General features: G+C 40.8%; 1 protein-coding gene across 2 annotated transcripts; it reads left to right on the plus strand.

Moving 5' to 3' along the window:
* The first annotated feature begins 20,913 nt into the window (after positions 1–20,913).
* LOC140739611 (hepatitis A virus cellular receptor 1 homolog) lies at positions 20,914–60,668 on the plus strand. Of its 2 annotated transcripts, none has more exons than XM_073068015.1 (6): positions 20,914–21,068; positions 21,783–22,130; positions 36,684–36,767; positions 53,982–54,067; positions 56,939–57,047; positions 60,114–60,668. In XM_073068015.1, exons 1-6 carry the CDS (start codon positions 21,017–21,019, stop codon positions 60,263–60,265), a joined length of 831 nt encoding a protein of 276 aa, XP_072924116.1. In that variant the 5' UTR covers positions 20,914–21,016; the 3' UTR covers positions 60,266–60,668. The 2 variants fall into 2 exon arrangements, with proteins under 2 accessions (XP_072924116.1, XP_072924117.1); XM_073068016.1 differs by having other exon boundaries at positions 54,009–54,067.
* The last annotated feature ends 11,421 nt before the right edge of the window (positions 60,669–72,089 follow it).

The raw sequence follows: 72,089 nt of genomic DNA on the forward strand, positions 1-72,089 counted from the left end.
CATGATATTAAGTCAGAGCTCGCCAACATCAATCAAAAAATAGCGGTGGAAGAGACTCGAATTGAGAAGGTGGAAGATCGCGTTCAAAATGTGGAACAGATACTAAGTAAGATGATAAAAATATTAAATCACCAAGAAGGTAAACTGCTTGACCTGGAGGGAAGATCACGGCGGAAAAATATCAGAATCTACAACGTTCCCAAAAGACCGGAGGGCTCGTCAATGACGGAGTTTGTCGGAAAGTTCCCGCGGGACGCGTTGGATCTTACCCCGGCTATGAAGCTGGAAATCGAGAGAGCCCACTGCGCGCTCGTCCCAAAACCTACCCAGGATAGAAAGCCACGCTCAATAATAATTAAATTCCTTCGGTACAGTCCCAAGGCAGAGATACTACGAAGGGCCTGGGGTAAGAAGAGGGAGTTTTTAGGCAATAAATTAATATATATCGGCCAAGATTACCCCCTCCCCCCCCCCCCCACGGTCCTGCAGAAACATAAAGAATACTCTGAAGTAAAGCGAGTACTGAAGCAAAATAAGATTAGATTACAAACTCCGTACCCTGCTAAACTTCGAGTGTTTTATGACAACGGGACGCGGTTGTACCAGACAGTGGAAGAGGCGACTACAGACATGAAGGCCAGAGGGTTGCCCGTCAGCATGACCAAAATGAGGGAAAGCCTGGCTGAGGAATTGTCCCGCTCCGCTTGGGAAATAGTGCGAGAATCGAGAAGGCAGGAGACGGGAGGAAGCCGAGAGAAGTATATCAGAAAGAGACCGGGAGTTTTCCAAAGACAGTCCACACCCCTTCCAGAAGAGCCATAAGGTTTGGCTAACTTTAAAAATGTTGAGAAGCTAAACGGAAGCAAAAGTACATGGTGGTATACCTGTCTCGAGAAATACTTATTATAATGTGGATTTTATATTAATTAGTTGTTATTCTTTATTTGCTCACTTACTCCTTTTTCCTCACCAAAATGAGAATATATATATATATATACACATCTATGTATATATATAAGTAAGTGTGTGTGTGTGTGTGTGTGTGTGTGTGTGACTGTGTGTGTGTGTGTGTGTGTGTGTGTGTGTGTGTGTGTGTGACTGTGTGTGTGTGTGTGTGTGTGTATATAGATATATATATAGGAGTACACGGGGAAATATTTTCTGTGTAATGGATTTGTTCACTGACTTTTATGAATACTGCAATGGGGGCCCTCATCTCACAAGTAAGAGGGGTTATCCCCCACAGCTAGACATTTCCTCTAGCTCAACACAGGGTCATCTACTACAGACCTCAGCCTTGGAATCACACATTCGTTGCCATTTTTGTTATTATTTGTATTTCCTGGTTCCTATTTGTTCAGGGAGTAGATCGATTAAGCTTTATCCTGCTAATTTCAATGATACATTGACAGATAAATACAGATAGCTAAGGACAAGATAAGATTCATATCTTTTAATGTCAATGGGCTATTAAATCCAAGCAATCTTAATAGAATTTTATCCAAAATGAAAAAAGCACAAGCCCATATGGTATATTTACAGGAAACACATTTAAGTGATAATAAGCATAGAAAACTAAAGAGAATGGGCTTCACTAATTAGTTTTTCTCTTCGGAGAGGAGTTGCTATTCTTATCTCAAGTAAGCTAAATTTTGAAAAAGTATTCGAAATGGGAGATAAAGAGGGCAGTTATGTTCTGGTAAGGGGGAATATAGACGGAAATATAGATGATGACTGCTGACATAACTGAAGTTGAATTAAAAGCTGCAATTAGTAGGCTTAAATTAAGCAAGTCACCAGGATAAGATGGGTATATAGCAGAGTGGTACAAAGAATTTAAAAATTAGTTAATTCCTGTTTTACTCCCCACACTGAACCGGGCTCTAAAAAAGGCACAAATGCCACCCAGTTGGAAGGAAGCAATAATCTCAGCTATACCAAAAGAAGGCAAGGGTAAAATGGAATGCGAGTCATTTAGAGCAATATCCATTCTTAATGTAGATTATAGATTATTTACCTCCATCATGGCCAAATGATTAGAGGAGTTTCTACCCATACTGATATGTAACGATCAGACAGGTTTTATACGACAATGCCAGACACAAGACAATATACAAAGGGCACTTCACATTATGGATCATATACAAAAAAATAAAATCGAAGCAATAGTGATAAGCGTGGATGCTGAAAAGGCATTTGATTCAGTTAACTGGAATTTTCTTTACAGAGTTTTACATAGATTCAGTTTCCAAGACACAATTATTAAAACTATACAGACACTATATGACAATCCTACTGCTAGGATTAAAATCAATGGATATTTATCAAATAGTCTTACCCTAGAAAGGGGATTGTGCGTGGTCACTGCTACTCTTCGCATTATATCTGGAACCATTAGCTCAATACATCAGACAAAATGAAGATATCAGGGGAATTACTATTAAAGGGACAGAGCATAAATTGGCTTGCTATGCGGATGACATTTTGATCTATCTAGGGCAACCAACGTACTCTTTACCTAAATTGATGCAATCCTTTGAACAATATGGTCAATTATCAGGACACAAGATCAACATAGATAAAACCCAGTTACTTTCATATTACTATAGCCCATCAAGAGAAATTGCAAGTAGATACCCCTGGGCATGGCACACAGAGTCTTTCAAATATTTGGGCATCATCATGTCAAAAGATTTGGCAAGATTATCAGAATGTAATTATCAGCCTTTATATAAAAAATTAAGGAAGATATGGCAAGATGGAACCTGATTCCTTTTTTCAGTAACAGTTCAAGGATTAAGTCTATTAAAATGAATATACTGCCCAGACTGTTATATCTCTTTCAGACCCTACCAATAAAGATTAATCAAAATCAGTTCAATGAATGGATGCTATCAAGGTATATTTGGCAGGGTAAAAGGCCTAGAGTTCATCTCAAAACTTTGCAATTAGCAAAGGAAAAGGGGGAGATGGGGCCTACCTTCCCTTAGAGATTATTATTTTGCAGCACAGTTGAGAGCGGTGATATGTTGGTGCGACCCATCATATGATGCTCAATGGAAAAAAATTCAGGCGAGGATACTTTCCATCCCCATACAGGCAATTTTGGCTGATAACAACCTGCAAAGGTACATAAATACTATTGATAACCCATGGGTGAAATTGACTCTTAAAATATGGAAAACTACTATAAAAGAATATAATCTAGAGGGAGATATTGCAATTCTTAAATGGTGTGCATATGACTCAGATTTTACACCAAATAAATTGGATGCTAGATTTAAGGACTGGACAGCTAAAGGAATAACAATTCTTTGCAACATAATGAAAGAAGGAACACTGTTCAGTTTTGAAATGCTTAAAGAGAAACACTTATTAGAAAAACAAGATTTTTATCGGTATTTACAGATGTGACAATATGTTAATAAGACGCTTAAAAATGTAAGCAAGGCATGTACATGCTTGATAGAGCTATTTAGAAAAGCATATAGTTCAGATAATGGTAGTAGAATCATTTCAAGCATGTATAAAGGTTTGTCAAATCTTAAAACACATTCAACTTCAAACATTAAAACAAAATGGGAGAAGGAAGGAGGGTTAATTAAATCTGAGGAAGAATGGACAATAATATGGATATCAATGGAAGTGTACCAGTTCACAGAAATGGAGGGAGTTTGGTTGGAAAAACTTGATAAGATATTTTATTACACCCTCTCAGAAATCCCATTATGATAGTAACCTCCCTGTTTGCTGGAGAAATTGTGGAAATCAAAATGCAAAATATTATTGTATTTTTGGGACTGCCCTGTTATCAAAAACTATTGGAGGGGGATATATAATGCCCTACAAGACATTTTTAAATGTGAAATACCCTTAGAGAGTAAGACCATATATTTTGGATATATACCTCAAGAATGGTTGAAAAGAGATAAATATTTAATAAATATTCTGTTGGTGGCTGGTAAAAAGACTCTTACTAGGAAATGGTTATCACAGGAGAGCCCAACTTTAAATAGATGGATGGAAATTACAATGGACATTTACAAAATTGAGAAGATAACGGCATCTGTTAAACATAAGCTGGAACAATTTGATTCATACTGGGAAAATGGTTTAACTACATAATGTCTCATAGGCCTGATTTTATTCTCACACATCAATGAATATGTTGTAAAAAAAAGATCACTCCCTACTTGTACATAGTTTTTTTCCTTTTGCTTGCCTTTTCTTTCCACTCTTTTCTATAAGTGTATACTTCAGATAAATACTTTGTAGAGATTTGTGATATATATGATTATATGGTATATATGTACAATGTCTGAAATACATCTTATGGAAATGTTTGTTTGATGATGAACTTCAATAAAAAATAAAGAACAAAAACAAAAGAACCTAACAGAATGTTGGAAGTTTGAGTTGTTCTTACTTGTGTAAATATTTTGTATATCTTGTTTTTTATAAACAAAGCTTATCTCCAGAAGTGTGTGTTTTCTATTTGTCACTTCCTTTCAATGTCTACTGCTTCTAATGGCTTACTAGCACCTACTATGCAATTCGATTTTTCTCATAAAGAGTGCGGCGACCAGTCACAGGAGATAAGGCGAGCACTGCACAGGTGTTGCAAAAACAATTAAAAATGCACCCACTCACGACCCCTTATGGACTCGATAATGGCCCAAGCACGTATTGGGACACGCTTTTAACCCCACACTAATTTCCATCCTACCAGAAACAACAGGGACAATTCTTTTTTGCAAAAGGTGACACGTGTATGTACATTAATAATATATTTACCTTGAACTTTGATTAGGACTCCCACCGTCAAGGGCATTTCCAATAGGTAGGAGGTACAGGTGACTGACGACAATCACTCAGCATTGAGGAAAAGTTTCTTCCCCATCAGATTTCTGAATGAACACTACCTTGTTATTCCTAATTTGCACATTTCATTTTTCTGCCTGACATTAGCTTGATGTCTTGGACTGTAATGCTGCCGCAAAACAACACATTTCATGACAAATGCCAGTGAGAATAAACCTGAATCTTCATCACTCCAACACTGCCGCTGTTACATTGCTGCTGTCACTATGTGAGAGTTTATCTTCTCTGTCTCCCTTTACCCACACAACCTCCCCCAACATCTCTCTGTTGTTGATTTAGGACCATTTTTATGGTTGAAGATGTGCGGACACTGAATAAAATCTGCTAATCCTCACTGAAATTCCTCCACCTCTCCCTTTGGTTCTTTTTCTTTGAATCACTGTGATCACTCTGTAAATCACGGTCCTAATCCCTCCATTCTTTGGTGTTACGTTCAATTATGTCAGGCTGAATTTTTGGAGCTTTAATGATGCAATGTAAATCATTATTAACCTCTGCATTACATTTAATTACAGTTGTTCCTCATGAAAAATAACTGACGACACTGACTAGGGTAAATCAGTCTTGTTCTGTTGTTTCTGTTCATCTCTTTTCCTGTTATTATCACGGTTCATTTTCCCTGCTCGCCCTTTCTCACACTCCATGCTTCCAATCACTTCCCCATCTCCCACTGCCTCCCCATCTGCTTGAACTTCCTTCCACATTTCTATCAGCCAGTCACCTCCCAATTACTGGGGTCTGATCTTCATCTCACCTTTACCTGTGAGCTGCCTGGGAAGTGCACCAGACATCTGACGTAGACAGCCCTAGTACCAGGTTTGACCACAGCACTGTATCACTCCCAGTGTTAATGCTTATTACAGCATGATTGAATAAAGTAAAACTGGGGCTACAATTTGCAGTTCAGAGACTCGTGCCACCATTAAGCCTATTCACAGTTGGACAGATATTGAAAGTCCCTTCACTCCTCACCAACAAATGTCCTTGACTCCAGTCTTGAAATGGGTTGACAGACCAAACTTCGACTGCCTCCTTTCGATGTCTGGTGCTTCTAATGGCTTGCTAGCACCTAGTGCAGTATTATGGAATTTGATTTTTCTCATAAAGAGTGCGGACCAGTCACAGGAGAGTGGCATCACCTTACTTGGGTCTCTTGATCGCTCTCTCACTCTCTACTTCACCCTCCGTTCCCATCACGTACCAAACATTGAAACGCGACACAAAGTGAGAGGACTCAACCAGCCAGTCGGACGAACACTTGGCAATGTGCAAACTCGTGTTATTGATACACATTTCAGACACGAACATCTGTCAATGCAGCGTCACAGCTGTGATCGGAAGAAATGATTTATCCTTAAACCGCGAACTGAAAGTAACATTGAAGGAAATCCGTGCGTTTCAGACTCTGATGGTAACGCCTGGGAGGAGCCGAGTGTTTGATAACATTTGACTCATTTCTCGGGGGTGTCGGTGAACAACACCCGTGTTCCTGTGGAAGGAACTCTTGTCCACGACAAGCCGGAAGCAACAGTTTAACTCGCAGCCACGGCATCAGGTGCAGCGACACGGAGAGCGGCCGCCACAGTGTCCGGCGCGATGGCTGTTACTGGCGTTGTGGCTCATTTGCCAATAGTGTTTCTTCTGTTAGGTACGTTTCTGAAAGCAGGAATTGAATTAGCTTGTTCAATCTTGTTGTTTTAACCTATTGGACGCAGTAATTGAGGTGGAGACTGTGGGAGTGCTGGACCCGGCAGGGATACAGCCGAGACCCTGAGTGATGCCCGGCGCTGCCAGTTTTTGTAGATTAGTGGGGGGAGGTGAACTGCCGGGGTGAGTGAACTTGGAGGACTGATCAGTGCTGATCTAAATGGACTAAGAAACAAGATCTGAACACTGATCCCCCGATCATTGCGGTGATGCTTTGGGGGCTCAGTGGGTATGTGAGTGGAAAAATGAATCCCACATCCAAAATGGCAAGGGAGGAGAATGATTTCAATACTCGAGATCACAATCTGATCTTCGTACCTTCCCTGTATGTTTCTGTTACTGTGACTGAACAGCTCTCTGAAATGTTACCAGAGGACTATCGGATGTGTCAAAACTACAGAAATACTGGTTGATCACCACATCCTTCTCGGGGTCAGCTGTGGGGTGGGTGTTTCAGGATGTGGGAAATACCTAACAATATCCACATCCCTTTGAATACGTAGAAACTTCCCGTAATATTCCTCAGATGTCACCCGGCAGGTAAAATGGATCACATTCCCGTTGCTCGGACAGGTTTTCAAACTGTGGACACTCCCCGTCTGCTCATCCCATTCAGCGCCATCTGTAACTTTCTATCCCTGGATTGTTTCAGGTCGAGTCGCCTTCGTCTCTGGAACAGAAGTGCGAGGAGTCACGGGACAGTCGATCACACTGTCGTGCAGCTATTCTGTCGGAAAATATGGAAAAAGTGAGATGTGCTGGGGCCGGGGAGAGTGTCCTTTTAGCAGCTGCAGAAACGTGTTGATTAGAACAAATGGAGACAGAGTAACTTCTGTAACATCCCAGAGATATAGTCTTGGTGGTAGAATTGCGACAGGAGATGTGTCGCTCACTATAAATGATCTACGGAGAGAAGATAGCGGCTGGTATTGCTGCCGTGTGGAGATTCCGGGACAACATAATGATCTGAAAACGAATTTGAATCTCCGGGTTTCGGACGGTAAGCAGTAGTCATCAGCAAAAAGTCTAGTGGTCCTTGTGTCTTTTTCTTAACATCTAGACAGTCTGCTATAATGCTGTCAGTACCTTTCACGTGTTTTATTTGCATGTCATGCTCTTGCAAGATCAGACTGCAGTTAAGCAACCTTCTATTCTTATCCTTCGTTTTGCTCAGAAACACTAATGGATTATGGTCCGTGTAAACCACAAGTGGTTTCTGCGCAGGACGTATGTAGACATTGAATTATTGCAATGCTAAAATGAGTGCTTGCAGCTTTTTTTTCAACAGTGGTGTAATTTTTCTGATGCACATTAAATTTCTTTGAGAAATAAGCTACTGGATGTTCAAGTTCATCATCATCCTTTTGCAACAATACTGCCCCATCAGCTTCATCACTAGCGTCTACCGCTATTGAAGATGGTTTATTGAAATGAGGTGCTTTGAGCACAGGGTGACAACACAGAATGGTTTTCAGGCGGTCAAAAGCCTCTTGGCAGAGGTCAGTCCACACAAATCTCTCACTCTTCCCTAGGAGTTTCCTTAGGGGGAGAGCGATGTCTGCGAAGTTCTTACAAAACTTACAGTAATACCCAACCATTCCCAAAAACCTCCGTAATGCTTCCTTGCCCGTCAGAAGGGGAACCTCAGCAATAATCTGAACCTTGGCCTGCACAGGTGCCAGTTGGCCCTGGCCTACTACATAGCCTAGATACGTGACAGTGGCGTTGCTAAATTCACTTTTAGCAAGGTTTACAGTGAGATTTGCCTTGGACAGCCTTTCAAACAGTTTCTCTACTGCTGAGATATGCTCCTCCTAGGTGTCATTCCATACAACCCAGTCATCAATATGAGCCCCTGTATTTTCTAAATCTTGAATCACTGAATTCATCATCCTTTGGAACATCCCTGGAGCATTTTCCATCCCAAAGGGTAAAACATTGTACTCATACAATCCACATGGTGTCACAAATGCAGATATTTCTTCAGCCCTTTCTGTTAAAGGAACACACCAGTAACCTTTCAACAGGTCAACCTTTGTAAGGCACTTAGCCTTCCCCACTCTATCAATACAGTCATTCACTCTTGGGATGGGATAAGCATCTGTCTTAGTTACTGCATTAACTTTCCTGTAATCAGTACAGAATCTCATACTCCCATCCAATGTAGGGACAATCACACACAGTGACACCCAGTCTGAAGTGGTTGGCCTAATTATGCCGGCTGTTAGCATGTATTCAATTTCTTGTACAACCATTTTATTTTTGTCTTGGTTCATTCTGTAAGAGTGCTGCTTAATGGGATCAACTTCATCTACAATTACATCATGCACAGCAGCCTTGTACAGTCTTGGAATGTCAGGGAATAAATCTTTATACTTGTTAATTAAGCTCTTCAGTTGTTTTTTCTGCCTTGACTGCAAATGTTGAGTCTTTCCACCAAGATTTTTCAAAACATCAGAATTTCTGAGTCTTGTGGAAACTAAAGGGAGTTCATTAAAATGATCTTGTATTCCAGTACCAGGCACCACAATCTCCTCTGTTGTCATAACAGTACTCACAGGTGCAGGGTCAGAGTCATGATAACACTTGATCATATTTACGTGGACGAGCTGAGTAGCCTTCCGCCATCAATCAGGAGTTCTAATAACATAATTCAAAGAAACAATTTTCTTAATTATTTCATATAGTCCACTAAATCTCGCTTGAAGGGTTTGGTAAGGAGAAGGAACAGCACCAAGACCTTTTCTCCAACATGTTTCATGTTTATCTGAGAGTGCTGTAAATTCTGCTTTGCAAGGTCATAAACCTTGTTAAGTCTGTCTCTGAATTCCAAAACATAACCAAGCACGCTCCTACTCACATTCTGATCTGACCATTGTTCTCTGAGTTAGGTCAAAGGTGACACAATGTGCTTAGCTCTCAACTCTTTAACTATCCCCTGGAAAGTGTTCAAAATAAAGTTACTACCCTGGTCAGATTGGATTTCTTTAGGTAGACCTACCAGTGTGAAAAATTTTGTAAGGACTTTTACCACAGACATTTCCTATATTATTAAAGAGGAAAACCTCTTTTATCTGAGCTTCAATACACTCAACAATTTCTGAACTTTGTAATAAATGTTCTGGAAAATGCCAAAATGGTCTGGTAGAAACAACATCTTTCAATTCAAATATTAAATTTAAAGGAGCATGATCAGAAATAGCAATCGCATCATACTCACATTTCTGAACATTACATAAAAGTCGAGGGTCGACTATAAAATAGTCAATTCTCGAATATTTATTATGAACATGTGAGAAGAAGGAATATTCTCTATCATTAGGATGCATATGCCTCCAGATCTCAATTAAACCATAATCAATTAAAAAGGAATTAATAAGTGATGCAGAACAGTTAGGAAGTTGATGTTTGGATGAAGACTTATCCATTAAAGGATTTAAGAAAATATTAAAATCACCACCCATTTATAACATATATTCATTTAAATCAGGTAATAGAGCAAAAACGGCTTTAAAAAATGAGGGACCATCAACATTTGGTCCATAAATATTAACCAAAACCATTTTCTTATTACAAATAATTCCTTTAATAATTAAAAATCTACCATTAATATCAGCTGTAATATCCTCCTGACTAAAAGGAATATTAGAATCGATAAAAATGGAGACACCTCTAGGTTTACTCTGGGAATTTGCGTGAAATAGAGGGCCCTTCCAAAATTTAAAAGATTGATTTTTATCACATAACCTGATATGCGTCTCTTGAGCAAAAATTATATCAGGCTGGAATCGATTTATAACCTTAAATGTTTTCTTATACTTAATAGGATGATTCCAACTGCGAACATTCCAAGTTAAAACATTTAACTGTTTAGATGTCATCATGAAACTTTGTATCTAAAAAAAGTAGTTTGACGCATGTCAGGATAAAGAGATCGAAAATGGAGGAGATGAACAGCAATAAAAATAATTAGCGTATGCTCCGGGATTCCATAATGGGGATTAATAAAAACACCCAACCTACAAAGCCCAGAAACAAGTCGATGTCAATCGACCCAAGCCCCAAGAAAAGCATAGATGCGAATACAGCTCCGCCTAGCTGAATAAAAAAAATAATTTTAAAAAATAATCACTATCTCCTTCTACCGAATATAAATCTCATTTCAGTCAAAATATATCTCAGTATAATTAACTTGGAAGGATAGTGTTTTTCTTGTGAAAGCAAATAACCTTCAATTTGAAAGTAACCTTCATAATATTAGATAAGGGAAGAAAAACACATCCAAAACAATTCTTGAAATATTTTCACAAAAGAAAAACAATCGCCATCTTTAAATTGTTGAATCCATCTTTAAAACACAAGGAAATTCAAATAATTACTTTTTAAAAATCTTCAATAGAGCATATAGAATAAAAAAGATTGAATCATTTAAATACTGCAAATAAAAAGTTCTAGGTGGTTCAAACTTAACTACAGTTCTCGCACTACATCTTCTAAGGTTGAAACCCTCCAAACCAGTCTTTTTCAAAAATAAAAATACATTTTAAAATAAAGACTTTCTGTGACCATCAAATCTTCCAATTTTATCAGTCTTTACACTACGAGACACTCAAACCATTATAAGTCATTCAACTTCAGGCTTCAAATTCGTCGTCATTGAAATATTTGCACAGAAGAAAAAAAATCATGAGGACATTAATAATACTTTTCAAGATTTTTATTCTGATCTTTATAGATCTCAATTTCCTGCAGATTCCTCCAAAATAGAAGCATTTTTACATAAGATTAAATTTCCACAAATATCTGATGAAGATCAACAGATGCTTGATGCTCCAATTACAGAGCATGAAATTCAGAAAGCTATTTTATCAATGCAATCAGGTAAAGCTCCTGGACTTGATGGTTATTCAGTGGGATTTTTCAAAAAATTTGAAAGATTACTTTCTCTGTATCTTTTGGAAATGTTTCATGAATCCTTTGAGAAGGGTAATTTACCTTCTTCTTTTTATGAAGCATCTATTTCCTTAATTCTTAAAAAAGATAAAGACCCTGTTGAATGTTCATCATATAGACCTATTTCGCTATTAAATGTGGATGCAAAAATTCTTTCTAAAATAATGGCTAATCGCGTGGAAAGTATTTTAATTAAAATTATCTCTACGGACCAGACGGGCTTTATTAAAGGCCGTTACTCTTTCTCTAATGTTTGGAGATTGATGAACATTATTTATTCACCATTATCTAAGCAACCTCAATGTGTTACCTCTCTTGATGCAGAAAAGGCATTCGATAGAGTTGAATGGCCATACTTGTTCAAAGTATTAGAAAAATTTGGTTTTGGTAATAATTTTAATAGATGGATTCAAATGATCTATAAGAACCCTATTGCCACGGTCATTACTAACAATTATAGGTCTTCTTTCTTTTCACTTTCTCATGGTACTAGACAGTGATGTCCATTAAGCCCTTTATTATTTAATCTTGTATTGGAGCCTTTAGCTATAACATTACGGGAGGTCAAAAACATTCATGGTATTTCTATAAATGGAACCATACATAAGATTTCTCTTTATGCAGATGATCTTTTGATTTTTATTTCGAATCTTGAGGAATCAATTCCTAATCTTTTGGAAACACTTAAAGATTTTGGAAAATTTTCAGGATATAAACTTAATTTGAATAAAAGTGAATTGTTTCCATTAAATGCTCCTGTTAGTACATATAATGATATTCCTTTTAGAATTGTTAATACATTTAGATATATAGGTATTATAAATACTAAAAAATATAAAGATCATTATAAAGCCAAAATAGTTCCTTTAGTAGGCTCCATGAAATTACTATTTTCTAGATGGAATCCACTTACTCGTTCTTTAATAGTCACATCCATGCTGTGAAAATGATGATTTTACCTATGTTTTTATATATTTTCCAAAATATACCTATCTTTTTATCTAAAAAATTTTTTGATCAAATTGACTGTCTTATTTCTTCCTTTATTTGGAACAATAAGAGACCAAGAATTAACAAATAACATTTACAAAAACCCAAAAAAGATGGTGGACTTACACTTCCAAATTTAAGACTGTATTATTGGGCTGTATTATTAGACAATTATGTTTTTGGTTATATTGGCTCGATAAGAGCCAAAAACCACTTTGGGTTGATTTAGAATTAAAAGCTGTTAAACAATTTCATTTAACTTCAATATTAGGAGCTCCATTACCTTTACAGCTCTTTAAAATTCCAAATTTAAATTTTTACCCGGTTATTAAACAATCTTTACGGATTTGGATTCAGTTTTGTAATTTTTTAAATTTTAAACAATTTAAGTTTTCTAGTTTTTTATATGAAATTTTTTTATTTAAACCTTCAATAACCGACCCCATTTTTCTCCTATGGAAAAATAAAGGGATCCGTTTTTTTACAAATTTATTTTATAATGGTCGACTGATGACTTTTGAAGAGTTAATTAATAAATACTCTCTTGCTCATACACATTTTTTGCAATATTTTCAGGTTAGACATTTTTTACAACAATATTTACCTAAGTTTCCATACTTACAAGAATCTGATTTGTTGGATACTATTTTGAAATTGAATCCCTTAGTGAAAGGTTCCATTAGCAGAATTTATAATTTACTCTTGTTACAAAAAGAGAACCTATCACTGAAGATTAAACAAGATTGGGAGAAAGAACTTAATATGACCTTTGTGAATGAAGATTGGGTTCGAATTTTGAAAAATGTAAATTCTTCTTCTATATGTGCCAGTCACTTAATTCAATTTAAAATTGTCCATCATTATTATTTAACAAAGGAGAGACTATCTAAAATATTTCCTGGTGTAGATAATTATTGTGATAGATGTAAAACTGAAGTAGCTACTTTGTCACATATGTTCTGGTCATGTTCTTCATTAAAACTGTTTTGGAAATCTTTATTTTCTACAATCTCTAAAGCTTTGAAAATTAATTTACAACCTAATAGATTAACTGTTCTATTTGGAATAGTTCTGCATCATATTCAGGGTATTTCATCTTCAGATCAACATGTAATTGCATTTGTTACATTGTTGGCAAGAAAGGCTATTTTCTTAAAATGGAAAGATATCTCTTCCCCTACATTAATTGTATGGTTTTCTCAAGTAATGTTATGTCTCAGCTTGGAAAAAATTAGTAGAACTTTTGAACCTCGATTTGATTTTGAAAGAAGATGGGGTTCTTTTGCCAAATATTATTATTTTGTTGTTAAAAAAAATGTGAACTGGTGGTTGATTTTTTTTTCTGTATATCTAGATGATGGTTAAACGTATAGCTTTGGGAGGTTGATTCCTAATGGGTTTTTTTGTAGTTAATGGGTTTTTTTTTCTTAGTTAGATGGGGTTCTTCTTTTTCCTTCCTTTTTCTATATATAATTTTTTTTCATTTTTATATATTATGATTAGTTTTTTAGCTCTATTAATTGTATACATATTAATTTGTTGAAATTTTGTATTATTCTACAGAAGTAGAAGATTATGTATTAATAAAAAGATTTTAAAAATGAAAAGGATTTTTACCACAGTCTTGCAAACGTTCACAACATCCTTTCTTAAATTAGGCCAGTAGAATTCCTTCATAATCCTATTTACTGTCCTTCTCATTCCAAAGTGTCCTCCTAAAGGCATACTATGAACCATGTTTAAAATGTCAGCCCTGTAAACTTTTGGGACCACAACTTGATGTTCAATGGCCCAATCCTCACTTGCAGGCACAGTAGGTGATCTCCAATTCCTCATTAACACCCCATCCTTTAGATAATATCCTACTGGCTCTCTCTGAGCCACCTGTTCTGTGAGAGATGTCTCCTTTAAAGCAGCAATTTCAGAATCTCGACTTTGTTCTGCTATAAATTCATCCCTGGACAAGGACAAACCGTTCTCATTCTCCTTACTACCCAGATCCTGATGTAACATGGAAGGTAGAGAAGGCTCTGACAAATTTTCATCAAGTTGAACCCCTGTCTTTGCTAACTGCGACAGCAGCCGTTCTAGACATGCTTCGGGTCACTGCGCATGTGGTGTACACATCAGTATCAGTGCGTGGGTCGTCAGCCACAAGCCTGCTTGTTAGCTGTACTGCTGAATAAATTTCACCCTGGATAGGTGCCAACCTAATATTTACCAAACTCAGTACCATCACTAACCTTACGAAGACCATGTTTACATTATGAAAATTTCCAAACAATCTATCTATTCTGTTCTTACAACTTTTAGCTCGACTCATCTCTATAGTAACCCAGTCAGGTGGTCTCTCAAAACCAAAACAATCCTTTTCCTCTACATTCCATCGTAATGTAATGCCATCGCAAGCAGGGTCAAAGGTCATGAAACCAGCCCAAACTTCCCAAGTTCTTTATTCAAAAATCTGGAACCAGCAACTTTCTCCATATTTTCAATAAAATTCACATCACCAGCTTTCAACTTATCACCAACTTTTAGAACACCATCTGACACAAGTGACTGAGAATCCTCAATTTCCACTGGTACCAAGGTTAACCTATTATTCACTGAACCAAGTCCATCTAACTGAAAAAGACTGCATTCCTTTTCAACCGAGTCAGACACCTCAGACCTTAACTGAGTTTCAACACAAGGTTCAACACCCTGTTAACTCACATGTGCTTCAACAACCTGAACACAGGCAATCGGGACAGCTGCCTCTTCTAGGCCTTCAATACCAGTCCCATTTTCAAATTCCCGGTTCCCCTGATCCTCCCAGTTATTCCCTGAGAAACTCTCATCCGGAGTAAACTCAACCTTGTGGGTTAAAACAACCTCATCTGCTAACCCAGCAGATACCCTCAAGGTAGTGGCATCCTTTTCATCTCGGTATACCCTTACATCATCAGGAACACACTTCTTAAATTCTTCAATTACAACCAGCTCTTTCAAGCTGTCCAAACCCTCAGTTACCCCTTCCGGGGCATACCAGTGATTGAAGTACACCTGTTTTTTATTGGCAAACTCCACATAAGTTTGGATCCCGGACTTCCTTAAATCTTTGAACTTTTGTCTATATTCCTCCGGAACCAACTCATGGACTTTAAGCACTGCATCTTTCACTATATCATAATTCTTTGACTGTTCAAGGGTCAGGGCAGAAAACGCCTGCTGAGCCTGCCCCTTCAACACACTTTGTAACATGATAGCCCACTCATCCCTCAGCCATTTCCAAGTCTGGGCCACCTTTTCAAAGTGTAGGAAATACCGGTCGACTTCAGCTTCATCAAATGGTGGTACTAACTTAACTTCTTGGCTGATATTAAACAGTACCACCAGCTCATTACCCCTACCTGACGCTTGATCCTGTCGCTGCCATTTCTCTCTCTCAAACTGTCTCTGTTTTTCTGCCTCTCTAGCCTCATGTATCCTCAGCTTTTCTGCCTCTTTGGCCTCGAACTATTTTAATTTCAACTCACACTCATACTTCAGTTTTGCTACCTGAAGCTGAACCTCAGCCTCTGTAAGTACTTTACCTTCAGCAAACATTCCAACACCTCCCCTTCAAATTTCCCCTCGGCTACGTAATGCTGTGCTATTAACAGCTGTATCTGAGCCTTCTTCATGCGAGTGGTCACTTTAACTTCTAAGTTACAAGCAATTCCCAAGAGTACATCCCTCTTAGCATCATCCAATGCCTCCGGGGATGGTTCAGCCACAAACCTATAAACTCAAACTCCATTTCTGCTGATAATCCACTCACATAAATCAAAAGGGAATTTCCCCAATCAAATCAACTAGTCAATCAAGCCCCCAACAAATTTTAGAATGGCTGCAATTTGTTCATATCTCGGATGCAGGCCCCAATTTGTTATGTACCCCGTAGCGGGTTAAAAAGCACCAGCAGAAATCGACACACCTGAAGTCTGTCTTCCATTATAAGCTGTATATTATTAGTAACTACCTGAATAAAGTAATATAAAACAAGATAAGGTAAACAGGCTGGCAAAGTATATGCACATTATAGGTGAGTAAATAAGTTTCCCAAGCTTCCCCAGCTCTGGTGATTAGGTGATACAGTCTTACGGTGGTATGGTAAGTCATCAGTTCAGTTCTGGAATTGGATTTCAGTAGAGTTGAAGAGTTGTCTTCCCAATGCCGATGCTGACGCCGATCCTCCACGTCATCCTCCTGCTCCCGAAACTTAATTAAAGTCACCACTTGTGACCACAGAAAGGGGACCATTTCCGCGGTAACACTATCAACCCAGGCCAGGGTTAAACACACCAATAGCGCTGCACTGGTCACTTCTTTGTCCACACTGTGAGCAAAAACCCCACCATGGCGTGGGCACTCAGAGATCACTGGTGTCCTCCTTGCCTCTGGAGCCGTGTGTCTCCTGTGTGTCTTCTGTGTCTGATTAAAAAGTCGACTGACCTTGCATGTATCTCAGTAGTGCAGAACACCAGCTGTCCATCATATTGCTCTGCCTTTCAGTTTCCAAGGCAACTCACAGACTCTCTCTCTTGTTCTGCTGCTGAATTAGCACACAAGCGGTTCACTCCCTCTCTCTCTCTTTTAAAGGAACAGTCCACTTGAGAATAATCCTTCAGATCTCGTCACAATAGTGAAGTGGATAATGTCACATTTCACATTATATTCCATTCATCATGTCCTTGTCTATTTAGCCAGCCCTCCCTTTTCCACTGATTTCTCCTTGTAAATCTTATAAACTGTATATTATTAGTTTATAACTAATCAGTTATAACTGATTTAATTTGAAATCAGTTTATAACTCTGTAAATCTCACACAGTTAATCATTTATCCTTAAAGCTTGGAAATGTTGTTCTTGAGCTAAGTCATTGATATACGTAATGAAAAGAAGAGTCCAACCCTCTGACTGTGGAGCCCAACCACCTGCAGCTTCCCAACCCAAGCTTATTCCATCTCTATTTTCTCTATTAATCATTGCACATTAGTGAATTAACCCCAAACCAATGTGCTCTAATCATGTCTAACAGAGGCAGCTTAAAAATCCTCAAATGCTCACTATCTACCTGTTGTCCCTAAACTTTTCTACCAGTCTGAAAAGTAAAAGTCTAAAGTAAGTTAAAAAAATGCATGTCAGCATTGAAAAATGAAAAATAAATTTAATGTTTCTTGTGTTACACAGACAAGCACACAGCTCTGTTAACCACATTATTATACACCATGGAAATGATGTTGCTTATTTACAACTCTGATATTAATTTCTTTTTGTTTGGATAAACTGAACTGTTGGTGATAAAAGTTATCCAGTATGCCTTGTAACTGATTTTAATTGAACTGTTTATCTTTAGAACCTTAAGATTTGATGAAAATATTTGCATAAGACAGGCTGGGAAGGTTTGCAGTTAAAGTAAGGCTGCCATGGTCCGGTCCGTGTAGTCCACGTTCCGGCTCACGGTCCGGTCCGTGCAGTCCACGTTCCGGCTCACGGTCCGGTCCGTGCAGTCCACGTTCCAGCTCACGGTCCGGTCCGTGGACTCAAGACTCTGGGTCTTCCAGCATTCCCTTGTCTCATTTGGGCTTAATCATAGGCACTTGATTCTCGTCTTGGGGCCGGGAATATAAGCGGCCCTGGGTTGTTGGGTGGTGGCTGGTTCATCTTGTCAGTATCCTGTTCTTGCCTCTGTGTGGGTTTGTCCTGTTGGTATCCTGTCCTTGCTTCTGTGGGGTAAGTCTGGCTGTCCTTGCTGTTACCCTATGGTTGGATCTATCCCTCCTGGTCCTTGCCTCTGTTGGGTAAGTCAGGCTGTCATTGCTGTTACCCTGAGGCTGGACTGTTCCCTTGGTTCCCTCTGAAGCCCTGCCTGCAATGGACACCTGAAGCTGTGCCCCGCCTGGCCTGTGGCTGGAGCCATGACCCGCCTGGAACTGTCTGTCTGTGTCTATGCCTTTGCTAAGTAGGGCTGGCCGTTTTGCCGCTACCTAGAGATGGGAACTGTCTAATCGTGTTCAGTGTTCCATTTAATGAGTCCTGGCCATACGTCCTGTATCTAAGGAGGTGTCCCGGCTCAGTGTTTCATGTTCCTGTCTCTCCCTCGGCTTTGTATTCTTGTCTGGTCATGTGCCTTGCCCAGCCCAGAAGTGCCTTGCCCAGCTGGGGTTCCCTTGTCCTGTCCATGAGTCTCACGTCCAGTCCTGTTGCCTCTCCTCGTCCTGTAGCCACGTCTTGTCCTCGCCTGGTTCTGGAGTCTGAGCCCGAGTCAAGACCCAGGTTCTGGGTCCTTGTCCAGCCTCTGGCTCAGAGACCAAGCCCAGGCTCCTAGTTCCCAGTTCCATGTCCTGGTTCCCTATCCTAGTCAGGTCCTAGCCCAGGCCCGGAGTCCTTGTCTCGTCTGGAGCCGGGGTCATGTCCAGTGTCCTTTTTTCCTCTCTTCCCCTGCTTCCTTTTCACGCCTAGTCCTGTTCCTGGTAGTTCAGTGTCTGTGTCTTGCTTTTGGGTCCGCTCCCAATGCCCCCCAATATGACAAAGTCAGAGCACCCAGAGGAAACAAGGAAGGACAGATGAACCTCTTTCCACAGACAGGTCTGTGGTGATGATCAGATGTCGATCATGATTGTAGATTTATTAATTTGATTACTTATTGGCTAGGAATTGAGTTAATTTCTTGTTGTTAATAATAATCAAAATCATGACAGTACAGAAATGCCTTAATATGACAATATTAAAGGTACTGTGTCTGTTCGTAGCATTTGCAACAAGGTAAACAAATCAGTGACACATATAGAAGTAATCCTGATTTTATCACCTTATGGAAACATGTCAACAACGTTTTATCAACAAGCTCAGTGAGATGACAAGAACTTGGCAGATGGAACACAATGAAGAAATATGGGAGATCATCCATTTTCGTGCCAATGTAGAAGTAGTTTCTTGTAAATGCAAAGTGATTGTGTGGTCCAGAACGTGGGAAACAAGGTGTGATGATACACACCTCTTCAAGCTACAGTGCAGGTGCAAATAATTTGTCTTTTATTGTTAGAAGCTCTGAACATTGGAGTAACAGAGTAATACTGTAGTTGTACAGAGTCTTGGCAAGACTGCACTAGGCAGGTAGTGGGGAATTTTGGTTTCTTAACAATGAAAGGACATTCTTCCCAAAGAGAGGGAACAATGAACAACTGGAGTCACAGATAGCAATTCACAACACCCTTCCCTCACTCTTCAATGGAGTGAGTGCTCAATATATTTGGAGAATCCATGATAGATTCATTGTTTGAACACATCGGTGGTCCATTTGGTCAGAATTCATCTGAACTGCCCTTTGCACCACCTGGTGTTCAGACAATATCTCTCATTGTCTGGAAACTGCTCACTTATCATTGTTTCTCATAAACTGAAGGAACAGCAATCTGAGACAGAGTGAATACATATCTGCAGTCTGGATGTGGGACACTGAGCATCTTTTTTTTTAAATCACTTTGATTCCTCTCTAAATCATCATCCTAATGCCTCCATTCTTTAGTGTTAAGTTCAATTCTCTCAGCCTGCCTGATTTTTTTTTAGCTTTAATGATGCAATATAAATCATTAACAGTCCCTCCATCACATTTAATTGCAGTTGTTCTGCGTGGGAAAAAAATAACTGAATTTCCCGGCTAGGGAGATCAGTCTGGTTCTGCTTTTTTTTCTGTTCATCTCTTTTCCAGTCATTATCACGGATCATTTTACCTCCTCACCCTTTCTCACACTCCATGCCTCTGATCACTTCCCCATCTTCCACTTCCTCCCCATCTCCTTGAACTTTCTTCCACACATCTATCAGCCGGTTCCTCCCAATTACTGGGGTCTGATCTTCATCTCACCTTTACCTGTGAGCTGCCTGGGAATTGCACCAGACATCTGATGTCGGCAGCCCTAGTACTAGGTTTGACCACAGCACCGGTATCACTCCCAGTGTCAATGCTTATTACAACATGATTGAATGAAGGATAATTGTGTCTACAATTTGCAGTTCAGAGACTCTTTTACCACCATTAAGCGTCTTCACAGTTGGATAGAGATTGAAAGTCCCTTCACTTCAACCAGACCAGTAACACAGCAGTTCAGCCAGCTGGGTACTTGGCAACTTGCCCATTTGTGTCACTGATGCACATTTCAGACACGAACTTCTGTCGATGTAGCGTCACATCTGTGATCGGAAGAAATGTTTTATCCCCAAAACCGCGAACTGTAAGTAACATTGAAGGAAATCCGTACGTTTAAGACTCTGATTGTAACGCCAGGGAGGAGCCGAGTGTTTGATAACATTTGACTCATTTCTCGGGGGTGTCGATGAACAACACCCGTGATCCTGTGGAAGGAACTCTTGTCCACTACAAGCCGGAAGCAACAGTTTAACTCGCAGCCACGGCATCAGGTGCAGCGACACGGAGAGCGGCCGCCACAGTGTCCGGCGCGATGGCTGTTACTGGCGTTGTGGCTCATTTGCCAATAATGTTTCTTCTGTTAGGTACGTTTCTGAAAGCAGGAATTGAATTAGCTTTTTCAACCTTGTTGCTTTAACCTCTCGGACGGAGTAATTGAGGTGGAGACTGTGGGAGTGTTGGACCCGGGAGGGATAGAGCCGAGACCCTGAGTGATGCCCGGCGCTGCCAGTTTTTGTAGAATAGTGGGGGGAGGTGAACTGCCGGGGTGAGTGAACTTGGAGGACTGATCAGTGCTGATCTGAATGGACTAAGAAACAAGATCAGAACACCGAATATCCCCCGATCATTGCGGTGAAGCTTTGGGAGCACAGAGGGTATGTGAGTGGGAAAATGAATCACAGATACAAAATGGCAAGGGAGGAGAATGATTTCAATACTCGAGATCACAATCTGATCTTCGTACCTTCCCTGCATGTTTCTGTTACTGTGACTGAACAGCTCTCTGAAATGTTACCGCAGGACTATCGGATGTGTCAAAACTACAGAAATACTGGTCAATCACCACATCCTTCTCGGGGTCAGCTGAGGGGTGGGTGTTTCAGGGTGTGGGAAATACCTAATAATATCCACATCCCTTTGAATACGTACTAACTTTCCGTAATATTCCTCAGATGTCACCCGGCAGGTAAAATGGATCACATTCCCGTTGCTCGGACAGGTTTCCAAACTGTGGACACTCCCCGTCTGCTCATCCCATTCAGCGCCATCTGTAACTTTCTTTTCCTGGATTGTTTCAGGTCGAGTCGCCTTCGTCTCTGGAACAGAAGTGCGAGGAGTCACGGGACAGTCGATCACACTGCCGTGCCGCTTTTCTGTCGGAAAATATGTGAAAAGTGAGATGTGCTGGGGCCGGGGACAGTGTGGTGCTGTGAACTGTGGAGATGAGCTGATTAGAACAAATGGAGACAGAGTGACTTCTGTAACATCCCAGAGATATAGTCTTGGTGGTAGAATTGCGGCAGGAGATGTGTCGCTCACTATAAATGATCTGCGGAGAGAAGATAGCGGCTGGTATTGCTGCCGTGTGGAGATTCCGGGATGGTTTAATAATCTGAAAACGAATTTGAATCTCCTGGTTTCGGACGGTAAGCAGCTCAATGTTACATGATTCTGTGTCAGAAATGGCGGTTTAGCGGTGTAGCTGCGAGTATAATTGCCCCGCATTTCTTGCGAAGCAGGCTCAATTCCGAGCTCCTGTGCTCGTTGTGTGTAAATTATATGTCCTTCCTTGCTTCTTCCGGGTGCTCTGAGATCGCAAGAACAGGTTGGTAGGTTCATCGGTCACCGTAATCTGCCGATAGTGTAAATTGACAGCAGGACAATGGCGGGAGCCAAGTTTCCAGGGAGATATGGGGGGTGTATCTGATGGGAACCTTGAGCAGATAATATGTTCTTGATGAGCTGAACGGCCCTCTTCTGCCCCTGAGAGCATAAGAAATAATATACTGATTTATTGTCCACTCTGTTGTATATCCAGTAGAATGGATAATGTGCAGGATGACAACGGCAGGACAGTACAATGTGATATGCACAAAGAGTCTGAGATTCTGTGGAAAGGAATATTTTGTGTGTTGTATCAGACATGCAACACAAAACAATGGGCTTAGGGTGTCAATAACAGTGTTAATGCTGCCGTCATAGGAACATAACAAATTGAAACAGGAGTTGTCCATTGGGCATTCTTGGCTGTTCCACCATTCGTTCAGAAAGTGGTTGATCATCTACCTCAGTGCCATTTCCACCACTGTCCTGTATCTTTAGACTCCATGTCCAGACATCTATCAACCGGCGTTTTGAACATATACAAAGAATGGGCATCTACTAAAACTTCACCACCACAGAAAGATCTTCTTATGTATGTTCTGGCTGGCCTTCCTTAAGTTCTAGGTTCCTCAATCAGGAAAGCACATTCCTTACATTTTGTTCTGCCAAGTCCTTGAGGGATTTAGTATGTTTTGTTGAAGTAGAAGAGAGCACAGTCCCAGTCTACTCAATATCTCCTCATATAGAAACCCTGCCAACCGTGAATCTTTTTCGCACTCTGCCTATAGCAAGTCTAACCTTTCTTAGGTGAGAGGTCAAAACTGTTGACATTATGTTCCATTTGTCATTTTCTTACCCACTCACTGAGCTTGTCTATATAAGCTTACTGCCTCTTCACATCCTCTTCTGTGCTCCTAGTCCCACTTGATTTTACACCATTGGTAAATCTCCAAACATATCCTTTGTAATCTCATAAATTTCATTCCATCCCAGTCCTGAATAATGACCCCTTATTTTGAGATGATGATCCCAATTCTTGACAGGCAAAGCTTCTCATACACCTACCCTTTCAAACCCTCTCAGAATTGTATGCATTTCAATGAACCCATCTCTCATTCTTCTAAGCTCTGCTTTCTCCTCAACATCTGGGTAAAGAAAAATATCTATTTGCCTGTGAAACCTTTCCCCGGTTGTCTCTGGAAATGCGGCTCATCAGCCCCTCGCTAACGAGCCCTGGACTCCACAGCGAGAAACCCACCTTTCTCGGGCTTTGTATGTCTACGTGTATATGACTTTGGTCCCACCAAATCCCTGAGGTTGGGATGTTTCATCCACCTAAACCACTGTTTAGAAACATAGAAAATATACAGCATAATACAGGCCCTTCTGCTCACAAAACTGTGCCAGACAAGTCCCTAACTTAGAACTACCTAGGCTTTACCCATAGCCCTCTATTAAGCACCATGTAGCCATCCAGGAGTCTCTTAAAAGACCCTATCATTTCTGCTGCTGGCAGACCATTCTATGCACTCATCACTCTCTGTGTATAAAAAAAACTTACCCCTGACATCTCCTTTGTACCTACTTCCAGGCACCTTCAATCTATGCCCTCATGTGTTAGCCAGTTCAGCCCTGTGGAAACGCCTCTCACTATCCACACAATCAATGCATCTCATTATCTTCTACACCTCTATCAATTCACCTCTCATCCTCCATCGCTCCAAGGAGAAATGGCCGAGTTCACTCAACCTATTCTCAAAAGGCATATTCCCCAATCCAGGCAACATACTTGTAAATCTCCTCTGCACCCTTTCTATGGTTTCCATGTTCCTCCTGTAGTGAGGCAACCAGAACTGAGCACAGTACTCCAAGTGGGGTCTGACCAGGGCCCTACTGTATATAGGTACAACATTACCTCTCAGCTCTTAATGCCACAATTGATGAGGGCCAATGCATTGTATGCCTTCTTAACCACAGAGTCAACCTGCTTAGCAGCTTTGAGTGTCCTTTGGACCCCAAGATCCCTCTGATCCTACACACTGCTAAGAGTCTTACCAGTAATACTATATTCTGCCATCATATTTCACCTACCAAAATGAACAACCTCACACTTATCTGGGTTGAACTCCATCTGCCACTTCTCAGGCAAGTTTTGCATCCTGTCAATGTCCCGTTGTAACCTCTGACAGCCCTCCACACTATCCACAACACACCCAACTTTGTGTCATCAGTAAATTTACTAACCCAACCCTCCACTTTCTCATCCAGGTCATTTATAAAAATCACAAAGAGAAGGGTCCCAGAACAGATCCCCGAGGCACACCACTGGTCATCGGCCTCCATGCAGAATATGCCCAGTCTACAACCACTCTTTGCCTTCTGTGGGCAAGCCAGTTCTGGATCCACAAAGCAATGTACCCTAGGATCCCATGCCTCCTTACTTTCTGAATAAGCCTTGCATGGGGTACCTTATCAAATGCCTTGCTAAAATCCATATACACTACATCTATGGCTCTATCTTCATCAATTTACTTAGTCACATCCTCAAAAAATTCACAATCAGGCTCGTAAGGCACGACCTGCCTTTGGCAAAGCCATTTTGACTGTTATATTATGCCTCTCCAAATGTTCATAAATCCTGTCTCTCAGGATCTTCTCCATCAACTTACTAACCACTGAAGTAAGACTCACTGGCCTACAATTTCTTGGGATATCTCTACTCCCTTTCTTGAATAAGGGAACAACATCTGGAACCCTCCAATCCTCCGGAAACGCTCCCGTGCTCATTGATGGTGCAGAGATCATTGCTAGAGGCTCAGCAATCCCTTCCCTCGCTTCCACAGTAGCCTGGGGTACATCCTGTCTAGTCCCATTGACTTATCCAACTTAATGCTTTCCAAAAGCTCCAGCACATCCCCTTTCCTAATATCTACACTCTCAAGCTTTTCAGTCCAATGCAAGTCATCCCTACAATCGCCAAGATCCTTTTCCATAGTTGTGTGTGTGTGTGTGTGTGTGTGTGTGTGTGTGTGTGTGTGTGTGTGTGTGTGTGTGTGTGTGTGTGTGTGTGTGTGTGTGTGTGTGTGTGTGTGTGTGTGTGTGTGTACAAAACTAGGCTCTTTCAAACCTATGGGTGAATGGGTAGCATCTTACCATGATGAAGAGAGTTCAGTTCAGTTTGTGGTATTTAGCTGAGTAGCGTTGGAGAGAGAGTGAGAGGTGATGCCGTCGATCTTCCCGTTGTCTTCCATGGTCTTCTGAAATCCTGTTGTGGTTATCGACTATGACTATAGCACGTACGACCATTCTTCAATGATGGAATTATCACCCAGGCGAGGGTGGACACACAAATAATTCCCCACCAGTCGCACCTTTTCACACTGTGAGAGCAACTGATCGATTTCCCTGAATCGATCCTCCAAAAACCCCACCTTCTTGTGGGTGCAACAAAGCTCGTTCAGTGTCGGAAACTGTGTGTCTGTCTGTATAACAGCGGACCTGCCTTTTATTTCCACATGTTGGACACCAGCTGTCCATCAACCTGCTCTGCCCTCCTCTCTCTGCTGGAACTTTTACAAGCAGGCAAGTGTCCTCGCGGAAAGGTAAACAAGCTGGTAGAGAAACCATAACATCAATCTTTTGAGCAGTTTCTGTCTCTCTCTCTCACTGTGCTGGATGCCTCCCCCTCTCTCTTAATAGCAGCACATTTCATAGGGTCTATTCTGGACCCCATCACAAACTAGGGTTACCTGTGACAAGTCCTATTCGCTAATGTCTTATCCTCATGCTCTTCAAGGTTCTGTGAATCCCAGCAATCGCCATCAGCAAGAAATAACAGATCATTCACTGCATACATTTATAAAAAAGTATATTTAAGAATGTCAACTGAAGCAACCAGTTGTTAAAGGAAAGAAAGAAAGAAACCAAAAAAGGCCCATTATACTTAAGCAGTCACATATGCACGGTGGAGCTCAAATCTTCAAAACGCTGTTGGTTTTTGATGTACACACTGCACCTTCCCAACATCACCCAAAATCCATCTCAAACAAACAGGCTCTCCCTCGCGAGTATTGGTCTTCCTTCTTGAAGGCATTCATCTGCACAAAGCACCTTGTGGAGTAGGAACGCATCCTCAGCCAACTTTCCTCCTGTCTTTTCCCAGCTCCCGCCAACAAAGACCTCTCCACCCAGAGTTCTCTAGAATCCCCTCCCAATTCTACCATCCTGACTGGCTGACAGCACGTTCCTAAGTTGAACAACAAAACTCTTTATCTCAGCTCAAACCCAAACAAGGTGAAAGCAGAACTGGTAATTTGAAATACCTACAGCACAGCAGTAAAAATCTTAACCAGATTGTTATACCTAGAATCAATGTATGAACATTATTTCTTTTATTCAAGTTTTTTTTATTGTTTATCTTCTTATTGCCGTACTTATTTTTCAGTGACCATGTACGCAGACACCTAGATGGTTTCAATGTCAACTCACTCATGATATTACAAAAATCTGTTTTTCTAATGTTCCTGCTGAAGTGGATCATGTCACATTTCAACACATTATATTCCATTCGTCATGTGCTTGTCTATTTAGCTAGCCCTCTCTTTTCTGCTGATTTCTACTGACATTCTCTGTAAATCCCACACAGGCAGGTGAGAGTCCGTCATTAAATCTTGGAAATGTTATCCTTGAGCTAAGACATTGTTATGTTATGAACAGAAGACATTCCAGCCCCATGACAATGGAGACCAATGAGCTGCAGCTTCCCAATGCAAGGATAACTTCAACACGCACAAAATGCTGGAGGAACTCAGCAGGCCTGTCACAACCACAGATTTGACAGCACAGTAGATACAGCAATTGCGCTTGTGAATATGCACATGTCAGCTAATTATTTCATTGTGATTGTATTTATCTCCATACTTGTTATCGTAGAGCTTGTCGAGACTTAGACACAGCATAGCAGCGCATCGCTGCATGTTTGCATTCAGCCTTGGCTGAGAAATTGGAATGTTGAGTCAACTGACTCTGAAGACTAGCGGTTTTCATTTAATATTTAGTTGTTCTTTTCAGTCACAGTGTAGGCTTCATTTTCCATTTGAGAGTTTTACTTAATGGCCTGTTTGGCCTAGCATTTATTGTTATCTTTTCCCTTTATCACTGTTCACATTAATGTCTGAACCATTGACCCACTTCAGTGTCTCTCACTCTACACTTGGGCCATGTCTGAACCATCGGTGACAAGGCCAGGCATCATCTATGCACAAAAATACCAAACTAATAGACCTGGATGACCAGTTTTAACCCGAAAACCTTTCCATAGATGCTGCCTGTCCTGTTGAGTTCCTCCAGCATTTTGTGTGTGTTGCTTGGATTCCAGCATCTGCAGATTTTCTCTTGTTTGTGACAAGGATAACTTGTTTATTTTATCTCCGTTTTCTATGTTAACCAGTACATTACTAGTAAAGTCAGTATGTTAACCCCAATCCAATGTGATCTTATTGTGCCTAACAGTGGCAGCTAAAAGATTGGGTAGCTTTGAGCTTTAGGAGTAGCAAAGTTGTAGTTGTACAGAGTCTTGGCATGGGTCTAGCAAACCCACTGAAGAACGGTCGTACGAGGTCATAGTCGGTGACCATAACAGGACAGGAAGACAACGGCATCACCTCTCGTTCTCTCTCTCTCCAATGGTACACCAGCAACTACCTTGACCTAAACTAAAGTGAACTGAACTCTGAACCATCATTAGACTATCCATTTACCCCTAGACTTTGCAAGAGCTTGGTTTTGATTCCTATTTCCTCACTTCTGTATATATCATTGCTAACCTGTTTTATATATTTGCATTTTATAGTACTGTATTACTTAGTTTACTAATAAACACTATTAGTTACAGTAATACCAGACTCCAACGTGTATTCCATTTCTGCTGGTTTGGTAACCCGGTCATGGGGTACTTGACAAACTGGACTCACAGATAGCTATTCACATCACCCTTCCCTCACTCTACAATGGAATGAATGCTCAACGTATTTGGAGGCTTCATGATAGATTCATTGCTTGAACATTTGGTCCATTTGGTCAGAATATATCTGTGACGAGAGAGCTAGATAAGGATGGTTAAGATCCAAGTACTGGAGTATCAGAGACTAGAATCACGACATAGCCGCCAATTAGCAGGTCAGGTCTGAGTCTTTAAAGACTGTATCAGCTATTAATATTCCAGAGAGTCAGAATGTCCAAACACCAGAAACTGGTGTGGTCAGGTGCTTATCATAACAATATCTGAACTGTCCTTTGACCACCCGGTGTTCAGACAATTACTGTCCTTGCCCAGAAACTGCTTACTTATCATTGTTTCTCATAAGCTGAAGGCACAGCAGTCTGTTACAGAGTGAATATATATCTGTAGCCTGGATCTGGGTCACTGAGCATCAGAATGCTCCCTGTGTTTTCACACAGTGATGAACATTCGGGTGTGGGTGAATCTTTTCTTGTGCAGCACATCTGAGATTGTCATGTGGAGCACATAAATAACATGGAGAGATTCATAAATGCTAGCTGATTGACATGTTGAACATATAGTGATGTACACTGAGGTCCATATTGGTCAGGCTGACGTCAGATCAGACTTGGACATTGACTAATAATTCAATATATATTTTAGACTAGAAGTCACTTCATGACAATATAGCACCTAGAACTGGAATAAAAACATCCCAAGGTGTTATTTTCAATAACAAGAAATTGTCTCCATTCCTGTCCAATAAATAATCAAATTAAAAATCTACTATTGTGATCTATATCTATTTATTTTATCTGGTAATTTCCTCTTTCTCTTGCAAACACTCGGAAATCTGTAGTTCGAATTATTTTTCCAATGTGGAGAAGAACATTGTGAGAACTAAATTTAACATGCTAATGTGGAAGAAGTGTATATGGTGATGGGAAGCAGTAATTGTGCAGATGTTGCTTCACAGAAGCTGCATTGGTAGTTGTAAGAGATGGAGTGTGTAGAGATGGAGGTGGTAGATGGAGCCTGGTAGCTACAGAGAGGTTGAACACCTGGAGAGATGAGAAAAATGTTAGGTCCAGTTGGCATCATATTGATGATGGGGAAAATGACCCAGGATGGATGTAGAAGCTGGTGGGGGGGGGGGGGGAAGGTGAGGTCACTGTCCTTGCTGCTGACATGAGGGGAGGAATGAGAGCACAAGTGTGGGGAGCAGAATAGTTGCAGTTACTGACAGTTGGCGAGAAATTAGCAGTAAGAATATTTGCAACTATTTTGCTTAAAGCAATTTGTGCAAAAGTAGAGAAGCAGTGTTCATGGGTGGAGGAGAGGAAGAAGCTGTTCCCCTCCACTGATTATGTGTTTTAAGGCTCCTGATTTTCCTTGTTGATGGTGGCAAAGCTGTGCTTAACATGTCCTTACCTTAGATCTTACCTAGGGTTACCCATATCACTCTATTTTTCTAAGTTCCATGTACCTATCCAGGAGTCTCCAAAAAGACCCTATCGTATCTGCCTCCACTACTGTCGCCGGCAGCCCATTCCATGCACTCACCACACTCTTAAGGCTCCTGTACTTCCTCGTTGATGGTGGCAATGAGATGAGGGCACATCCTGGGTGGTGGGGCCCCTTAATGATGGATGTTGCCTTTATGAGGAATCAGCTTGTGAAGACGTCTCTGATGCTGGGGAGGATGGAGCCCGTAATGAAGCTGGCTGAGTTTGCAACCTTCTGCAGCTTTTTCCGAGCCGTGCTGTGGTTTATTGATACCTGCCGGTGATGGAACCAGTTAGAATACTCTCCGTGGTACATCTGTCACAATTTGCCAGTGTCTTTGGTGACACAGAAAATCTCCTCAAACTCCATTCAGATAGCAGCACGCTTGGTTGCAACGGCTGTTGGGTGGAACCAGTCGTGTAATTGTTTGTCCTTTCTGACCTTTTTATGATCACAAGTCACTGCTGGATACTATGAACACTGAGTACTGCACGACTACCCCACGAGTGACCTGCTGGATAGTGGGGGAACTGGACTTGTTGCATGCTGTGTCATCACCTGCTACAGCCATGCAGGGGAGAAGGCATCAGAGGCAGTGCATGGTCCAATAAACTGTGAAAATGATTGTCCGACATTTTTCTTATAATCGCAAATCCCTGCTGGAAACTGATCATGTAAGATACTGCATTGGTTCATTAGCGAGACCAACAGGAGGGGAGATGCGTGGCCTTGGTTGTTGTGAGAACCAGGTCTCATGCTGTGACGACTCCTATTACAGCTGGCCAGGGGAAGTGACGCAGGAGGCAGTGTAGGAGAGAGCAAAGGCATGGCGGGCACACTAATATCTGTGCTGGGTTGGAGCTGGCCCCCACAGACCAGCTCTCCTGTTGGTGCTACTCACTAGTGTTCACTCAGTGGAAGTCAAGCTGGATTGCGCTGGTCTATGGCTGCACTAGTGCATGATGAGGAACTGCTGTGTGCTTGTTCTTGTGGAATCTGGCTCCACGACAATATCACATGCACCATCAATCTACAGGCCACGACATTGACTTGGGCTATATTATCTTTTTGTGACTGTATGCTTTTCTGAAATCATAACTATTGTATATGTCTTATACGTGCTGTGTGTGATTATTGGTTCTGTGTTTTGCCACGTCTCTCTGGAGGAATGCTATCTCATTTGGCTGTATATGAGTGCATAGTTGAATGACAATTGAACTTGAATGTGAAATATAACCACTGATGTACCTTCCCTGTAATTACATCAGTATGTTGGACCTAGGATAGGTCGTCAGAGATACTGAAACACTGCTCACCCTTTCCACTGCTGACCACTCAATGAGGACTGGTGTGTGTTCCCTCAAATTCCCCTTCCTGAAGTCCACAAACAATTCCTTGGTCTTACTGAAGTTGAGTGCAAGGTTGTTGTTGGGACACCACTCCACCAGCTGATCTGTCTCTCTCCTGTACACCTCATCACCATCTGAGATTCTTTCAACAACAGTTATGTCACTGGCAAATTTATAGATAGTTTTTAAGCTGTGCCTAGTCATACAGTCATGGATATAGAGAGAGCAGAGCAGGGGGCTGAGCATGTATCCTTCTGGTGTGCCGGTGCTGATTGTCAATGAGGAGATGGTATTTGCAATTCACATTTACTATTGTCTCCCAACAAGAAAGTCCTGGATCCAGTTGCAGAGAGAGGTATAGAGGTCCAGGTTTTGAAGCTTGTTGATTAACACTGAGAGTATGCTGTGCTGTAATTATCAATCAGCAGTCCAACATAGGTATTGCTGGTGACCTGATGGTCCAAGGCCAAGTGGAGATATGGTGAGATTGCATTCACTGTAGCCTATTGTGGCAGTAGGCAAATTACAGTAGGTCCAGGTCCTTAGAAAGGAGTTAGTTGTGGCCTTGATCATCTGCTCGATGTACTTTGTCAAAGTAGATGTGAGTGCATCTTTGCAATAGTCATTAAGGCAGCTCACCCTGCTATTCTTGGGCACTGGTATGACTGACACCCTTACGAGGCAGCTGGAAACCTCTGACTGTAGCAGTGAGGAATTACAGATGTCCTTGAACATTCCTGCCAGTTGATTGGCACAGGTTTTCAGAGCCTGATCAGGTACATCATAGTGACCTGATCCCTTTTGAAAGGTGTACTGACATTGGCCGACAAGATGTTAGGAAGTGGAGGCCTCAGGGTCCTGTGCTTCCCTCTTACTTGCCGCACAGTACCCCTACCTCATCACCCTTCTCTTAAAGGGAAACTGCACTTGCCACACAAATCTGCAGTCCAGAGTCTGTCGAATTTGAGGATCGATAGATTTTTTTAAACACTTCAAAACAATGTTGCTTACTGAAGAACCCATGTCTGTGACTGTGGTTTTCAGCTGTAATAGTCCTAAGTGGAGACTTTTGATGATTCCCTTTGGAGCTTGCACTTTTCAGCACCATCTTGGAACATCTAAAACACCAACGTGGAACTCTGTAGGAGAGAAAACATGATAAATGCAAAAGTAGAGAACTTGGAAAGGTGGTTATGGAAAGTGTTGCCATCAGAAGAACACATTGCAAGGAACTGGAGAAGAGGATGGAATGGAATCCTTATAGGAGAACTATGGGAAAAGACATAGACAAGATCAGTAGGAACATTCATCGATTGTAAAGAGTAATGGTCAATCACTTATTTCTGAAAATGCAGCTGGAAAAGTTAAAGTCAAAAGATAATACCAGAGGTGGATCCCACAAAAAAGAGAGCTGAGTGGAAATTGTTTGCAGAACTGATGACATGTTTGACTTCCTTGTAAGAGTAAGAAAGAGGAAATATACTGCCAAATATTTAATGAAGAAAGAGGTAAGAGATTGATCCTGAATAGAACTGAAACAAGTACTGTCCCACATGTTCTGCCCAGCTTAGATCACATTGTGTTCTCATAGAAACATCTTTAATTTGGAGGATGTAAAATGATTTTCTAGGAAAGTGAAAGGAAGTGAAGGGGAGGGAACAGAAAAAAAGGAAATTATGTCAATTAGCATGATTTCAGTGGTTGGGAAGATGCTGGAATCCATTATTAAAGATGAGGTTTTGGAGTATTTGGAAGCTCATGATAAAGAAGGCCAAGTCAGCATGGTTTCCTTCAGGGGAAATCTTCCCTGACAAATCTGTTGGGATCCTTTGAGGAAATGACAGACAGGATATAAAGGAGAATCAATGAATGTTGTTTAGTTGAATTTTCAGAAGTCCTTTGACGAAGTGCCTCTCGTGAGGTTTCTTAACAAGATAAGAGCCCATGGTATTACAGGAAAGATACTAGCATGGAAAGAGGATTAGCTGATTGGCAGGAGAATAAGAGTGGGGATAAATGGGGCCTATTCTGCTTGGCTTCTTTCTTTCTTTCTCTATCTCTGTCTGTCTCTATCCCTTTTGCTATCTCTCTCTCTCTCGATATAGATATTATATATAAATATATATAATATCCCTAAGCAAAAACTTACTCCCAGCACAAATTGCTTTAACAGATCCAGTAACAACTGTTTCCATATTGGGATTTCTAAAGGTTGCCTTGCATTTATTGTGGACTGCACATAGGCAGATATATCAGAGATTATGAAACAAGAACTACATGACAGTAGTTGAGAGATTTTAAACACAAACTAAATTGTTGACATTTGCCTGCCAAGTTTATTAAATTTTCTGTCACAGTTCCATTATCAGGTATTTCATTTGCAATGACATGTTGATCCCAGTAATGTTTCCCATGACTTCAGTGGTACAAATGCTTTTGTCATTGATCCTGAGATTAACCTTACTCAGAGTGACAGAGTTCCACGTCATGTAACAAATCAGCAAGAATGTTCTTTGTGATTGCCTGGGGCTTTTCAAATAATATTCCTCATTGTCCCATTTGTTGTTTATAGAAGTGAGAAACAACACACTGGAAAGGGAAAGAGAAATCCAGTGCAGAAGATCCACAGCCTGTTGTAAATTGTCCAAGAGAATTGCAGCAGAAAGCGATTCTGTGGGGAGGAAATGGTTTATTAATCTCACGAGTTTAGCAAAAGCTGGAATAGATGCATGTTCAACATAGAATGTGCATCGCCTGACTGACCATCCAAGGATATTCAGCGTTAGTGTAGAAGAAACAGAAAATATCATCTCAATCACAAGTGGGTCAATGTTTTAGGCTATTGAGACCATTTGGTCTTTATCAGATTGTGTGACCAACTCCAGACTTTGTAACAATTTAATCAAAAATCACCCATACAAACTGTGTGTGCAGCTGTGCAAAACTTGGAGAAAGTAAATCAGTCATCTTAAAGAAAATGAAAAGTATTTTAGCTTTGAAATGGAGAAGGTGTTGGAAAAGGTATAGAATTAGCAAACACTGGGACAAGTGTGGATTGTTTAGAAACATCCGGTGTGGCTTTGTTAAAGGCTAATGGTGTCTAATTAATCTGACACAGTTGTTGATGAGGTCAGATAATCACTGATTATTTGATAATGTGCTACATTTGCAAGTAGGAGTAATTTAGGTGCACATCTTGGTTGGCATGAATGACATGGGCCTATTTCCATGCTATATTACTCTATACTCAATTACAGGATTTTTCATCAAGGTTAATATAATAAAAAAGATAGTAAATATAAAATAAATACTGTAAATTACAGTAAGTATACATAAAAAATAATTAAATCAGTAGCTCCAATGTGAGGGAAAAAATTAGATGATATTTTCAAAATATACAGATGGTGTAAAATTTGGATGCATTGTGAATCATGAAATAGACAATATTGGACATCAAGAACTGGATGGAGGAATGGGCGATGGATGCTCAGAAGTGTGAAGTGTTGTATTTTGTGAAGAAGAGCAGATATAAACCAGATGGATCATATGAAAGTGAGAATAGTATGGAAATTGTTAACAAGCATCAAGAGACTTTCTACTGAAGATGGAGTTTACTGCAGACAAGTGTGAGGATTTGCACTTAGGCAGGACCAGTCTTACACAGTGACTGGTGGAGCAATGGGGGGTGTGGTAGAACAAAAGAGATCTGCAAATACAGATCCGTAATTCGTTTAAAGTGCTGTCACGGATAGATACATCCTCTACATCCTCTACATAGCACCATCCAGAGACAGAGAAGCAGTTTCAGCGACAGGTTGCTATCGATGCAATGCTCCTCAGACAGGATGAGGTGGTCAATACTCCCCAATGCCATTAGGCTTTACAATTCAACCGCCAGGAGTAAGATATGTTAAAGTGCTGGGGTTGATTGTATTTAATGTATTTAAGTAAACTACTTAAGAACTTTTTAAAAGCTTTATTAATGCTTTTTAAGAGAGTGATTTAGATGCATATCATATTTTTACTGAGTTAAGTATTGTATGTAATTAGTTTTGCTACAACAAGTGTATGGGACATTGGAAAAAATGTTGAATTTCCCCATGGGGATGAATAAAGTATCTATCTATCTATCTATCTATATGGCCATAAAGAAAGCTTTTGCACATTGGCCTTCAAAAATCAATGTATTCAGTACAAGAAATGGGATGTTATGTTGAAATTGCATGAGACGTTGGTGAGGCCTAATTTTGAGTATTGTGTGCTGTTTTGGTCACCTGCCTACAGGAAATATGTAAACAAGGTTGAAGGAGTGCAGAGAAAATTTACAAGGATGTTGCTGTAACTTGAGAACCTGAGTTATAAGGAAAGATTGAATAGGTTAGGACTTTATTCCCTAGAATGTAGAAGATCTAGAGGGGATTTGATAGAGGTGTACAACATTATGAAGGGTATAGATCGGGTTAATTCAAGTAGGCTTTTGCAACTGAGGTTGGGTGGGACATGGGTTAAGGGTGAAAGGTGAAAACTCTAAGAAGAACGTGTTCACCCAGAGGGCCGTGAGAGTGTGGAATGAGCTGACAGAACAAGTGGTGTATGCAAGCTCAATTTCAACATTTAAGAGATCTTAGATATTCCATAAGAGTCTAACAAAGCCATTGTGTCCAAGCACCACAAAGATTTTATCATGAAACACAGTCCCCATCTATTGCCTTCTCCGAATCAACAGACCTGTCCATCCTGTGGATTGAGAACTCATCGGGTCTTACTGATTTATCCAGTATGTCCGAAGTGAGCCTTGTCTCCATGAAAAAGAGAATGTGGCAATTCCTCATTTCCTTCTGATACAGTAATCTTGCCTTAGGTCCGCAATCTTGTTCTCCATTGACTGTACATTTGCTAACAGTATACTGGGTAGAGTAAGTTTCATGCCCTGACGTTTCACTCTAGCTTAGTCTTCCCCTCCACCCTCTCTTCCAAACATGGTGATCTATCTTTGTCTGCTAAAAGATGCCGTACCTGCTTGCTCGAAAGTTAAGTCCTCTGAGTCCTCCAGAAGATCGCGAAATCACTAATTCTTCAAAATGGTTCAAAATTATGTTAAAGGGAAATTTCAGTCTGCAGATTGCAGTGAGAGTCATTCAGAAGTATATTTTGAAGTTTTGTAAGCCACCCATAGCACGTTGCCATTTTCACTCATCCTCGCCAATAGAGTGTAAATAACTGGGTCCTCCGTAGAACTGCATTTGACCCAGCACTTACTGACTCCCAAGCCAAAGACAATCTGTTTACTTCACTGTTTTATTTCTGTAACAAGAGCATTCCTGTGTATCACCGCAAATTCAATGTTTTTTTTTGTTTAATTGTGGAAATGTGAAAGGCATTTTGAACCTGCATATCCCTCACATTTACTGGTTCTCCAGATCTAACCCAGCCCTCATTTAGTTCTACGTGAGTCATTGATTGAGAAAAATGAATGAGTTCACTGACATGAAAGTAAATTAACTTTTCTTCTGTTACAGCCACCAGCACAACATCTCCTTCAACCACAACTGAGTCCTTGTCTACAGACCGTGGAAGTGACATTACTCCATCTACTTACCCGGGTCAGTCTGCATCTTCCAGGCATTACAATTTATCCTCTAAACAATGACATCAATATTTTTTTATTTGTGTATACTGCACAATTTAACTATAATCTTCAAAGTGGACAAAAAGGCCTTGAAATTGCTTACAATTTAAATGTTCATGTGTAGAACATTAACAATTATGGTGGCTTTAACTAGATAAAGTATTCTATAGCCAGGTCTCTGTAGATCCCATGGTCCTTAATCTTCTGAAGCACCTTGCCATTCACTTTACTGAAGTTGAAGTAAACAGCATCCATCCTCATTAATTAACCTAACACCTCCTCAAAAACCACAAATAGGTAAAATATTTCCTTCCCTTTCTAGAGAAGGGGCTAGACTTCACCTCTCCTTATGAAATGAGGCTGATTTGTTCAGTGGTGGGGGGCACGTTGTGATCAGTGACAATAATTATATTAGCTTTTGATATGATTCAATATAATGTCATAAACTGGGGTAAGGCTTATTCTGATAGCGTCAGACTGGAATTCTTAAAAGTTGATTGGCAGAGGCTGCTTGCAGGTCAGGGGACATCTGGTAAATGGGAGGCACTTAACTGTGTGACAGGAAGACTTCAGCACCAGCATGTTCCTGTTAGAGTGATGTGCAAGGCTGGTAAAATTAGAGAACCTGGTGATAAAGGATATGGAGGATCTGGTCTGAAAGAAGAACAAGGCAGGTGATAGGTATAGGCAGCTTGCTTCAAGCAATTATTATGGAAGAGTATATTGGATGTAGGAGCACACTTGGGAATGAAATTAGAAGGGGTCTACGAGATATCCCTGGCTGATAAAATAAAGGAGATTATCAAAGGTTCCATAAGTATACTAAGAATAAAAAAGCAACTGGAGGAAGAACCATCCTCCCATGGATCACAGTGGTAATCTAAATTTTCATTTTCATTTTTCAATCTTTTTATTGATTTCAGTAAAAAATATACAAATCAGAGGAGAAGTTTAGCAAACAGATAATACAAAAGACATATAAACCACAATAAAGAAAAGTATATATTGTCAAAATCAGGTAGGTATAGTGTTACACTGTTATATATACAATATAATCAAAAAAACCACAACTCCTCTTAACAAATCATAAAAAATGATTGGAAATTTTTATTTAATAAAAGGAAAAAAAACACTAAACTAAATTGAAACAAAAAAAAAGAAAAAGAAAGATTGGGCAGTCCATTCAAGGATAAAATTAGAAGAAAACGGAAGAGAGAAAACATCCTTCCAGTCACCTCCGAACCTTCATGGATAAGGATTTTCCCTAAAGAGAATAAAGAAAAATAAATAAATAAACAATAAATTAAATCATATGAAAATATTAAATAAAAGGGTCACCAGACTTGCTCAAAATTAAAAGATGTATCAAACATCCCGCTTCTAATTTTCTCCAAGCTTAGACATGACATAATGGAGGAGAGCCAATAAAAAACAGTAGGTGGATTAGAATCTTTCCAGTATAACAAGATAGCTCTCCTAGCCAGTAAAGTTGAAAAGGCTGTCACATGATGAACGGAAGCAGATACACTACCTACTTCCTCTGGAATAATCCCAAAAATTGCCATAAGTGAATTGGGTTGAACATCCACATCTATCCAATGATATAGATAAAAAATGGGATGAGGTCCTACAAGGTGAATTTAGGGAGTTAGGAGATAAACTAAAAAGTAGGACCATAAAGGTAATAATCTCTGGATTACTACCAGTGCCACATGCTAGTCAGAGTTGAAATATCAGGATATTTCAGATGAATACGTGGCTTGAAAAATGGTGCAAGGCAGAGGGATTCAAATTTCTGGGGCATTGGAACCAGTTCTGGGGGAGGTGAGACCAGTATAAACAGGACAGTCTGCACCTGGGTTGGACTGGAACCAATGTCCTAGGGGGAACGTTTGCTACTGCTGTTCAGGAGGCTTTAAACTAATGTGGCAGGGGGGTGGGAACAAGTGCAGAGAGACAGAGGGGTGTAAAATGAGGGTAGAAGCAAAAAGTAGTAAGGTGAAAAGTAAAAGTGGCAGGCAAGCAAATCCAGGGCAAAAAGCAAAAAGAGCCACTTTTCAACATAATTGTATAAGGGCTAAGAGTGTTGTAAAAACAACCGTGAAGGCTTTGTGTGTCAATGTGAGGAGCATTTGTAACAAGGTGGATGAATTGAATGTGCAGATAGTTATTAATAAATATGATATAGTTGGAATCACAGAGACATGGCTCCAGGGTGACCAAGGATGGGAGCTCAACATCCAGGGATATTCAATATTCAGGAGGGACAGACAGGAAAGAAAAGGAGGTGGGGTAGCATTGCTGGTTAGAGAGGAGATTAACGCAATAGAAGGGAAGGACATTAGCCTGGAGGATGTGGAATCGATATGGGTAGAGTTGAATAACACTAAGTGGCAGAAAACGCTGGTGGGAGTTGTGTACAGGCCACCTAACAGTAGTAGTGAGGTTGGGGATGGCATTAAACAGGAAATTAGAAATGCGTGCAATAAAGGAACAATAGTTATAATGGGTGACTTTGGTAAGGGGGCTGAGGAAGATGATTTCTTGGAATGTATGCGAGATGGTTTTCTGAACCAACATGTCGTGGAACCAACTAGAGAGCAGGCCATTCTAGGTTAGGTATTGAGCAATGAGGAAGGGTTAGTTAGCAATCTTGTCATGCGAGGCCCCTTGGGTAAGAGTGACCATAATATGGTGGAATTCTTCATTAAGATGGAGAGTGACATAGTTAATTCAGAAACTAAGGTTCTGAACTTAAAGAAGGGTAACTTTGAAGGTATGAGACGTGAATTAGCTAAGATAGACTGGCAAATGGTACTTAAAGGGTTGACGGTGGATATGCAATGGCAAGCATTTAAAGATCGCACGGATGAACTACAACAATTGTTCATCCAGTTGGGCAAAAGAATAAACCAGGGAAGGTAGTGCACCCGTGGCTGACAAGGGAAATTAGGGATAGTATCAAGTCCAAAGAAGAAACATATAAATTAGCCAGAAAAAGCGGCACACGTGAGGACTGGGAGAAATTCAGAGTCCAGCAGAGGAGGACAAAGGGCTTAATTAGGAAAGGGAAAAAAGATTATGAGAAAGCTGGCAGGGAACATAAAAACTGACTGTAAAAGCTTTTATAGATATGTGAAAAGAAAAAGATCGTCAAGACGAATGTAGGTCCTTTACAGTCAGAAACAGGTGAATTGATCATAGGGAACAAAGACATGGCAGACCAATTGAATAACTACTTTGGTTCTGTCTTCACTAAGGAGGACATAAATAATCTTCTGGTAATAGTAGGGGACCGAGTGTCTAGTGAGATGGAGGAACTGAGGGAAATACATGTTAGTAGGGAAGTGGTGTTAGGTAAATTGAAGGGATTAAAGGCAGATAAATCCCTACGGCCAGATGGTCTGCATCCCAGAGTGCTTAAGGAAGTAGCTCAAGAAATAGTGGATGCATTAGTGATAATTTTTCAAAACTCCTTAGATTCTGGATTAGTTCCTGAGGATTGGAGGGTGGCTAATGTAACCCCACTTTTTAAAAAAGGAGGGAGAGAGAAACTGGGAAATTATAGACCGGTTAGTCTGACATCGGTGGTGGGGAAAATGCTAGAATTGGTTATCAAAGATGTGATAACAGCCCATTCGGAAAGAGGTGAAATCATCAGACAAAGTCAGCATGGATTTGTGAAAGGAAAATCATGTCTGACGAATCTTATAGAATTTTTTGAAGATGTAACTAGTAGAGTGGATAGGGGAGAGCCAGTGGATGTGGTATATTTAGATTTTCAAAAGGCTTTTGACAAAGTCCCACACAGGAGATTAGTGTGCAAAGTTAAAGCGCACGGTATTGGGGGTATGGTATTGATGTGGATAGAGAATTGGTTGGCAGACAGAAAGCAAAGAGTGGGAGTAAACGGGACCTTTTCAGAATGGCAGGCAGTGACTAGTGGGGTACCGCAAGGCTCAGTGCTGGGACCCCAGTTGTTTACAATATATATTAATGATTTAGACGAGGGAATTAAATGCAGCATCTCCAAGTTTGCGGATGACACGAAGCTGGGCGGCAGTGTTAGCTGTGAGGAGGATGCAAAGAGGATGCAGGGTGACTTGGATAGGTTAGGTGAGTGGGCAAATTCATGGCAGATGCAATTTAATGTGGATAAATGTGAGGTTATCCACTTTGGTTGCAAGAACAGGAAACCAGATTATTATCTGAATGGTGGTCAATTAGGAAAAGGGGAGGTGCAACGAGACCTGGGTGTCATTGTACACCAGTCATTGAAAGTGGGCATGTAGGTACAGCAGGCAGTGAAAAAGGCAAATGGTATGTTGGCATTCATAGCAAAAGGATTTGAGTACAGGAGCAGGGAGGTTCTACTGCAGTTGTACAAGGCCTTGGTGAGTCCGCACCTAGAGTATGTGCAGTTTTGGTCCCCTAATCTGAGGAAAGACATCCTTGCCATAGAGGGAGTACAAAGAAGGTTCACCAGATTGATTCCTGGGGTGGCAGGACTTTCACATGAAGAAAGACTGGATCGACTAGGCTTATACTTACTGGAATTTAGAAGATTGAGGGGGGATCTTATTGAAACGTATAAAATTCTAAAGGGATTAGACAGGCTAGATGCAGAAAGATTGTTTCCGATGTTGGGGAGGTCCAGAACGAGGGGTCACAGTTTAAGGATAAAGGGGAAGCCTTTTAGGACCAAGATGAGGAAAAACTTCTTCACACAGAGAGTGGTGAATCTGTGGAATTCTCTGCCACAGGAAACAGTTGAGGCCAGTTCATTGGCTATATTTAAGAGGAAGTTAGATATGGCCCTTGTGGCTAAATGGATCAGGGGGTATGGAGAGAAAGCAGGTACAGGGTTCTGAGTTGGATGATCAGCCATGATCATACTGAATGGTGGTGCAGGCTCGAAGGGCCAAATGGCCTACTCCTGCACCTATTTTCTATGTTTCTATGCTTCTATAACTTTACATAGTATCCTAAACACATCCCTCCAAAAATTCTTTAAACTTACACAGGACCAAAACATATGAGTTAGAGTAGCCACCTCTGCATTACATCTGTCACAAATTGGGCTTAGATTAGGAAAAATATGCACCAGTTTATCTTTGGACATGTGGGCCCTATGTACTATCTTAAACTGAATTAAGGAATGCCATGCACAGATAGATGAATTATTAACTAAATAATAAATTTTACTCCATTGATCATCTGAAAGTGAATGTTGAAATTCTGTTTCCCAAGTGTGTTGAACCCTATCATTAAGCGACATGCGAGCATTCATAAACTGTTTATAAATGATAGCTATTAATCATTTTTGAAATGGTTTAAGCTGGAAAATAGCATAAGCGGAATTTGAAGAATAGGCCAAGGGATAATTCGGTAGAAAATCATGTAAAAAAATTCCTAACCTGTAAGTATCTAAAAAAAAAATGTGATGTCATATTTATCCATTGTTATGCCGTTGGCCCCCTCCTTTGTGAAAATCGCAAGAACTCTAGTTAAGGGGGGTCAACTGACCCAAGAGAGAGAGACGTGCGAAAGACCACGTTCTTCCAAGAAGCAGAATAAAAGTGACTTTGACTATTGTCTCATGGAGACCACCTGAAAAGCCCTCGGGCAAAGTGGGCTGGTTGAGAGAGAGATCGCATTACCTGCAACTTGATTGACACCTGCGATCCCGTGAAGAAGTATAAAGGCGGGTCTGAGGGGAGGACCCTCAGACGCACCAAGGAGACACCAAGGAAGCATGATACCGATTCCCGTGGGAGCGGGAAGCCATTTTTTTTTAGGAAGCCACGTGCGTCAGATTCCGGATCGGGAATCTGTGGCTGAAGCCAAAGGAAAATCGCTTTTAGCTAACAACTGATTCCAGGGAATTGTTTCGCAAAGACAACGGGCAAGTGTTCTTTCTCTCACCAGTCCCCTCTCTCTCCAACACGTGAAATGCCAGCGGTTCCCAAACGGAAAAGACTGCAGATTTCTAAGTGACTTTAATATTCAATTGGACTCAGTATTACCCCTAGACAACTATAGAGCTTATTTCTGATTAATTATTATTACACCGGTGTTTTAGATTGAGTATTGACGACGTATATGATCTGAATGTTTGTATTAACCTTACGTTTGTGCCCCTTTTTGAATAAAACGTTTGAAAATAGTAGCATCAGACTCAGCTGATCCATCTATCTTTGCTGGTAAGTTACCTGGTTACGGGGTTTTCGTAACACCATTAACTGCGAAAAAGACATTAAACAATCCTGTAAGAACAAATCTAAAAAAAGTTTTTATTCCCTTAGTTTTCCATGTTAAAAAAAGCCTTATCCAGAGTTGATGATTTAAAAAAAATTAGAGTAAGTATTACTAGACAGTAAGAAATTATTTAATTCAAAGTTTGGTAAGACCAGTCCTCCATTTTTTTTTATTTTTACAATAAAAGTTTATTCACTCTAGCGCTTTTGTTATTCCAAACGTAAGACAAAATCATAGAATCTATGTTATCAAAAAATGTTTTTGGATCAAAAGAGGGAACTGCTTGAAATATATATAAAAATTTCAGTAAAATAACCACTTTTATAGCATTAATTCGACCTATCAATGACATTGACATAGGCAACCATTTAGAAAGTGGTTGTTGAGTATATTCAATTAGGGGGGAGAAATTATACTTATATAGGTCTTTAAAATTTTTAGTAATTTTGATACCAAGGTAAGTGAAATGGTTTTTAGCAATATTAAAAGGTATTTGATCATAATAATCAAAATAATTATTAATAGGAAATAATTCACTTTTATGTAAATTAAGTTTATATCCAGAGAAAAAACTAAATTCCATAAATATAGATAACATAAAAGGAATAGATTTCCTAGGGTTTGAAACGTAAACTAATAAATCATCCGCATATAATGAAACCTTATGTAATTTATCCCCTCTCTTAATACCCTGCACAGAATTAGAATCCCTAAGAGCGATAGCAAGTGGTTCTAAAACCAAATTAAATAATAAAGGACTAAGAGGACATCCTTGACGGGTTCCTCTATATAATCTAAAATAAGGAGACTTTTGATTATTAGTTATAACTGCAGCCACCGGGGCATGGTAAATCAATTTAATCCAGGAAATAAGTTCCCAGCCAAAGTTAAACCTCTTTAAAACCTGAAATAAATAAGGCCACTCCACCCTATCAAAGGCTTTCTCTGCATCCAGAGATACAATACATTCAGATTCTTTGACTGAGGGGGAATAAATGATATTTAACAATCATAAAATATTAAAATGTGAGTACCTATTTTTAATAAATCCTGTTTGATCATTTGAGATAACATTGGCAAAATATTCTCAAGTCTATTAGCTAGAATCTTAAATAATTTTAAAATCTACATTTAATAAAGAAATAGGTCCATAGGATACACATTCCAGTGGGTCTTTTCCTTTTTTAGAAATCAATGAAATTAATGCCTCATAAAAAGTGTTTGGAAGGTTCCCAAAGGATATAGAATCGGTAAATGTTTTGATGAAGATGTGGTGTAAGCATTTCATGAAAAGTCTTGTAAAATTCTACCATATGACCATCAGGTCCCGGGGCTTTCCCTAATTGCATAGAGGATATAGCCTTAGCTATCTCCTCTTGTTTAGTAGGTGCATCTAATATATCAACATCTTGAGTCGAAATTTGAGGTATATTTAACCTTTGCAAAAATCTATTCATAGTAATAGTATTATCAGAGAATTCAGATTTATAAAGATTAGAATAAAATCCATAAATTTCTTATTAAGTTCATAAAGATCTAAAGTTTCAATTCTATCTGGTCTATAAATTTTTAAAATCTGTCTTCTGACCATCCCAGCCTTTAACTGACCTGCCAAAAGCTTAGCAGATTTTTCCCCATGTATATAAAATAAACTTTTGGATTTTAAAATTTGCTGTTCAATGGGAAAGGTCAGGACCAAATCATACTGTGATTGAAGTTCGACCTTTTCTTTATATAGGTCCTCGGTAGGTTTAACTGAATACGCTTTATCTATCTCTTTAATTTTATTAATAAGCACCGACAATTCCGCTTTAGTTTTCTTTCTTAAAGCTGCTGAATATGAGATTATCTGTCCCCTAAGAAAAGATTTCAACGTGTCCCATATAACCAGGTTTGACATTCCTTCAGTTGTATTAAATTCAAAAAATATGGAAATTTGCTCCTTAATAAAGCTAACAAAAGCTGGATCATGTAACAATACGGGATTCAGTCTCCACTGTGACATTTTCAAAAGCTATCCGAAAGCTTCAGGGTGCGTGAACTTTAAAGGTGCGTGATCTGAGAGCGCAATGATGTCATATGCACACTCAACAACAGAGTATAACAAGCGTGTGTCTAAAAATAAAGTAATCAATTCAAGAATACTTATGAGGAACATGTGAGAAAAAAGAGAAATCTTTATCGTTGGGGTGCTTATATCTCCAGATATCGACCAGGCCATATTCTAATAAAAAGGAATTAATACGGGCCGCCGCTTTATTAGGAAGCGACGGATTGGTTGATGACCTGTCAATCGCCGGATTTAAACAACAATTAAAGTCACCACCCATGATCAACTTATATTCATTCAAATTCGGAATCTCAGAAAAAAGTTTCTTAAAATCCGAATTATCTACATTAGGTGCATATACACACACCTGAGCTACCTTTTGCTCGCATAATAAACCAGTAACAATTAAGTATTTTCCAGTCAAATCAGTAATAGTATTAAAGTGTACAAAAGGGATTTTGGGGCTAAGAAAGATAGATACACCTCTTATTTTATTATCCAACTGCAAATGGTACAAAGGTCCTTTCCAAAATTGGAAAAAGCTGTCCTCATCCTGTTTCCGTATATGATTTTCTTGCACAAAAATAATATCTGTATAAAGTGTTTTTAATTTCTTAAAAAATCTTTTTATGCTTAATGGAGTGATTTACACTGTTCCAATTCCAAGATATTATATTAATTTTATTAACATCCATGTTTAAAATTGAATTTAATATTATGTAAAAGAAATGTTACGCAAGCACAGATTAAACCAAAAGGCACAGATACAACCAGAAGGAGTGACGTATTTAAGAGAAAAAAATCCATCAAAAGAACTGCCCAATCAAGAAAAAAACCTACTCTAATAGCCCCCTGCCCATCCCAAAAGGTGAGAAATCCAATGACCAATAGGCTGGCCACATACTAAACTAATAACCCTTGACCCTATTCTCCATTTTGCAGCTGCGTACATTAAGTTAAAGCAAAAATCCCACGCAAAATAGCCATAATAAAAAGCACAAACGAAGTTTGTTATGTCTAACAATAATAAAAAACATAATCGGCAACAGCCATCTTAAAACCAGCTAAAGTATCTTAATCACATATTCAAAAAAGAATAAATCCGAGCAAATAATATTACAGACAAGGTTCTTTCTCTCAAAAAAAAATAAATGGGTATGTATGTATGTGTGTGTGCATGTATATGTGTGTGTGTGTGTACACATATATAACAAACCTAAAACTATGTTAGTATTGAAACAAAAGAAATAAAAAGATTAATACACGACAGGTCCTGTGCAGACCATTAGAGTATAATACTATAAAAGTTCCCTACAAAAGAGTTATGTATATACTAATTATTAATAGGTAAAAAAAAGTTTAATCAGCCACGTCGCATACCAGAGACTAAAAAAAGTATAGAATAAACTTAACTCAGAAGATTCATAAACATCTCATACAACAAAATACTTCAGGATTATCTATTGAGTAATTGGGTTAACTTTAAGATTTTTAATGTACTCCCATCCCTCCTGGGGAGAATAGATTCTCAGTGACTGAGACTTTTCAGGATAGATTATCAGCCTTGCTAGGTAGCGAAGGGAGGGGTATAAATCTAATCTATACATTTCACTCATGACTTAGCGGTATTTCCTTCTTTCGGCAAAGATTTCAGGAGGATCATCTTCGACTATACAAATTTCTGCTGATTTAAAGCTTAACTTTTTTTTTTTTTTTCTGGCTTCTCGAAGTATGGCTTCCTTAGTCGTATAATAATGCAGAAAAAGTGCAATTGGTCGAGGATGTAATTCAGATGAACACCGAGAAAATGGAATTCTCTGGACTCTGTCAATTAAAGGGCTAGCTTCCAGGGTCTCACTAAAAAGTGAGTACAACATATCTGAGAAGAATTTTAACAGATCGCCAGTTTCAGTATTTTCAGGCAGTTCTAGAATATGCAAATTCCTCCGACGCCCTCTACTATCGAAATCAACCATTTTTTTCTTTGTTTTAGATAGCTCCGAGGTAATTTCATTGATTTTCTTTTCCTTCAAAGATATCTTCATTACTTGCTCTTTAATAGTTTGCTTAAGTAGATCATGTTCATTCTCAATTCGGGTTGTAGTCTGCTGAAGTGTTTGAAGCTGAAAGTCCAGAGTTTTCAGAGAATCTTGAACCGTAGAGATACCTTTTTCAAGCTTCCCGTTTGAGCCCGTCAGCTTATCAATCTTGGTGTTAAGTGACTCGAATTCCGACTTCATGTCTTGTATTGAAGAAAATATTCCCGCTAAAGAACAAGTTCCTCCACCTTCTTGGTTTGTTCCATTTGCTCCATTTCAGGGAAAGTCTTGCCGCTTCTCAGTTCAATACCAGAACAACTTTTTTCGGCCATTGTAATTAAATCGTAAATCTTTCAGTAGAAGTAATATATCCTTCAGTAGAAGTAATAAATCATCAAAGCTAAAAGGGATCTGTCAGTGGGATATAAAGTATATAAAAAGGGAGCTGCTAAGAATGCGACTTACTCCATACACTGCAAAATGGTAAATCTTCTCTAAATTTTGAGTGATGGGAATCGGATGAGGTCTCCATTGAGATTGGTATCAGTTTATTTGTTGTCACATGTGTTAATACAGTGAAATGCTTATTTTGCCTACTGTTCACACAGATCAAGTCATTAGATAATGTGGGGTCACATTGTAGACCCTGAAGGAATATATATTTTCTGTCAGTATTCATTGTGGAGAATGACATGGAAAGCTAATTGGAGCAAATCCAAGTCGCCTCTCAGGCAGGAGTTGATATGTTTCATCACCAACCTCTCAAAGTGCTTCATCACAGTGGATGTAAGTGCTGCTGGATGATAGTTATTGAGGCAGGTTACCGCATTCTTCTGAGGCAGCAATGTAATTGAAGCCTGCTTGAAGCAGCTGGGTATCTCAGACTGTTCAAGCAAGAGTTTAAAGATATCGGTCAATGCTCCAGCCAGCTGATCAGCACAGGTCATTAGTACCTGGCCAGGTACCCCCTCTGGCTCAGATGCTTTTTGTGGGTTCACCCTCCTTCAGGATACTCTTACGTCTGCCTCAGAGACTGAAATCACAGGGTCATCGGAGGCTGTGAGAGTTGAAGTTTCCTCGATACTTTGACAGCCAAAGCAAGCACAGAAAAGATGGTTTACCAGGGACTGTAACTGTAAACGTACTTACTATACTTACTAGGTTACCAGACCTGAGTGCCACTGATCTACAGTAGCTCTCAGCGGATTGTGGATCTCAAAGTTCATCCAGCATTTCTGGTTGAGGAAAATTCCAAATGATTTTATGGGGACATGCCCATCTACAATTGTTTTAATAAACTCCGTGACCACCATGGTGTATTCATTCAGATCTTTTGCTGAGTCCTTGAACATGGCCCAGTCCACTGACTTGAAGCAATCCCGTAGCCACACCTTTGCCTCATGTGACCAACTCTTTGTTGTGTTTATCACTGGAGCTTTGCTCTTTAGAATCTGCCTGTATGCAGGTAGGAGAAGGACAAACAAATGATCAGATTTCTCAAAATGTAGTCTAGGCATGGAACAGTAGGCTTTCCTAATCGTAGTGTAACAGTGGTTGGGACCCCTGGTGCTGCAGGTTAAATGCTGACGATCACTGGGCAGAGATTTCTTCAAATAAGCCTGATTGAAATTCCTGACAATGATTGTGGTGGACAGTTTCTTGCTTGGTGATGGCAGCAGTTAATGTCTCAAATGCCTGGTGAATGTCAGTTTTTGGTGACAGATTAGCACTGAAATGGCACCAAGGCCATGTGTCAAGTCTGCTGTGGAAAGGCAGGGACTAAAGAAAGCTGATTGCCACCACCTGCCTGAAGACAAATTTGAGAAGTGGGGGAGGTGTTAGCAGTCAACATCCCAGTGAATAGATAGAAATTTTCTATAGCATTCCTCAGATTCTGCCCAGCTGGCAATTCGATCAGTTTCTCAGTGTAGGGACAAGATTTCAGACTGTGGTTGTGCTCCCTCTTATCATGCCAGACAGTGCTATCTGTGACACTGGATTGTTACTGGTTAGAACAAATGGAGACTGAGTAACTTCTGTAACATCCCAGGGCTATCATCTTGGTGGTAGAATTGGGGAAGGAGATGTATCACACACTATAAGTGATTTACAGAGAGGAGTTAGCGGCTTGTATTGTTGTCGTGTGGAGATTCTTGGACTGTTTAATGATAGAAACATAGAAACTTAAAAAACCTACAGCACAATACAGGCTCTTTGGCCCACAAAGTTGTATCGAATATATCCCTACCTTAGAAATTACTAGGCTTACCCATAGCCCTCTATTTTTCTAAGCTCCAGGTACCTATCCAAAAGTCTCTTAAAAGACTCTATCATATTCACCTCCACCACTGGTGCCAGCAACCTATTCCACCCACTCACCACTCTCTGAGTAAAAAACTTACCCTTGACATCTCTGTACCTACACCTTAATCCTGTGTCCTCTTGTGGCAACCATTTCAGCCCTGGGAAAAAGCTTCTGACAATCCACATGATCAATGCCTCTCATCATCTTATACACCTCTATCAGGTCACCTCTCATCCTCCGTCGCTCCAAGGAGAAAAGGCCGAGTTCACTCAACCTCTTCTCATAAGGCATGCTCCGCAGTCCAGACAACTTCCTTGTAAATCTCCTCTGCACCCTTTCTATGGCTTCCACATCCTTCCTATAGTGACGTGACCAGAACTGAGCACAGTACTCCAGGTGGGGTCTGACCAGGGTCCTATATAGCTGAAACATTATCTCTCAGCTCCTAAATTCAAATCCGTGATTAATGAAGGCCAATACACTAAATGCCTTCTTAACCAGAGTCAACTTGCGCAGCTGCTTTGAGTGTCCTATGGACTCAGACCCCAAGATCCCTCTGATCCTCCACAGTGACAGGAAACTTACCATTAATAGTATATTCTGCCATCATATTCGACCTACTGAAATGAACCACTTCACACTTATCTGGATGGTACTCCATCTGCCACTTCTCAGCCCAGTTTTGCATCCTATCAATGTCCCGCTGTAACCTCTGACAGCCCTCCACACTATCCACAATGCCTCCAACCTTTGTGTCATCAGCAAACTTAATAACCCATCCCTCCACTTCCTCATCCAGGTCATTTATAAAAATCACGAAAAGAAGGGGTCCCAGAGCAGATCTCTGAGGCACACCACTGGTCACCGACCTCCATGCAGAATATGACCCATCTACAATCACTCTTTGCCTTCTGTGGGCAAGCCAGTTCTGGATCCACAAAGCAATGTCCCCTTGGATCCCATGCCTCCTTACTTTCTCATTAAGCCTTGCATGGGGTAGCTTATCAAATGACTTGCTGAAATCCATATACACTATATCTACTGCTCTTCATTCATCAATGTATTTAGTCACATCCTCAAGAAATTCAATCAGGCTCATAAGGCATGACCTGCCCCTGACAAAGCCATGCTGACTATTCCTAATTATTTTATACCTTTCCAAATGTTCATAAATCCTGACTCTCAGGATCTTCTCCATCAATTTACAAACCACTGAAGTAAGACTCACTGGTCCATAAATTCCTGGTCTATTTCTACTCCATTTCTTGAATAAAGGAACAACATCTGCAACCTTCCAATCCTCCGGAACCTTTCCCATCCCCATTGATGATGCAGAGATCATTGCCAGAGGCTCAGCAATCTCCTCCCTGACTTTCCACAGTAGCCTCGTGTACATCTCATCCCGTCCCGGTGACTTATCCAACTTTGATGCTTTCCAAAAGCTCCAGCACATCCGCTTCCTTAATACAGTACCTACATGCTCAAGGTTTTCAGTCTGCTGCAAGTCAGCACTACAAACACCAAGATCCTTTTCCATCGTGAATACTGAAGTAAAGTACAGTCGGCCCTGCTTATCCGCGGGGGATTGGTTCCGGGACCCCTCGCAGATAACAAAATTCGCGGATTCTCAAGTCCCTTATTCAACCTGTCTCAATCCGGTGGATCTTAGGACCCAGCGGAACCCAAGACCTTATTTCAATTGTCTCAGTGGACATTAGGACCCGGCGTCAGAGCTCTGAATACGCAGTGTTTCTATTCACGAAAATAATCACGATCACGATTGAAAATAAAGTGGAAATAATAAAGCGATCGGAAAGAGGTGAAATGCCATCGGTCATCGGAAAGGTGTTAGGCTACGTCAGTCAACAATCGGAACAATTTTAAAGGATAAAGTGAGAAAGGGTCTGCCCCGATGAATGATACAATTATTACTAAGCAAAGCAGTAGTTTAATTACTGGGTTTTGGGGTTTTGTCTTTGATCTTCCACATCAACCTGGCATGGTGGAGAGCGCTCTCGGGAGCGATCTGTCCCGAGTCCCGAGAACTTAAGTTCTTAAGTATTTTACATGCATAGAAAGGTAAAATATATACTATATACTAAGACAAACGTTTGACTAACTGACGCTAAATAATACCGGATGTACCTGTTCCGACTTACTTAGTAAGAGAACTTACGATTTTTTTCGATCCCGATGCACAATAACCCACACACATCCTCCTGTATACTTTAAATCATCTCAAGATTACTTATAATACCTAATACAATGTAAATGCTATGTAAAATGGTTGTTATACTGCATTGTTTAGGGAATAATGACAAGAAAAAAAGTCTGTACATGCTCGAACAACAAGTGCTGGCAGTCCACACAAGTCCCCACCGGTCTGCCTTCATCCACCGTGCTTCGGACCGATTCCCTGAACCGATCCTCCAGGCCCCCACCTTCCTGTGGGTGCACAACACTCTTTCAGTGTCCACTGGTGAGTCTGAGGGTGTCTCCCCAGACCCATCTTTTATCCCCACTGATGGGGTATCAGCCATCCATCAACTCAATGTGTCTATGTCCATCAAACTAGGCCACTCCCTGCTGTCTCAGCAAGAATGTTAACGAGCAAAGAAGTGTCTTTGTAGCAAAAGATTGTTTACCATTCCATCAGTGAAGAAGCTTTAATACTTAAATCATCTGTCTCTCTCTCTCTTATCTGTAGCAGATGCCTCTACCTCTGTTCTTCATCTCTCTCTCTCTCATTAGCAATATAGTTCGGGGGGGGGGGGGGGTTAGCTCTGGACCCCATTTCCATCTGGTTTGTTCATCACACATAACCCACTTGATAGCTCCTATTCTTTCATGTCTTATCCTCTTGCTTTTCACATACTTGTAGAATGACTTGGGATTTTCCTTAATCCTCTCTGCCAAGGCTTTCTATGGCCCCTTCTGGCTCTCCTAATTTCCTTTTTAAGCTCCTTCCTGTTAGCCTTATTATCTTCCAGATCTCTAACATTACCTAGCTCTCTGAACCTTTTGTAAGCTTTCCTTTTCTTCTTGGCTAGATTTATTACAGCCTTTGAATACCACAAAGCACAAAGATGATCTGCAATTGAACTTGAATTTTCTGGTTTTGGACAGCAAGCAGCTCAATATTCCATCTTTCTGTCTCAGCAATGGTGGTGCAGCAGTGTAGCGGTTTCTGTAACTGTCCCACAGATCCTGTGACCCAGGTTCAGCCCTGAGCTCCAATGCTCCATATGAGAAGGTCACCCTCAGTTCTCCATGTGCTTGGGTTTCCTCCATGTACATGGGGAACATTTGTTTGGAGAGATTACATTGCTTTGATTGAATGAATAGTGCTCTTCTGCCCACTGAAAACATATGAAGTAACGTAAGGAATATTGATTCTGTCTTTGTTGTTAATTGTTGTATATGTAGTATGGATAATACGCTGGGTGAAAGTGGCAGGATGCTACAATATAAAATGTACAATGTAATAGTGATGCTGGTAGTACCCATGAGTTACCATGACAATGTCAATGGCTCGTTAATGACAGAATGCATCTTCACAAGCACTTGACTCTAAACCTGACCTTGGAACATTCTCATTATTTATTTCAATCTCTTCTTGAGGAAAAGAACTGAACTCAAAGGTAGACGATGTAACAGACTCCTTGACTTACTGGTAATATCTGAGCAAATTAGTGGAATGCAGAAGCCCAAGGAAAATTGATTGCCTGGGAATTGTGTTTCGGGAGGTAGGAAAGAGGCTGAAGTGCAGGACCGCCAAGGCAATAACTTCTGGATTAATCCCTGTTTCACTTGCTAGTTAGAGCAGGAATAGGATGATGAATGGCTATGGAACTAGTGCAGGGGCAGGGTTGCAGGTTCTTGGATCATTGGAACCTCTTCTGGGCCGGGGTGACCTGAACAGAAGGGACTGGATGCACCTAAACTGGAGAAGAACCAATTTCTTGGCCAGGAGGGTCACCTCTGCTACTCAGGATGGTTTAAATTAGTTTAGTCGGGGAATGGAACCGGAACACTAGGTCAGATAGTGGAGGGATACAGAGGAAGGTAGATGTCAGGGCCAGTAAAAACAGGCAGGAGAAAATTGATAAGTAGATACGACAGATAGTTTGAAGTGTGTGTAATTTAATGCTTGGAGTATTCTGGATAAAGATGATGAACTGGAGCTTGGATCAGTACATGGATTTATGAGCAAGAATCAGTTCTGAATTCACAAAATGGGGGGTGGGGGAACAATGACAATTAGTTTGTCTACTTCCCCTGTCCTTGATTCATCCAAATCCACTCATCTGTAGACTGCAGTTCCTTTTGGCAGTAGTAGGCATGAAGGTTTAGTTTAGTTGGCCATTTTATTACTAATTTATTTAATTTGGGACTACATTATGAGTTTAAGAGCCTGTTTATGTGCTGTTTATGTTCTATGATCTGAAAACTGAGACTGGAAGTTTTGGCAAATTATCTCAATATCTGGATAAGATTGTTTTTACACTCAATATCATCTTGTTCTGTTTCCTGCAGATTTCATTATTACAACTGTCATTACAGGTTTTACAACCTCTACGTCTACATCTCCCAGAGATTCCAGTTCAACTCCACCTTTACCTGTGAGTAATTCCTTTTTTATCTAGAAGATAAAATGTAATTATTTGTAAAATTTCAGTGAGATGACAAGTTTATCTCCTTCTGCTCAGCTTGTTCCAGAGTTGAATTGTACATGCATACTTTGACAATAAAATAACCTTTGTAATGCCAGAACTTTGAAAGTTCTTTTTCATGAAGTTAAATAATTGAAGAGATTGTTCTGAAATGAAAGCAGAACTCTGTTTGGGTCATGGTGAAGGGAGGGGAGACCATAAGACCATAACAAGAGGAGGAAGACAGGAGCAGAATTGACAGAATTTGGCCCCTGACGTCTGTAGCCTCTTGCACTCTTACTAATCAAGAATATGTCAACCTCCACTTTAAATATATACCATGGCTTAGCCTCCAGCCATCTCTGATGATGAATTCCAGATTCACCACCCTACAGATAAAAATATTCCTGCTAATCTCTATTCTAAAAGAATGTCTTTTTTATTCTGAGGTTGTGCCTTCTGGTCCTCAACTCTCACACTACTGGAAACATCCTCTCCATTTACACTCTATTCAGGCCTTTCACTATTCAGTGGGTTTTAATGAGATCTCAACTTATTCTTCTAAACTTGCAGCAAAGTACAGACCCAGAGCCATCGTATGTTCCTCATACACCAAGCCTTTCATTCCTGGATCATTCTCATAAACATCCTCTGGACTCTCTCTTGTTGAAAGAAAAGACATCAACCCATCTCAACCCCTTGTTCTCTCTGTCTTGTCTGTTAGAGCCTGTTATGTGCTGGTTGGCATTTGATCAGGTGATCTGGCATGTTGCTATCCTCAGATAGTACCATGAGCACAGATCGCCTATTGCAGGAGACCAGAGAAGGGCCATAATCAACACCATTTTGAAGCACTGAGGAAGATCATGGTGAATGTGGAGGAGGTCAGTGGTTTCTCTTCACGGAGGCCACAAACTGATGGTGGTTGATAGCCAGTTTAGCAGCATCTGGAAGGCCTCAGATCAGCATGCGGTGGTAAAAATGCCACAGGACGGTGGCGGAGTAGTCATTCTTCATGGAAGGACTGAGTTCAAGCAGTCGCTGTCACAGTTCTGGTGGGAGGATATGCTCGAAATTCTGAGATTTGTGTGATTATTGGACAGTAATTTATTTGCACTCCTGCAGGTTTTTATGTTTTCTTCTTGCTTATCGGCTGGTTAGGGCTCTGGGTGGGTAATGTGTTGGTTATTGTATGACGGAGGGGTCAGGGATTTGGGATCTGATGTTCTTGTTGTTTTTTCTGTGTGGGCAATCTCCTATTTTCCTGTTTGAGGGGGTTAGGGGTTTGGTGCTATGGTTGCTGTTTGTTTTTGTGGGGGAGAGGTTTGGTGGTGTGATGTTATTGTCAACGATTTTAGTGCAAGGGAGGGGGTTGGGGGTGTGGTTGCTGTTTGCTTTTGAGGGGGAAGTGTTTTGTGCTGTGATGTTATTGTCACTGGTTTTAGTGCGGAGGGGTTTGGTACTGTGGTTGCTGTTTGTTTCTGTGGGGGATGGGTTTGGTGCTGTGCTTCCTGTTTATCTTTGAGGGGGAGGGGTTTGGTTATGTGATGCTATTGTCACTGGTTTTAGTGCGAGGGAGAGGGTTGGGGGTGTGGTTGCTGTTTGTTTCTGTGGGGCAGTGGTTTGGTGGTGTGATGTTATTGTCACTGGTTTTATTGCAAAGGACAGGGTTGGAGGTTTGGGTTTTTTTTTTATTCTGGCTGCCATATTCCAGGTGAGCCATCTGTTAGTTTTATTCTGTGAGGGAGGGGCTGAGGGGTTTGGGGTCTGACAGCTTTTTTTCATTTTTCCATTTCATGTGGGGAGGGTTTGTTGTCTTTCCTTTCAATGACACCCGTAGTTTTTCTGCATTTCCTGGCTATCTGGAAAAGACCCATATTGGAGTTGCATCATACATGAATACTCTGACAATAAAATGAACCTTTGGAATGCCAGTAGTCACTGGCAACCAACCAGGAAAGACCCTTTATGCCCATGCATTTGTGTGTGTAAACTGTGAGTTTTCATCTGGGCTCAGTGCATGAAGGTGAGGTGAATCTTTTGAACTGAAGCGTTGAGGACTGAGCAATGGAGATGTTTCATTTGTGTGTCAGGGTTTATTGTACAATCAATGATCCTAATAGCCACATGGATGGATATACCTGTATTAGATTTAACTTGGGAAATAATTCATCTTTCTTACAGCATTTACATTCTTGGAGCATTCTCTATGATATTGTCATGCTCAGCTGGCACTTCTTAGTAGGGACATGTTCAGCACAAGTAGGGACATGTTCAGCACAACTTTGTGGGCCGAAGGGCCTGTATTGTGCTGTAGGATTTCTATGTTTCTATGTTTCCCACTAATTCCTGAGCATCCATCCACATCCAGCAGATCTGCTCTTCTGCAGATAATTTATGTCGATCATCTCTAAAAGGCTTGTGTTGGGTTCCATTACATTTCAGAACATGTTACAGCTCCAGCTCTCTCACGTTCTCTTATTTGTCAACATTTCACAGCAGAAATAGAAAATGAAGATCAGTTCTTCCAACCCGACCATCGTGAACAGTTCACTATTGCCTTTTCCTAATGGCTCATTTCCATCTCTTTTTGCAACCCAGTGTGACCACAGCCAAGTTGAGGAGGATCCTAGCCAGGGTAAATCCACACAAAGCTGCCGGGTGCTGAGGGATTCTGTGCCCCAGCTAACAGACATCATAATGGATATCTTTAATATCTCTTTGCAATAGTCCACGCTGTCCATGCAGGCTTTAAGGAAGCCATGTTGGTATTATTCAGTGCTTGCAGTTCGCTCATTTTAAATTTAAAGCCGAGAAAATAGGTCTTCTTCTCTGTTTCAGGTTTCTGCTGAGCTTGTGAACAACCTGATATCTCTGCTTTGCTGGACCGCTCGTGCCTCAGTTTTCGTCTCTTTTCTTTCCATCACTGTGCTGCTTTGCAAGTGGAAACGTAAGTGACAAATTAATATTTAATATTCAAAACATTTTGTTAAGATATTTGTGTAAAGTTGTTCTTCACATTTCACACAATGTGATGATGATATTTATTTGAAGTAAAATGCTTTATTTGAGCAAAGCAATTACAAAGGTTAGATATGTGACTCTCATGTTTCCCTCTGTGTGGATAAGACCACGTTTCTACTCAACAAAGTACTCTCTGTAACTGGGTGAAGCTTGCTAACAGTTTATTCCCATTTCCTCTGTTCTCTGGTCATAATGTTTAGTTGCCGTACTACACACATTTGGTACTTTTCTGCCCACCTGTGCTCACACTTCTGGGGAAATATGAACTTGCACCCTAAAGCTTCATTCTTCAGTCACAGTTCCCAGAGTCACGTCATGGTTTACCAATCATCCCATCCACATTTCCTTCCAATTCATTAATATGCATAGCAAACAAAACAGAATAGACAAGAAAGTGGAAGCATTGATCAATCATTGATCAATCTATTTACAACTCTTTGAAGAGAGAGGAGCTGAACCAATGCATCTCCCCATGCATCCAACCATCCACCATCTTCTGACTGCACTGGTACACTTTCAGACAATCTTAGAGAATCTGAAGCCACCTCCTTCCCCCCAGACACTGAGACCCATCTCACATCTCCAGCATTCAGTCTTGAATGAGAATTGACCACAGTATTGGTTCATACAACCGTGGCTGACAAGGGAAGTCAAAGCTAATGTAAAGCAAAAGAGAGGGCCACAAAGCAAAAAATAGTTGGAAGACAGAGGATTGGGAAGTTTTTAAAACCCTTCAGAAAGCAACTAAAAGAATTAGCAGGAGGGAGAAGATGAAATATGAAAGCAAGATGGCAAACAATATCAAAGTGAATAGTAGAAGTTTTTTCAAGTATAGAAAAAAATAAGAGAGAAGAGAGTGGATACAGGACTGATAGAAAATGAGGCTGGAAAAATACTAACAGGAGACAAGGAGATGGCAGATGAACTGACTGACTGGTCTGCATCAGTCTTCATTGTGGAAGACACTAGCAGTGTGTCAAGTGTTGAAGGGTGATGGGAAAGAAGTGAGTGCAGTTAATATTACAAGGGAGAAGGTGCTCAAAAAGCTGAAAGACTTAAGGGTGCATATGTCACCCAGAGCAGATGAACCACAACCTAGGGTTCTGAAAGACGTAGCGGGAGAGATTGTTGAGGAATTATTGATGATCTTTCAAAAATTATTGGACTCCGGCATGGTGCCAGAGGACTGGAAAATTGCAAATGTCACTCCACTCTTTAAGAAAGGAAGAAGCAGCAGAGGGGAAATTATAGACCAGTTAGCCTGACCTCAGTGGTTGGGAAGATGTTGGAGTCAATTGGTAAAGATGAGGTTCTCGGGTACTTGGTGAAATAGGACAAGATAGGACAAAGTCAGCATTATTTCCTTAAGGGAAAATCTTGCCTGACGAACATATTGGAATTCTTTGACGAGATTACACATAGGATAGATAAAGGGGATGTAGTGGATGTTGTATATTTGGACTTTCAGAAGGCTTTTGACAGGGTGCCACACTTGAGGCTGCTTATCATATTAAGAAACCATGGTATTACAGGCAAGTTACTGGCATGGTTAGAGCATTGGCTGATTGGTAGGAGGCAGTGAGTGGGAATAAAAGAATCCTTTTCTGGTTGGCTGCCAGTGGCTGCTGGTGTTCTGCAGGGCTCGGTGTTGGGACTGCTTCTTTTTATGCTGCGTATCAATGATTTAGATGATGGAATAGGTGGCTTTGTTGCTAAGCTTGCAGATGATATGAAGATTGGTGGAGGGGCAGGTAGTCTTGAGGAAACAGGAAGGCTGCAGAAGGACTTAGACAGATTAGGATAGTGGGCAAGAAAGTGGCAAATGAAATACAATGTTGGAAAATGTGTGGTCATGCACTATGGTAGAAGAAGTACCGGTAACTGTGCAGACTCGTTTCTAAGTGGGATGAAAATCCCAAAATCTGAGCTGCAAAGTGACTTGGGAGTCCTTGGGCAGAATACCCTAAAGGTTAACTTGCAGGTTGAGTTAGTGGTGAGGAACACAAATGCAATAATAGCATTCATTTCAAGAGGTCTAGAATACAAGAGCACGGATGTGATGCTGAGGCTTTATAAGGCACTGGTGAGGCCTCACCTTGAGTATTGTGAACAGATTTGAGCTCCTCATCTAAGAAAAGATGTGCTGGCATTGGAGAGGGTTCAGAGGAGGTTTACAAGGATGACTCGGGGAATGAGAGGGTTATCATATGAGAAACGTTTGGTAGCTCTGGGCCTGTAATGGCTGGAATTTAGAAGGATGAGGGTGGAATCTCATTGAAACCTTTCGAATGTTGAAAGGCCTAGGCAGATTAGATGTGGAAAGGATGTCTCCAATGGCAGGGGAGTCTAGGACAACAGGGCACAGCCTCATGATAGAGGGGTGTCCATTTAAAGCAGAGATGTGGAGAAATTTCTTTAGCCAGAGGGTAGTGAATTTGTGGAATTTATTACCACAGGCAGATTTGGAGACCAGGTTTTTGGGTATATTTAAAGCAGAGCTTGATAGGTTCTTGATTGGCCACAGCATCAAAGGTTACAGAGAGAGAAGGGTAGGGAGTGTTGCTGAGGAAGGAAAAATAGATCAGCCATGATTGAATGGTGAAGCGGACTCGATGGACCAAATAGTCTAATTCTGCTCCCATGTCTTATGGTCTAATGGTCTTATTTTATAGAACCAACACAGACAGTCTGACAGTCACTGAGACTATTTTGACTTGCAATTTGACTGAAAAATATTCATTTTTCTACTTGTTGAGATTTACTTCAATTTGATTAAAATGAACATCTGTCAGTGAGTGAATTGCACATTATATTCTTTCTTCAGATTCATTGGTAAATATGCAAAAAAAAACACAATTTTGGTAAAGGTGTTTTGCTTATTATGCAAAAGTGATGTCTTTGCTCATTATTTCACCATGAACTGCAGTCTATGTAGTTCTAGTACAACATCTAAGGTTCACTCATCAGTGTTCTGCATTTTTGTGTCACTCAGGCACATCCTCCATCCGTCTGAACAGGAACAACACCAAGCCCATCAGAGACTCCATACCCTTGCAGCAATCACTTCGATGTCCACAGGAAGGCCTTCCCATAGTGAAACAAAGATTGACCACATACGGTGACAGAAATACCCATCCCAAGTGAGTGTGCAGAACCCAGAGTTAGTGCTAAACTTTACAGAAAAGTTATGAACTGGAAAGAAAGCATGAAATTTTTGTTTATGGAAACAAAGTCCTTTCTGCTCAACTCCTGCTGTGTCATCAAAGTCACAGATCACCACATAACTGAAAAGTTATAACACGAGGAAATCTGCAGATGCTGGAAATTCAAACAACACACACAAAATGCTGGTGGAACACAGCAGGCCAGGCAGCATCTATAGGGAGCAGCACTGTCGATGTTTCGGGCCGAGACCCTTTGTCAGGACTAAGTGAAAAGTTATGATGGTTTTCATCTGATCAAGGCTGACTTCAACAGGCATTTACAAACGAAGACACAGGAGATGTACCATTGGAATTACAAATAAAACTGAGCAGCTCTGTTGAAATTTTGTATTGTTCTTTCTCACATAAATATTTTATATATATATTGCTATTTTCTATGAATACAATTTACCCCCAGAAGTGTGTGTTTCCTACTTACTGCCTCCTTTCGATACCTAGAGCTTCTGATGGCCCACCAGCACCTGGTGTAGTACTATGTAATTTGATTTTGCTCAATCAAATGAGATAAGACAAGCGCTACACAGGTGTTACATTAGGTTCCAAATCTCAGATATCAAATGGAAACCAAATTCCTTTTTAGTTAGAATCAGTGAGATTCATTAGAATAACCTTTATTACTCCATTTTCTCTAATTAGATCTAATGTTATTCCCTATTCAAAGGTTTACTGACTAACATTTGCCTTTTTATTTATCCCTAGTTAGTTAGGAAGCTAATTGAATTCCTATTTTCAAGTATTATGGTTAAACTCAGTTTCAGTTCAGGTCAGTGTATCTACAAGTTCAAATTCAACCCCAAATATATATGGATGCAGCTTCACTCTTTTCACAAAAAATACTCCAACATCACAACTTTTAAACAAAGTAAATCTCATTCAGTCACTTATCAAAGTTCTTGCAAAAATAATTAGTTCTTCAATAAATCAAATCAGATCCTTCAAATGAAAAATGAACTTTTACATCCAACCATATTAAATCCTCCACATCTTGAAGCATTCCATTCCTGCGCTGATTGTAATTGGTGTGATTGTAATGTTGAATCAGGTTTGCAGGTCTGGCAAGTGAGACAAGAGTTGCACTGACTTTGAATAGGTATTTTAATCATATATTTACAAACAGTAAAAATACAACCAAACATTCACATTCCCCTGTTATAGGCACTACAAAGCTGAATACTCAATAAACACATGAACATACAACGAGCATACTTAGTTAAAAGTACGTGCAGAGCATACCTTCCCAATCATCATGTGCTTCCTTGCCTTAAACAAAGGAAGAAGAGAGAAAGCATCTGTCATGTCCAATTTTACAGTACATCTCCAGGATATTTGAAACTGGACACCAGGCAATTATCCAATGGGAAAAGCTGCTGCAGCTTCTAAACTAACTAATCACGATGGAAACAACTTCCGATAATTAGAATAAGGCACAACCCACAGGACACGAAAGTCACAAAAGTGATGATCCAACTTTCAAACTAGTATGACTCTCATGAACTCCCAACGAAGTTATACATAAAACACAAGAGTCCAATACCCAGTACTGTAAACCCAATAGTCACCTCCCAGTATACTATAGTAGTCCACCAGCCTCCCTCTACTGCTAAAGGCCACCAGCACTACCCTAGACTGTAATAGCCAATGAGCTAGTCTCCCATTTAATTTGATCAACCAGGTACGAGATGTTACCCGACCCATCAGGAATGGAGATCCAGCATTCTTAACCAATAACAGTACCAGTGCCACTTTCCTTTGTGAGCAGGTAATCCAAGGCCATCGAAATCAGTTCCTGGGACAGTCTGGCTATCCCATGCAGAGAAAGGCTATCACTCAAATCATCCTTCCTTTGAAATAGTCCTCTGACCAACCAGCGTAGGCAAGGTGCTCATCCAGGGCACTAGGGTGGCATACATACAGCACCACATATCAACCGCACCATCCCTGTGGGAACAACAGGTAGGCCTAGGAACTGCGTATCCAGTAAGTGCCATTCAGCTTCCAACAAGTGCCCGGCCTCAAAACACCATCTGGCATGGACACAGTCATCCCAGGATACTGTTCCTGCTCAGACTTGCCATCCACCTTGCACCTTGTACCAGTGCTCAACACCCACACCCACACTCTGTCAGGTGGGAAAATCACATTAAGAGGCAGGACATTCCAATGAAATGAAGGGTATGTAGGGAAATTTCAGCCCTTAAAGCACTCACTCCACCAGGGCTATTAAGGCTCAAGTCCCTTAAGGCTGTTACCATACTGTGGGTCGAGGTTGGTTGGAATAGGCTACTCCCTCCCTGCTCCCCCAAAACAGAATGCCAAAACCCAAGAAGCCAGATAACTTCCCCAACAGGCTTTTCTTTGTCATCGAAGGGAGCGATATCAGTGGCATCCTTCTGTGATGTTGTAAGGATTTTTCATACAAATTCAACAATCTGACTCATCGGTCCACTGTGCAAATTCAAACGCCATCCACAGGAATGTATAACAGGATCTCCCGCCACAAATCAACGTTCACCACTTTGCCATTCTGTAATGTAGGGAGATACAAATACACTCACAAACAACTAAACCTTTGTCTGAACCTGGAATGCTCACTGTGACCGAGCGTGCCGCCAAATGGGGCAAATGTTTGTCTTGAATGATCTCCTTGTGATTGCAAGACCCTGTTGGACATTGATGATGTAGATTACTGCAAATCTAGATTTTTTTCCACTGTAAATCTAGTTCACAGGCTCATTGGGAAGACCAACGGCAGCTGCTCCACCAGGCCCTTATGCCTGGGCAACCACCCGGGAGAGGTGATTCTGGAGGCAGAGCGCCAGGCTAGGCATCTAGGTGAGGTTGTTCCCACCATTGCTGCCTCCCTCCAGTGTTCAGATGGTGGAAGATAAACTGGACCGCGTAGGCCTGCAGCTGCACAAACGCGTACTGGGGAACTGCTGTGTGCTTGTTCTTGCAGAAACATGTCTCCAGAACAACATCCAAACATCATCAATCTACAGGCCATGATACTCAGGGAGCTGGGCTGTGTTTTTTTGTGACTGTATGCTTTACTGTTATCGTAATTCTATGTGCTACACGTGACTTGTGCTGTGTGTGTGTCTGTTAGTAACATGTTTTGCATCTTGGCCTGGGAGGAACACTGCTTCATTTGGCTGTATTCATGTGCACGGTTCAATGACGATTAATCTGGAACTTGAACTTCGTATTACCATCAGGGAGGAGGCCATTGAGCCCGAAGACACACAGTCAGCATTTTAGAAACAGCTTCTTTCTTTCAGCCATCAGATTTCTGAATAGCCCGTGAACCCATAAAAACTACGTCACAATTTTTGCTCTCTTTTTGCACTACTGATTCACTTTTATATAGATTTCTTATTATAATTTATGGCATATTTTATGAATTGCAAAGTACAGCTGCCACAGAACAACAAATTTTATAACATACGTCAGTGATAATCAACCTGCTTCTGTTTTCACCAAAATGAAAATAAATTAACTTTTCTTTTATTACAGAGACTAGCACAGACCACGGAAATGATACTGACCCATTTACATCTGAATGTCAGTCTAAACCTTCCAGACATTACCAATTACATTCTCATCTCTGACGTTGTTGGCTTCATTTGCATAAGCAGCACCATTTGACTATCGATGATGAAAGTGGACAACTTTGTCTTGAAATTAAATTTATTTAATTATTTTATCCCAAAACCTTAAAAATGATCATTATTTTAATATCAGAATGAGAATCAGGTTTATTATCACTAACATATACATGAAATTTCTGGCTACCGTACAGAGCCAGACATGAAAGTTACAAATATGCACTCGGTGGCCACTTTATTAGGTACACCTGTGCACCTGCTCATTAATGCAAATATCTAATCAGTCAATCATGTGGCAGCAACTCAATGCATAAAAAGCAGGTAGACATGGTCAAGAGGGGCAAGAAATGTGATCTAAGTCACTTTGATGTGGGAATGATTATTGGGGCCAGAGGAGGTGCTTTCAGTATCTCAAAAACTGCTGATCTTCTTGTATTTTCACACACAGCAATCTCTAGAGTTTACAGAGAATGGTACAATAAACAAAAAACACCTTGTTAATGAGAGAGGTCAGTGGAGAATGTCCAGGCTGGTTCAAGCTGACAGGAAGGTGACAGTAATTCAGATAACCACATGTTAAAACAGTGGTGTGCAGAATAGCATCTCTGAATGCTCAACACATTGAACCTTGAGGTGGACGGGCTACAGCAGCTGAAGACCTAAAACATACGGTCTGTGGCCACGTTATTAGGTACAGGAGATACAGGAGTGTGTGTATATAAATTACGCACAAGAGGAATAGTGAGGAAATTTGAATGAATCTTTCAGAAATCTAATGGTGGAAGGGAAGTAGCTATCCTAAATTGCTGACTGTGCGTCTTCAGGCTCCTCTAACCCTCATCAATGGCAGTAACGAGAAGAGGACATGTCCCAGATGGTGAAGGCCCTTAATGATTAATGTCACCTTCTTAAGACTCTATTTTTTGAGGATTTCCTCGATGGTAGGGAGGGTTGTGCCCATGATGGAGCTGACTGAGCCTACAACACACTGTACCCTGTTGCAATCACGTGCGCTGGAACATCCATATCAGGGGGTGGTGCAACCAGTAGGAATGTTCTCCACTGTTCATCTCAAGACAAGTCAAATCAAGTCGTCACTTTTTATTGTCATTTCGACCATAATTGCTGGTACAGTTCAAAGTAAAAACGAGACAATGTTTTTCAGGACCATGGTGTTACATGACACAGTACAAAAACTAGACTGAACTACGTTAAAAAAAAAACACAGAAAAACAACTGCACTAGACTACAGACCTACCCAGGACTGCATAAAGTGCACAAAACAGTGCATGCATTACAATAAATAATAAACAAGACAATAGGGCAGTAAGTCCAGGCTCGGGGTATTGAGGAGTCTGATAGCTTGGGGGAAGAAACTATTATATAGTCTGGTCATGAGAGCTGAATGCTTCGGTGCCTTTTCCCAGATGGCAGAAAGGAGAAGAGTTTGTATGAGGGGTGCGTGGGGTCCTTCATAATGCTGTTTGCTTTGCGGATGCAGCGTGTAGTGTAAATGTCCATAATGGCGGGAAGAGAGACCCCGATGATCTTCTCAGCTGACCTCAATATCCGCTGCAGGGTCTTGCGATCTGAGATGGTGCAATTTCTGAACCATCTCAATTCTGTAGAAATGAGTAAGTCTTTGGTGATATACCAAATCTCCTCACAATCCTATCTAATGGTCTATTGCAAAAGAGTGGGTTTGAAATGTTTGCAATTAACATAAAAGTAAGCATTTAATAAAGTTCCTTTCACACATCACTAGAACATCCCAAAGCACTGAACATCCCAGATGGACCTGCTTCAGCAAAAAGCCATGTGCTAATGATCAGATGTCGATTGTATTGTAGATTCTTAATGAATTCTGATTGAAGGCTAATTAACAGCTATAAACTGACATCATTTCTTATTTTTCAAAACAAGGCCTTAGAAAATTTTACACCCACCTCAGAGAGGTTTGAATTGAAATACACTGACATACTTTGAAAAATTCACAGAATAGATACATTCCAACAGGAAAGAAAAATTCCACATGTAAGTAAACGAGAGGCCATAAGTTTATGGAGAGAGTGGAAAGATTTAAAGGTGTCAAGAAGAGTGCATTTTTCACACACTCTCTGGTACTTGTATGGAATGAACTTCCAGAGAACAAGTTGGGACAAAGGTCCTTTTCTCATGTCATATACCTCAATTAATCTATAAGAAATATGAAAGCTGATGGTAGGTGACCTTGCAGATATTTCCAAATTGAGACGAGGGTTAATATTGTTTTGTGGAAAAGAATGTTGGAGAATTCATAATGGAAAACAAGGGATGGCAATTAATTGAACAAATATTTTGTTTAAAACTTCACTGTGTAGGATACAAATAACATCTTTATTTGTGGGAGAGTGACATGTTGCAGAGCTGGAGCCATTTAAAAACTACAAGTCTCATTGAGAGTGAGTGATTGTTTCAGCTAATAAAAAAAAGCAGTTGTAAGCGGAGCGGCCATTGTGTGAGTGGAACAGTGTTAGAGTGGTCCAGCTTTGACACAACAGGCTAGGGCGAGAACCTACTTAGACCACCACAGATTCTAAGTAATTTTCCAGTAGTTTTTGTTTCACTGTTAGTACATACCTAATATACTGAGAATGAGTGCAGAGTTCATGGTATGTTCCTTGTGTGAGATGTGGGAACTTTGGGAGACCTTCAGTATCCCTGATAACTACATCTGCGTGAAGTGCACTGAGCAGCAGCTCCTTAGAGTCCATGTTAAAGAGCTGAAGCTGCAGCTTGATGGCCTTCGGCTCATGCAGAAAATTGAGGAGGTGATAGTGTTATGAATGTACCACAGCTCTGAGGGGCCGAAGGGTGAGGGACCAGCCCCCTCCTTCCGGAGAATCGCAAGATCGCTATTAATTCGGGTCTTGGACCCAGGAAATGAGAGACAATGCAACGGATTTGACCATTGTTCTTAGAGGCACCTGTGTGAATTGCAACTCTATAGTACGTGCCAGCTATCAGGGACATGGACGTCCTCAGGCAGTGTGGGGTGGGGATTGTATCACCCTACCTTGATTGACATTTACAAATCTGCCAGTCATGATAAAACGGAGACTGCTGGAGGCGGTACTCCAGCGACGCACCAGACGGAGACACCATCGCTCATCGTTCCCGTAAGAACGAGAAGCTGCTCGGGAGCCACGTGTGATTTGGATCCCCTAGCTAGGGAATCGAGTGGCTAATAACCCCGAAAAGGATCCTGAACTGACAACGGGGAACTCCCGTTCCCAATTCCACGCTTTGAGTCCAGAAGGCTGGCAAGTTTATTTTCTCTCTCCAACCCGTGAACACCCAGCGGTCCCTCAAACGGCTAAAAGTCTTCATGAACTGGCGAGACTTTTTATATTTCTATCGGACAATAGTTTTACCCCTAGACAAACTATAGAGCTACTTTGAATTGTTGATTATTACTATACTCGTGCTTTAGATTGAGTATTGCCGACGTATATTATCTGAATGTTTGTAGTAACCTTACTTTTGTGCCCCTTTATAAATAAAAACATTTAAAAATGGTTCCATCAGACTTCAGCGGACCTCTCTATCTTTGCTGGTAAGTGACCCAGTTATGGGGTTCATAACAATAGATAGATTCTTGGATCATTGGTCCCTCTTTCAGGGAAGATGGGATCTGTACAGAAGGGACAGTCTGCACCTGAACTGAATGGGGACTTATATCCTAGTGGGCAGGTCTGCTAGTGTTGCATGGTGGGGAATGCAGTTTAAACTAGAGTTGCAGGGGGATGGGAACCAGAGCATCAGAACAGATAGTGCCGTGGTTGTGGAGAAAGATGTTAAGTCTACATAAAAGGTTAGGAATCAAAAGATTGATCACACTGAGACTAATGATCTGAGATGCATATATTTCAATACAAGGAGTACTGTGGGAAAGGCGAAGAACATAAGATGTGGATCAGCAAGTGGAATTATGATGTTGTAGCCATTAGTTTGCAGGAGAGGCAAGACGAGCAACTCAGTATTCCAGGATTCCGTTGTTTTAATAAATATAGAATGAGAGGGATTAAGGGGCAAAGATAAGATTACTATGCAGGTAAAACGTCACAGTAGTACTCAGTCAGGACAGACAGGAGAACTCATCCAGTGAGTCCTTATTGGTAAAACTGAGGAAAAGAAAGATATGACAGCGTTAATAGGATTATATAACAGAACACCCAACAGCCAGCAAGATTTAGTGGAGCAAATTTGTAGAGATCACACACTGTAGCAAAAGATGTAAGGTTGTGGTAATTGGTGATTTTAACTTTTCACACATTGACTAGGATTCTCCTACCATGAAAGGGCTGCATGGGATGCATATATCAAACATGTTTAGGAAAGTTTACTTAATCAGAACACAAAGGTCCCAAGCAGAGAGAGTGTGGTATTGGATCTCCTAATAGGGAATGAGACAGCGCAGGTGACAGAATTTTGTGTAGGGGAACATTTGGTGTATTGTGAAATTAATGCCATTAGTGTCAAGGTAATTATGGAAAATGATAGTTCTGGTCTTCGGGTTGAGTTTCTAAATTGGAGAAAGGCCAATTTTGATGGTATCAGAAAGGATCTGGCAAGTGTGGATTAGAATAGGTTACTTTCTAGCAAAGCTGTACTTGGTAAGTGGGAGGCCTTCAGAAGTAAAATTTGAGAGTACAGAATGTGTATATTTATGTCAGAATAAAAGGGAAGAATAACAGTTTCATGTTGGAGAACCAACACCTCATGTTCCGTCTAGGAACATTGATTTCTCCAAAATCCCATATTTTTTCCCCTCCCCTATCCTCTCCTGACCTGCTGAGTTCCTCCGGCATTTCTTGTGCGTCGCACAGATTTAGGGGACATTGGTTTTCAAAAAATATTAAGGCCCTTCTTCAGAAAAGGAAGGAGGTGCACAGCAGGTACAGGCAGACAAGAACAATGGAGGTACCTGAGGAGTATAAAAATGCAAGGGAACCGTGATAAAGGAATCAGGAGGGCTAAGAGAAATCATGAGGTTGCTTTAGCAGTCAGGATGAAGGAGAATCCTAAGGGCTTCTTCAGATATATTAAGAGCAAAGGGATGGCAAGGAAGAAAATTGATCCTCTGTAAGATCAGAGTGGTAATCTATGTGTGGAGCTGAGAGAGCTGGGGAAAAGCCTATATTGACTTTTTGCACCTGTATTTACTCAGTAGACAGACACAGAGTCTATAGATTTGAGGAAATGCAGCAGCGAGCTCATGCACACTATACAGATTACAGAGGAGCAGATGTTTGCTGCCTTGAGACACACTAGGATCGATAAATCCCCAAGTCCTGACAAGGTGTTCCCTCAGACCCTGAGGGAGGCTCGTGAAAAAATTGCAGGGACACTACCAGAGATATTTCAAACATTCTTAACCACTGATGTGGTGCCAAAGGATTGGAGGATAGCTATTGCTGTTCCATTGTTTAGGAAAGGCTCTAAGAATAAGCCAGGACGTTATAGACTGGTAAGCCTGACATCAGTAATGGGAATGTTATTGGAAGCTTTTCAAAGAGACTGAATATATGAGTATTTGGATAGACAAGAAGTAATTATGGATAGTTAGTATAGCTTTGTGCATGGTAGGTCATGTCTAACCAATCTTGTAGATTACTTCAAGGAAATTACCAAGAAAGTGGATGAAGGCAAGACAGTAGATATTGTGTTTGTGGACTTCAGCAAGGCACTTGACCAGGTTCTGCATGGGAGTTTGGTTAAGAAGATGAGTTTGTAAATTTGATTAGACATTGGCTTTGTGGGAGAATCCAGAGAGATGGTTGCCTCTCTGTCTGGAGGCCTGTGACTAGTTCAATGCCACAGGGATTGCCACAGACTTGTTGGGCCCTTTGTTGTTTGTCATCTATTCAATGATCTCGATGATAATGTGGGAGTCTAGTTGACAGTGAGGAAAGCTATCAAAGCTTGCAGCAGGATCTGGACTAGCTGGAAAATCTTGTCTGTCACAGCTGCTGTCTGAATGTCCTCACTGAGCTGGAGCCAGTACTCATTTTCACTCTGCCTTGCAGTCCATTGCACTTTGCCTCTAGCAGCTCGAAGAGCCTGGAGTGTTTGGTCGGAAGGTGAGCGCTTGTACTCTGTTAGAGCTGTACGCTTGGCTTCGATGACAGGAGTCATAATGTTGGACTTTGCCTCAAACCAGTCACTGCTCTTTCTTCCAAAGATAGAGAGAGCTGATTCGTGGATAGTGTCGCGAAGGTATGACCATTGTTCAGTTGCAGGGTCTCCTTGTGAGGAGGTAGTCATAGCACCCTGTACTGACTTGGCAAACTGGGCAACCTTTTCTGACTGTTTCATCTCTGTTGTGTTGATGAGAGATTTTTCAGTTTGTTTGGAGTGGTGGATATTCTTCGGACATAGTTTGATCTTGCAGCATGATCCGTATCACAGTCTGCACTGTGGTATGAGAGGGTGATTAGTACAGAGTTGATGAAAGAACGCCTGGTGATGATCATGTCTAGTTGGTGCCAGTGGACCGTGGATGTCACCATGAGACCTTGTACTGCGACTTCATCTGAAAGTAGGAGTTAGTTACACACAGGCCATGATAGGAGCAGAACTCCAGGAGACGTTGTCCATTGTCATTTATTTTGCCAATTCCAAAGTGGCCAAGACAAGACGGCCAGGAATCGTTACCGGCTCCCACTCTGGCGTTGAAGTCACTAAGGAGTACGAGGTGCTCATCACTGGGAATATTCCTGACAACAGCTTCTAATTTGTCATAGAAAACATGTCTTTTGCCTCAGAGGTGGAGTTCAAGGTAGGAGCATACACACTGACGAGAGATACTGGGCCATGTCTGGTGTGCAGGCGGAGAGTCATAAGTAGTTCGGATCCATTTTCTGGTGGCTCCACCATTTGCAACAAGGAGTTCCTAAAGGCAAAACCCGCTCCATGCTCGCGGGATTGTCTTGGTTCTTTCCCTGCCAGAAAAATGTGTAGTCCCTTTCCTTCAGTGTACCTGAATCCGTCAAACTTGTTTCTTGTAGGGCAGCTAAACCTTGAGCCTTAGTAGCTCATTGTTAATGACCGCTGTTTTTCGTGCACCTTCCTTGAGGTTTTGTTCAAGTTCAGTCATCATTTTGCAGACATTCCAACATCCCTGACTCGAGGGGTGTTGTCTTATTCGATTTGATTTCTTTCTTGTCTGTGCAGTAGTTACAGTCAGCTCTTCATGGAATAATGCATTATCCCCATGCACCCAATGAGGAAGACTGACTGTGGTAGGACAGCACCTTATTGGCTGGGGGCTGCCCAGCTTGAGGGGGGCAGTAGCTGTCCAGTGAAACACGATGGTCTCTCCCACTATCGGAAGCAACCCCTGGCACCATGCTCTACGCCAATCAAGCATTATGACTTATAACCGGTAACTGCTGCTTCCCATGTTTGTACTGCACAATAAAGCGAAGCTGGAGTGGCCTCTCCAGGGTGCAAGCCAGGGCAGAGTTGATATGGAGATCCGTCTGTTGCCCATTCAGTGGGACACCCTCTCCCTGTTGATGACAGGTCCAAAGGAACGACAGAAGTCGATACAGTTTGGTGCCAGCAGCATTGCAGGAGTTGATGGCTACCTTAGGAACATGGATACATTGAAATATAATGAGGGCTGTGGGTGTTGTGTATGTGTGGAAAGGATTCAAGCAGAACCACATGAGGTCTTGTACCCAATATTCACAGGAATGAACCCAACAACCACCAGGATAGAGAAGGAGTCTGAAAATGTGGAACCAGGAAGCAAGCCTACCAAAGGTACAGGGAATGTGGTCTCATTCCCGATCATTTGAAACCATACTGTTATGCAGGATTAAAGTTTGTGTGGTCACCAGTAACATGGGTACAAGGGGCAGGCTGTTTTACTGGGGCCCAAACTCTGGATGCTTGGAGATGCAGTGGTTACGGGTTGAGTCACATTATAGGGGCTGCTGGTCCCTGCAGAAGGTAACTGCTGACCAAGATTGTGATTCCTTATTACCATGGCAGCTATCGGAGCAAATGTGAGTGGGAGCAGCGATCCCCTCTAAATAGTTGCAAGGGAAATGCAAACAACTTCTATCAGCGTGCTGATTATTGGGATTAGAA

Source organism: Hemitrygon akajei, chromosome 15 (assembly GCF_048418815.1).
Source record: "Hemitrygon akajei chromosome 15, sHemAka1.3, whole genome shotgun sequence".
Lineage (NCBI taxonomy): Eukaryota > Metazoa > Chordata > Chondrichthyes > Myliobatiformes > Dasyatidae > Hemitrygon > Hemitrygon akajei.

What these genes read in the sequence shown, in the direction of transcription:
- LOC140739611 (XM_073068015.1), top strand. Translation starts at nt 21,017, where the DNA reads ATGGCTGTTACTGGCGTTGTGGCTCATTTGCCAATAATGTTTCTTCTG. An exon ending in AATAATGTTTCTTCTGTTAG is followed by an intron (nt 21,069 to 21,782) that starts GTACGTTTCTGA and finishes GGATTGTTTCAG; the next exon opens with GTCGAGTCGCCTTCGTCTCT. An exon ending in GCTGCTTTGCAAGTGGAAAC is followed by an intron (nt 57,048 to 60,113) that starts GTAAGTGACAAA and finishes TGTGTCACTCAG; the next exon opens with GCACATCCTCCATCCGTCTG.